Source organism: Alosa sapidissima, chromosome 13, assembly GCF_018492685.1.
Source record: "Alosa sapidissima isolate fAloSap1 chromosome 13, fAloSap1.pri, whole genome shotgun sequence".
Taxonomy (NCBI): domain Eukaryota; kingdom Metazoa; phylum Chordata; class Actinopteri; order Clupeiformes; family Clupeidae; genus Alosa; species Alosa sapidissima.
In genome coordinates, this window is record NC_055969.1 from 9,035,014 (window position 1) to 9,089,603 (window position 54,590).

A 54,590-nucleotide genomic window follows, 5' to 3' on the forward strand; every position below is an offset into this window, starting at 1 on the left:
TAATTTGACAGGTCTGGAATGCAGACAGGCACCTGGACTCTGGAGAAATATTGTTTAAATATGTGCAAAATGCATTTTGGCATTGTTTTCCTGAAATGTTCAAGGTCTTCCCTGGGAAAAGAAACATTGCCTGGATGGCAGTATATGTTGCTCAAAACTGTATACATCATTCAGAATTGATTGTACCTTGCCAGATGTGCAAGATGCCCATGCTGTAGGCACTAATGCACCTCCACACAGTCATAGATGTTGGGTTTCGAACTGACCACTAAAACAAGTTCGATAGGTTGGATACTTGGATAGGCCCTCTTTTTAGCCCAGATGAGTCCATGATTTCCAAAAAAATTGCACATTTTGATTGGTCTAACCACAGGACCTTTTTCCATGTTACCTCAGTCCATTTTATTGAAGCTCAGGCCCAGATAAGATGGTGGTATTTTTGTTTTATATCTAAATACAATTTTGGCTGTTGGTGGCATGCAAGTTTACACTAGCATTTCTTGAATATCAAACTGTGCTAATAGACAATGGTTATCAGAGGTTTTCCTGAGCCCATACAATGATTTTCTTTACAGAAACATGTCTGGTTTTGATGCAGTTGATGAGTGGAGGTACAAAACGCACACCAGAAAAGGAGGTGCTGGCAACCAGTAAAACACTTGCAAAAGGACAGAAGTGCTGCACACTCCCGAGTTACACATATAAGTCTTTAATGTGACAACGTTTCGGCCACAGGCCACAGGCCGAAACGTTGTCACATTAAAGACTTATATGTGTAACTCGGGAGTGTGCGGCACTTCTCTCCTTTTGCAAATGGTTTTGATGCAGTGCCATCTGAGGTCCAAAAGACCACAATATTGTTTTTCAGCTCTATCCCTTGTTTGCAAAGATTTCTCTGGGTTCTCTGAGTGTTTTAATTATATTACATCCTGTAGATGATGATATTTCACAATTTCATGTTAAGAAGCATTAAAATGACATTGTTTCATTTGTGCACACAGGTTTACACAGAGTGATGCATACCCCTACATCTTTACTTCTAAGAAACCTCTTAAACCTCTTAGCCTCTCTGGGATGCTGCCAGTTACCCTAATTAGTAATGAAACATTCTTCCTTTTGTTTTCTTTATCATTACACAACTTTTCCAGCATTTTGTTACCCCCATGCCAACTTTTTTGAAACATGTTACTGGTATCAACATTAATATTTTCCATAAAATAGTCAAATTTGTCATATAATGTATGAGATCACATACAGTAGCTTTAGTAAACCATATCTTTGCCCTGTATATATATGGCTTATTTCATGTGGGGGTTATTTATAATTTAACAGGCTGTAGATCTATTGTGACCTAAATTTCCAAATCCTCTTTCATTTCGATTTCAATGCGGTCCTGACATTCACATAATCGCGCGCCCATGAGTCGGTGGCAGGGGGTTTATTTCCCGCTAAATGAAATATTCATCAGGTATTGATTAGCCTACACGTGTATAATGCGAGTATATCGCATGTGCGTGTGTGTTTGCGCAGGGTGAGATTAAAACCATAGGATTCAAAGGTTCTTCTAATATAAAGTGCAATTTTGTGTGGGAGGATGAGCGTTTTAGCGCGCGCGCCTGTGTGTGTGTTTGAGGGGGTTGAGTGGGTGGCATAGCCCACACTCTGGCGCTGTCACTCAGAGCTGTGGTTGTTCTATCACCTTATGTGTGTTTATTTTGGCAGCTGATATGCGCTGCCTTTAACGGAGGCATTTCACACGTCAACAGGAATGTCAGATTATCTTATTAATATTCCCTGTCGCCGATAGCCACAGATTCAGATTTCTCAGCAACTTCACGCTCACGGCAGAGATGCTTGTTTCCTTGGTAACCACTGCTTTTTTGCCACCGCTACTGATTTTTTATTTATATGTTAAACTTTGACTCTCACCTGAGTCATCAGTCAACTCAAAATGATTTTCCATGGATATTTTCACATAGATACTGTCAACATCTAAATATATAAAAACTCAGTTTTCTCTGAGAATGTTCAACAAGGCGTGAGCAAATGCTTAAAAAGGAAACGCTGCGAAATTATTCAAGCGTTTCCGCTCTCTTCTTTTGCTCTATATAATTGATTTTGTCAGTCTAGAGAGAAGACATTCACTGGAGTAAGGACTTGCAAGTTTGTGCATGATTGAGAAGTTTTAAATATGAATGACGTGGTTGCATAATTGATCTGCCTTGAGGATGTGGAGACGCCTCCCACCAATGACAGCTACAGCGGGTTGGAGGTGTTTAGCCTTTGCTCGTGCATGCGCACGCGTGTGTAAAGATGTAGACCATGTAGTCAGAGGTCTATACATTGTTCGACTGGTATTCAAACAATTTACTCTACGTTTTGCTCATGAATATAAATAAAGGAAAATATTTCTCTGTCTGTCTCTCTCTCTCGCTCTCTCTCTCTCTCTCTCACACACAGACACAAACACACACACATAGAGAGAGAGAGAGAGAGAGAGAGAAGAGAAGAGAGAGAGAGAGCTACTACGGATTTATACTAGTTTCCAAGGCTGGGTATGCATTCCAGTGGAAGGAACAGATAGCCTACCGTCCATCTGCTGTTTTATGGGAATGCTGTGGGGGGTGGGGGGTAAATCACACACAATCACCAGTGGCAGATAGCCTATGTTTGGTTGATCTGTGAATTGGGCTATGTTGATGTAATTCACTATAAAGACATATCATATAATCAATCAAGTGTTCTCCAGTTACAGTCTAAAATGTTCATGATTTTATAGAACGAGAGTATACTTTCATGTATTTCTTTACACTTTATTGGCAAATCAGTCCTTGATGCTGAAGGCATTGGACCTCCTTCGCCTCGCATCTGAATAAAACGACACTCGTCCTTTTTCAATGATATGCTTCATTTACTGAATATAATGAGCATTCCAGAAGAACGCCAACGCATAAAAACAGGAGGAGGTGAGGGATGGTTCGAACACGGGTACGCGCATTTTCTGGCGCGGGCACAGCTGTCAGCACCAAGGACAGCAGCTGAGCCCGGAGCGCCGAATCAGTAGTTAATGTGATCACCTCTCTGCTGCCAACGGACAGAGAAACCGGCGATACACCGCCGGCCAGAGGCGCATTCCATGCGAAGACACTGACTTGAAATAGCATATAACTTGCCTCAGCAACAAGAAGGGATACAGGATGAAACAAAGGACAGAGTCTATCAGGATGTTGAAAGGGAGCGAAGATGCAGCCAGCTTGTGCATGGAGAGACAGTGGTTTGAAGTCTAGAACCATGCACATTCCATCGCAAACGGAATAGCTTAATTTCTTACAAACTCTATTGGTGTCTTTTTTAATTTCCTTTTTCTTCGTTCTTTGTGTGAGCATAGGGGGACGGCTTGCAATTGCGGTTTACTAAGGATAAACCGTGCCGTCTAAAGGCTATTCTCATATACCCACCGACAGTAGTGGGCGAAGCAACCGGGGTGCTCTCTGCGCGCTACTCGCTCACACAATGCGTCTGTTTTTGCTAGCCGTTTTCTTCTCGTGCTCCTGTGTGCGGGGCGGCTGCGAACCAAAGATTGTGAACATCGGGGCCGTCCTCAGCCAGAAGCGGTATGAGCAGGTGTTCAAGGATGCGGTCACGCAAGCTAACCAGGTCTACGGCAGGGACAAATTCAAACTGACTGCAATCTCTGTCACCCACAAACCCAATGCGATTCAAATGGCGCTTTCCGTCTGTGAGGATCTCATATCAAGCCAGGTGAGAATGTGACTAGTGTTGGTTTCGGCTTACCCCACAATATTTTTTATAGACTGCTCTGTTCTTATACACATCAACTCGTCATACTTGACGATACATACAGTGATGATGACACTGGAAAGTAATAGTCAATTAGTTTTTGTGATAGGCTAATGTGGTATCCTAGTTACCGTCCTGAAAGCATTGGAACAATGTCTTCACTCATGCATAATCTAGCTGTGAGAAGAAAAGACCAGTTTGGAGTGAAATAACTACGACAGAGAGGTTTGAGATTCATTACGCGTTGTCGTGTTGAATACTAGTGAAGGGCAGTTGAGGTCGGTGCCGTTCCAGAAGCGCCAATAAAACAAATACACACGCACACATCTTCGAATCTCTCTCTCTCTCTCTCTGACAGCGAGAGGGGGTAAGCCATTAAACAGTCTTATATTTTATTACAAGGGTGGTTAAGACAAAGACTGCGAAAATACGCATTAGAATTAACTATATAATATAATAATCTTTGGGAGATTAGATACTCTCGTTGAAATAGACAGAAATGCTATACTGTAGCCTACTTAAAGAAAATTAGTAGATGATAGTTATTTATACAGTATATAAGGAAAATCCTGAAGGATGTATTAGGAATGGGTCTGATCAGTTAAATAGCCTACTGATAGGGCTTTGCAAGTAGATTTGCACAAATATGCTTATATCATTACTGATACATCAGTTACGTAGTAGGCTACAGAATAAGACCATGAAGATACAGTTCAGAGGAAGGGAATCAGTGGTAATAGTCCCATACTGAGCAGGACGCTTGAGGCGGCTTGCCACATGTCACCCAGCTATACTTCTTCCCGAGCAGCTGTAGACTCGATGGAGCGCGAGGAGCAAGCTAACTGTGAAGTGATTGACGCATTCGCAATCATAGCTTTACGCCGCAGTTGCTACCTCCACAGCCCGTGCCATACTATATTGCGACGCAAAAAAAAGAGGCCAACATGGCCGCATCTGCAGTGGTAGGTTTGTGAGAGGTAGGAATGAGTTGGGGAATACAAGATGAGGTACATCTTAAATGCGAGGCAGGGGACAGCAGTTCCAACATGATATTGTTCCTCACAGCAAGTCTGGTGACAGCTTGTGTAACACAATGACGTTGGAGTCAAGATGTAAGCTACACTTTTCACTGAGCTTAGCAGCATACTACATTTTAATTGACCAGATGCTTTGCTAACACCGTCTTAAAAATCTATCTGAGTCACTGTCTCTAGGTCTATTTAGCCACAGAACCATGAGGAGTGCACATATGTGTAGGGAGCATCTCTTGCAGAGTCTGTTCAGACAAAGCATTCCTTCATTAAAAGCTTGCCTCCACCAAATCAAATTAAGTGCTGTATTTTAAGTGTTCTTTACAGCAGTGATCTCATTTAAAAGAGCTGAGGGAAGCATTTCTCTCCCTCTCTTCCATCTCTCTCCCCATCTCTCTTTCTCTCCCCACTCTCTCTTCCCCCATTCATTCATCACATCACCTATTACTTTAAGCTGTTGGTGCAGCAGACCACAGTTTTCGCGTGGTGCATGGTAGTAGTTAGTCATGGTTTAGTTATATTTTCTGTTCTGTGTGTGTGTGTGTGTGTGTGTGTGTGTGTGTGTGTCTGTGTTAGAGAGAGAGAGAGAGAGAAAGATAGAGGGAGATAGAGAGAAAGACAGAGAGACCGGTGATGAGGCGCAAGAGTGTGTGTGTCTGTGTGTGGTGTGTGTGTGTGTGTGTGTGTGTGTGTGTGCGTGCGTGTGTGTGTGTGTGTGTGTGTGTGTGTGTGTGTGTGCGTGTGTTTGTGTATGTGTCTGTGTGTCTGTGTGTGTGTGTGTGTGCGTGCGTGCGTGTGTGTGTGTGCGCGCGTGTGTGTGTGTGTGTGTGCGTGCGTGTGTGTGTGTGTGGGGCGCTATCTCTTGGCTCAGCGGAGGGGTTTGCTGGGCTGTATGTGTTGGGATGGCTTCTTCATGGCAGATGGTAGATGCCCGTAAGCTCCCTCTGGATGAGGAACTGTGTTTGAGGCCCAACCATACGGCCCAGCTTGCCTACAATGCCATCATGGCTTTGCACTATGCCAGTGCATTCCACCCCCACACAACCTTTCTGTTCTTGTTTTTCAACTTTGTGCTATGACTGAGATTGCCTTTCTCCAGATTCCCCCATTTCCTAAATGTTGATCCATTGGTTCATCTTTAACATCTGTAACTCAGTCTAGGAGAAACCCAATGCAATTGTCAGCTATGTTCTTTATAGCTTTTGGTCTTGTTTATTGGTCAGATTGCCACTATTTACTAAGAGCCTGTAAACAGAAAAACAGTCAAACAGTCAAAAGCTGTCATTTCTGTCGGTCTACGCTCGGCGGGTGGCTGGTATTGAGTGGTTTCCCGCTGAAGCGTTCTCATTTGTCTGCGTCAGTCCTGGCCCGAGGTGGCCCTGGCGCGATGCCGACACAGTGGCTCAACAGAGGTCGTGTCGGAAGGTGTTTATGTCTGTCTGACCGGTGTACGCAGGTGTACGCCATCCTGGTGAGTCATCCTCCACAGTCCAATGATCACCTCACCCCAACACCCGTCTCCTACACGGCCGGCTTCTACCGCATCCCCGTGGTGGGCCTAACCACCCGCATGTCCATCTACTCCGACAAGGTGAGTCACACAATGGAAAGGAGGAGAGGAGAGCGGGGGAGGGGGAGGAGAGGAGTGGGAAAAGGGGATACTAAGGACAAGAAAAAAATGAGACTTGATAGAACTGGAGAGGGGTGAGGGATTAAAGGTGCGATTTGTAGGATTGTTACCGAACGTTCTGTTGGCCAAAATCAAAACACTGGTGAACGTTCTCAAGACTACCAGACGCGAGCCTCTTCTGGGTTGCCAGATGTAATGAAGACTTAGCTAACGTTAGTTGACCTGCTACTTTAACGTTTCTCCAACCATGACCCAGCTACACATTACGGAAACAGTGAAAACAAAAAATACCTCTCTAACCAACGTAACATATGTAGCTGAAGTTAGCGATGCAGATGAAGTTTAGCCTAGGCTACCTGTTGTTGAGAAATATGGCCAGCTCTGCGTCAGACTTGATATTCTTCGTTTGACGAAGACGTCACCATCTCAGGAAGCTCCTCCGATGTCCACTTAATTTGTTTCTTGTTTTAATTTTGGAAATTTGCCTGCCTCTTGTAGGCGTTCATGACTACAACTGACAGCTGTTGACAGTTGGCCTTTGCTAATTTGGCAACCCAAATGGGAGGACGCGCTAGCCCATTATTAATACGCTATTCTAGAATTAATCGTTCAAAACATAAACGAAAATTCCAAGAGATTCCGCCCCGTAACTGATTTTTTTCATGGGTTTTACGGGGTTTCACGGGTTAGAGTAATGTTGTCAAATAAGCCATTACTTCCATTCATCGTGTTTCCTCACTCTCTGACAACATATGGTGATCATTTTTGGAATGGTTACAGTTTATTTTCCATTATTTCCTACATACTGGACCTTTAAATGGGAATTAGCAAAAGCGGCAAAGAAATGAATAAAAATGTTACTCACTGGGAAGCCTGGGTTGGACTGACAGTGAGAATTATAATTGTGGAGAAAAGAGGAGAACGAAACTGTGGATAGCTGAAGGACAGAGACAAATTAAAGCAATTTATTAAGAAGAATGGACAAAAGAATGGACAAATTCAAAAAAAGTCTGCTTGAGAGTTTCAAGCAGAGATTCCTCTCAGGCATAATATTGTTCAAGGACATCTTTGTCTGTGAAATAGAAATGCTCTCTACCGAGAATTCTAATGTCCATGTCTCTCTGGTACCCTTTGCTATTCTCTATTGTCTTTCGGAATTAAGTTACCAGAAAATTCTCTCTCTCTCTCTCTCACTTTCTCTCTCTTTCTCTCACTCTCTGTCTTGCACTATTTCTCTCGGTCTTTCTCTCTCTGTCATTGTTTCTCTCATCAGAGCATCCATCTGTCCTTCTTGCGAACTGTCCCCCCCTATTCACATCAAGCCCACGTTTGGTTCGACATGATGCGCGAGTTCCACTGGAATCACATCATCCTGATCGTCAGCGATGACCACGAGGGTCGAGCTGCCCAGAAGAGACTCGAGACGCTGCTCGAGGAGCGTGAGACCAAGGTGAGACATACCTGTGAACACGGGCCGAACATACGCGTGCGTGGGCATATACGCCAGTGTGTGCGTGTGTGCATTAACGTAACTATCTCAAAGGTCTTCTCTGTTACGTAGTTATTTTCTTTTCTGTTGTGTGGCCACATCTTTCTTCTTGTTCTCCTATTCTCTCTCCCATCGTTTTTGTAACTGTTGGCTAACCCTCTATTGCTAGAGGCATCAACAGCGTCTTAATGTGGTCCTAATCTGAGGAGAGTCTGTACATTTTTACCCATTTCACATTGCTTTCTGCCATAGTCAAATTCTCCTGTGTCTTTCCACTACGGGAGCAGAATGAAAGAGTTACTTAACCTGGGGCTCTGCAAACCATCAGTGACTCCCGACAGTTTCAAAAACATCTCAGTCTCTCTTACAACAATCTTATATGGCATTTAGGGACAGTTGTTAATGGGCAGCATATTGTGTCATGCCATTCTTCACAGCAAAATAAAATGCGAGCTATTGAACAGCAACTTATGCAGTCAGCTAATTTCTGTATAAACAGCTGCTGTTGTTCACGTGGAGTAGCTTTCATGAGAAGGATGTGTGTGTGTGTGTGTGTGTGTGTGTGTGTGTGTGTGTGTGTGTGTGTGTGAGCATGCTAAGGGAGGGGTGGTGGTGGTGGTGGTGGTGGTACAGAAGCAATGTTTTGTCTCAGGGCTGAGCCAACAGTCATGACTTGAGGTTATCTGACATCATGTCAGCTCCTAGCTCCCTCAGGATAAGCTTGAAAACGTTTAATCAAGACAGGGACCTTCGTTAATTACAGTGGGCCAACCAGCCCCCCACCCCACCCCAACTCTGATGGTTATTTATGTCATTAATAGGATGACGTGTTTTATTCAGTCGATGCGCCTCTCCCCGGGGATGTTTTCAGACGGAGCGTGGCCTGGTTGAGATGTGAAGCAGAGATGAAGGGCCATCTCATAAATTATGAAGAGCTGCTTTCGGAAAAGCAGTACTCTCTCTCTGCCTAGATGCAGGATGCTGCTCGGAAGCAAAGTACAAACATTTTTGGTGCATTTCTTTTTGTTTCTGGGGCATCTTCCCATTTCATATCGTACATGGAAGAAGAGGAGGTATACAGCTCTGGAAAAAATGAAGAGACCACTGCACATTTTTTTTTATGTCATCCTACGGTTGTTGAGTGACATTCGAATAAGTTGACGGTCATATTCAAAATTAAGAGACCACTGCAAATTGACCGTCAACTCATTCAAATGTCGCTCAGCAACCATAGGATGACATCAGAAAAATTGTACAGTGGTCTCTTCATTTTTCCAGAGCAGTATATCAGTGTTCACTTCCCAGCGATCTGAGAATAAAAAATAAGCCATGCTATTTCTGGAGCTGAGTGGGTATGTACAGTATATGGCCAGAATACGGTGTACCGTGGCAGCTATAAATAGATGGGAGATACACGCAGTAGGAATATAAAAATATCTTATTTCAACTCTATACTACAGTATGTATTTGTTCTTCACACAGGAGCTTCCTAAATAATTTTTGACTGAGTGCTCTCTCCATGTTGTGTAAGGCATTGTGCCATTTTGCTTATATGACTCATGGTCTGTCAGTCAAGGAAGGTTTGCCCCCAGATCTTATCCACCTACCCTGACACTGATAGACAGCAAGAGCAACCCCAGATCAGATGGGTGATTCACGTATTATGTAAAGGAATGGTGAAAACACTGTGTGTGTGTTTATATAAACAGTGACCTTTTATAATGCTACAACGAGGGGTTTTGGACAAATATCTTGCTACTAGATGCTTAGGAAGAGTAGACAGATAATTGTAGGTTCAGGGGTTCATTTTTTGAAGAAAACTATGTATATTTAATATTGACTTTAATATGTAATAATATGTAATATGTAGGTTAGCTTTAATCTTAAGCAAATTACAGTAAGGCAGACATTTAAACACCATATGTGTTCCCTGGGGCTTTGAGCCATAACAGTGGCGCTGAAGAGAAGAACAGATCCCATTGATAGACATTCTGGCTTGATAGCCTGCGTTTTGCTTGTTGTTCTTGTACAGGTTGTGGACGTCACATTCAGCGTTGGAATCTGCATAAACTGCGCTTTGTGTGGACGCAGAGGAATTCTGCGACATGATTTATTCAGGGCCGTTTAAGCTGTGTATATGCAAGCTCTCCATTCCTCTGGGACTTTAGCCCCCTCTTAACTGAATACTATTCATTGCTGTCTGGTAGCTGCACTCTTTGCATCTCTTTAGATTGTCAAGGAGTCCCAAAAATTTCTCATCCAGGCTGACAGCCAATGGGTTAGCTGCAGTGCGTGGCCTTAATATAGATTTCAGTGTTTACATGAGATGTCAAGTTGAATAGCTACTTGCACCTTCAGGAAATTGTTGGAATACGTAACTAAACCTAGGAAAATGAAGTGCAGCTCTGTTAAATTATTCTAATCAGCAGGATTAGAGAAGCAAAGCCACCCAGCCATCAATGCAGTCAAAAATAGATCCCACATTAATAGATCCTATTTAATATTGATTTCAGAGAAAACAGCATATATTATGTTCTCATTGCACTACAACTGACTATTTTTAGTTCACATACAACTCACATACAAGTTCACCCCCCCCCCCCCGGCAGGTATCATGTCAGGCTACCACAGCATGGCATTTGTTTCTGAAAATAGAGCCACGTACAAAAGTGTACAGTAAGCTATGGCACGGGTGGAGGTGTCTGGGAGCAAAACGGATGATTTGATATATATCCCATCCACAAAATGGTCACTGTTTGGCCTTTGAGATTCCCCCTGGGGCCATGACGTCAAAGTGTTCTCAGGATGGGACAAGATGGTGGCGCATTCGTGCTCTGTCTCCTCCTAGTCATGGAGACTGTGCTGTAGGAAAGCCACGCACACACACACACACACCCACACACATACACACACAAGTATGCAGGCACACACACACCCACCCACATACAGCTACATGCGGACATTTTTGGTGGTCTGCCGACTAGTGACAGGCCATTACTTTGTTGATTCATCTCTGCGTATCCAGACCTTAACGTGCACCGTATTGATAAAGCTGTGGTTGAACCAAGGCCTCCTTAATCAATTTCCCTTTGATATTTTATTACTGTCATCACGAATGACAAATGCACTACTCAAGAGCTTTTCACCTTGGGACACTTTTCGCTTCCAGTCCACGTTATCTGCACAGTACTCTGCAGCAGACATTGTCAGTTTCATAAAGATCGCAGGCCTGACAACCCCCCCACCCCCCGAAAAGCAATTAACTTGATCAATAACGAACCCACTTAGCTGCAACAACACCATAACTCAGACCTGGCATCATATCAAAGGGTATCTGTGAACCTGTGGCAGTCTTTGATGTCTTTTGCAAGCCCCAGTGTTAGGAATTCCAATTTGGCACAGAACAATGGGAGATTTTGTTGGATGCTTTGCTGCTCTTCATTTCAACTGTTTATAATACTCTTCTGTGTCTGCATATTTTCTCTGTGCACATTACTCATCAGAATAAAAAAAGGAACTATGAAAACCTCGACCAACTGTCCTATGACAACAAGCGAGGACCAAAGGTATATTTGCATGGTCAATGCACGCCGCCCACCAACTTTGTAAAAGTAGCAACTAGAATCCAGCCCAAACCAGTCACTGGCCAACCCACAACTGCCCTTATCACTGCCCTTATCTTGGTAGCACGTTTTTTTTTTTTTTTTTTCGTTGAGACATTTTTTTCCAACCCTTATGATTTCAATGAAGAATGGGTTTGTTTTGAGCGATGATTATGATTTCGATTATGAAGGAAAAAAAAGGAAGCTACACTCCGCTTTGATCATTATCATTTTTTTGTTCCTTTAATGAAGGAATGCATGTCCTCAAGTTCACCCAGAGAACAAAAAAGTTTGCAAGCCTTATGGAGATCCGGTAGTGTTAGGATCCAGTATTTTCCCAGATACTACCGCCTCCCCCGTTTTTTTGTAGCACTTCCTGATTTTTTTTTAGTTTGGGGAAATGCAGTCCCCTCACTTCCTCCTCTCTCACCACCCTTTCACCTGGTTTCCTTTCCGATTGCATCGGTCTTATTTTGATTCCTGGCCTCTAACTTGCACGTCCTTCTCTGGAGCCTTGACAACCTTCAGTTTGCATGCAAACAAGAAATAAAATTGCAGATTTTTTTCTCTCTCTCCCCCCCCTCCAAGGCTTTTGTTTTATCTCATTTTTCCGTTTTTTTTTTTGTTTTTGTTTTCCGTTGAACCGATTCCCTTGGAACTCTGTCCCTTTTTTCTCTCCCCTCCTTTTTCCAACACCAAAAAAAAAAAAAAAAAATCGAATCAAGCAAAAGTGGTTCAGAGGTCTCGGTTCAGAGGTGGTGGGTAAGTAGACCTGCTTGACTGATTCTGTGCCCCAATCACCAAACAGGCAGAGAAAGTCCTCCAATTCAGCCAGGAGACTAACTTAACCGCTCTGCTGCTGGAGGCCAAAGAACTGGAGGCACGTGTCATCATCCTGTCGGCCAGGTGAGCACCATGTGTAGTGTGGACCATAAGACACTGCACCACTGCCCCTGTGGTTTTATGAGGACTCAATAAATCAGGTCACTTTTCATACACACCTACCTGACATCAATGAAACAGATCACTCTTTCTGAGGTCCACACACACACACGCATGCACACGCAAACACACACAGACACACATCGTCGTTTGATAACTCCTATAAAACACATAGCTTCACACTCCATACACACATGTCTATTGAGGACTATAAAGCATATTCATTGATGTGTCGATCTTGTGAGGACATATCATATGAGTGGATATATCAGTGGACATATGTAGCTCTCATAGAGACATAAATTCACAAACTAGTCCCACATGGTTTCTAACTTGTTCTGCTTCTTAAATACATGCCTGTCTGCCTCCAGCGAAGAGGATGCTGCTTCAGTATACAAGGCTGCACGCTTCCTGAACATGACCGGTTCTGGCTACGTGTGGCTGGTGGGAGAGCGAGAGATGTCCGGTAAAGCACTGAGCGAAGCACCAGACGGTACGTATGGCCTTATCTCTTGAAACAGTCCACAACGACATCAGAAAAATAAGCCCGGAGAGAGAAAAAAAAGCACAAAAAAAGAAAACAAATGGTGGCCTTTTTCTGATGTCCCTTCATTGTCAGCATCATACAGAGAGACATCATGCCAGGGAGCATAATCGTCCATATGGTGTGAGTGGGTGTCTGTTGTGTGTGTTAAACGTTTAAACGTTTAAACATTGGATATGTTTAAAGGTTTTAAACGAGCCACCGTTGAAGACACTGTAGAAGCTCTGGCTGAGTGTATCTGATGGAGTGTGTTGTGTGTGTGTGTGAGGTTTTTCAAAGAACTGTTCTTTGACTCAGCATCCTTGCTGGATAAAATAACCTCCCATATGTTTTATTTCAATTCAAAACATATGCACGGGGAGATCTGTCTGTCTGAGTTTTGAGTACATTACTGTGTGTGTATGAAATATTAATAGACTGGCTCTCATGAATTTATGAAGGGTCTTTGTCAGTCCCCTACTTTGAAGTTCTGTGGTAAGCGATAACTGTCCTTTCTCTGTCCTTGAATACTACACTAGTCTGTGTGAAGTCTGCACTTTTTTGTGGTCACTGTCTCTCCTTTAAGCACCGTCACTCAAAAAACCCTTGTTTCCAAGTCTCACGTCACGTCCTTGTCTAAGCACTAATGGTATTTAACCGTTCACTGTGCAGATTTTTATTGTAAATGTTTATGAAAATGTGTTGATGGTGTAGGTGTTGATATATTGAGACACTACTGGGGCCATTTGCAATAAAAAACTCAGCTGAAGTTGGATTTGAATATGAAGTATATATCGCTTTGGATATATTTCATAGATAAATGTGTGCTGGTCTTTCACTGATGCACTGAGGTGTCGACCCTCCAGATATATCTGGTCCTGTGATGAAATCCAACCTCAAGGGTCTGTGGTAGCCATTCTGGACAAAACACTTACAAACGAAACCTTTGTCTGATGGTCTAGCGAGCTTTCATCTGGTTGTCTTTCCAATCCCCCATGAATTAGAAAAACAACCGATAAAAAGACTCACCAAATCACAAAATGGAGGTCAACCCTTTGTCCTGTAATGGTTATACAAGAGACCCTATGAGTTTTTTTCTTTCCACTTCCCCCCATGTCATTGCAAAGGGGTGCCTGAAGGTCAGCCCACGGGAATTGTGGGTAATTTGCTTGTTTTCTGGTGTGGGCGTATGGCAGGTCTCATTGGCCTGCAGCTGATCAACGGGAAGAACGAGTCGGCGCACATCAACGACGCAGTCGCTGTGGTAGCACAGTCCATCCAGGAGCTGTTTGAGAAGGAGAACATCACAGAGCCCCCGCGGGGCTGTGTAGGCAACACCAACATCTGGAAGACCGGGCCGCTCTTCAAAAGGTCAGGCCACGAGCATGGAGAAATGTCAGCCTTATTAGGAGCACATACTGTATGAACCTGTCTATCACAAGTCAACCGTGATGGAGTTGCACTATTTTTAAACCCTGTACAGCACGGGTCATAGCTGTACATTACTGTATGTCACACATGTTGTTTGTGTTTGTGTATGTGTTTCTGTGTTTGCGGTAAAAAGATGAAGCAACTGTTTGTTTGTCTGTCTCTGTGTGTGTAGCCTTCTTGTTACTTGTGATTTATAACCTACTATCAGGTCTGTGGCTGATAGGTGAAGGTCATTCATTAATCTCACTCTGTTATGTCCTCACAACCCCTCCCCACACACAGACACACACATACATACACACACATTTACAGAGATTGGGTAATTCTTTTCTGTCAGGGTGCTGATGTCATCAAAATACCCAGAAGGCCTCACGGGACGTGTGGAATTTAATGATGATGGTGACAGGAAGTTTGCTCACTACAGCATCCTCAACTACCAGAAGAGCAGACTTATTCAAGTCGGCATTTACAACGGGACCCAGGTAAGGAGCTTTGCCAATATGCCCTACTCCACATTTATCTAAAATATTATTGATCGTCTTAATTTGTTATTGCACAGTCTCTTCCAGCTTCCAGCTTCCCTCTTCCAGCTTTACATTCTGAAAGCATGTGGACCAGACAAAGGACATTTAGTAATGTCCTTAACACTAAAAACATTGGCGACATAGAAAAGAGATGTTGATCGAATCATAATAACCTTGGTTAAAGTAGGCTAATATGGTTCTTCTTGGTCTTTAGGTGGTGTTGAACAAGCAGAGGAAGATCATATGGCCCGGAGGACAGACAGACACACCAAGGGGTTTTCAAATGTCAACTCGACTAAAGGTAGCTAGAATATTTTTACTGCAGGACCTTACCAGCATTCAGTCATGATTACACAAATGCTATGCTACTTATGTTTAGCACATTTAAACATGTTATGTTTGGGATGGTGACACTTTTTGATGGTTTTTATTATTTCTGTGATATCCTGTGTCAATGATACATTTATTGGATCCAACTAATAATGATAATAATACATTCCTGTCACACCTTCCAAGAAGCAAAGACCAGTATTTCTGGGCATCTCTCACAGAGCTATGGCTGTACACTTGGACTGCTGTTAGTGGCTCATATGATGTATTGCACATGCAGCAGAGAGTGGATATCTAAAGGTCAACTGACATCGAACTGCCGCTGTGCAAAACAAGTACTGCCAATCTCACTGCCTTGTTCTCTCACATCTCTCTCTCTCTCTCTGTCTGTCTCTCTCTCTTTCTGAGTAGATAGTGACTATACACCAGGAGCCTTTTGTGTATGTGAAACCGACAAGTCTGGAAGGAACATGCAATGAGGAGTATACACCTAATGGAGTCTTAATAAAAAAGGTGATCTGCACTGGGCCGAATGAGACCATCCCAGGTAACATCACAGGGACGTTTATGATATCACTGTGCTTTTACTACGCCCGCCATTCCAACTGGAGATGCATACATATATATGCAGTAGGTATTTATATATGTATGCATGCAGCAGCGTGTGCCATGTGCTGTGTGTGTGTATGTGTGTGTGTGTGTGTGTGTGTGTGTGTGTGTGTGTGTGTGTGTATGTGACCATGGTGGTGGTGGTGGTGGTGGTGCGCATGTTGTGTGTACATGGGTGCATCTGGGATTTTTCATCAGGGGAGGTGGGGCTCTGACCTTGTGTGAGTGTGTGTGTGTGTGTGTTTGTGTGTGCGTCTGTGTGTGTGTGTGTGTGTGTGTGTGTGTGTGTGTGTGTGAGAGAGAGAGAGAGAGGGTGTGAATGTGTGTGATATCTTGTTTGCTCTCCTGCAAACCGTGTGCTCATTTGCTTTGCTGTGTTTGCCATCGATCATAGGTTTGTATAGGTATGTAATGTGTGTGTGTGTGTGTGTGTGTGTGTGTGTGTGTGTGTGTGTGTGTGTGTGTGTGTGTGTGTGTGTGTGTGTGTGTGTGTGCGTGCGTGTGTGTTGGTTGTGTGTGGGTGTGGGTGTGTGTGTGGATTTAATCATGTTAAGTATTTGTAGAACCAGTGTGGTGTGTCTGTGTGTGTGTGTTTGTGTGTGTGTATGTGTGGTAAGGCAAGGTAAGCACTTATGTAAGCTGTGTGGGTTGTATCTTAAAGATAGAGACAAGATTAATTTCTCAATTTGCCCCCCGAGGCAGAATGTGAATTTGAGAAAAACAATTGCCTCTATTTATGAAGAGTGTGAGCCTGCTTAAACCCATCTGCACGATTGTATATCTGGTTGGATTTGGGTATATGGTTGAATGTGTGTGTGTGTGTGTGTGTGTGTGTGTGTGTGTATGTGTATGTGTGAGAGAGTGTGTGCACCGTGTGTGTGTGTGTTTGTATGGTCATCCAATCATTAAACCATCCCAATTTGAACCTTCAGTTTGATGTAAACTGCAATCCCTTTCTGGTTTGATTATAGGACGCCCAATTGTACCTCAGTGTTGCTATGGTTTCTGCGTTGACCTTCTGATTAAGCTGGCAATGACCATGAACTTTACCTATGAGGTGCACCTAGTAGCAGATGGTAAATTTGGAACACAGGAGCGGGTGAGTCACCATGAAGGACCAGATATGAAGGATTTAAACAATTTTGACAAGGCTGTTAGGCTGTGAAATTAAATTTTCATGGTTCATATTGAGCAGATGATTAAAATCGTATTTGACAACCTGTACAGTAAACATGCCGATGGACTTGACACTCCAATATCAACCATGAGCTTTAATGAATTGTTGTAGAGTAACATGACAGCTGTTTGTCTTTGACTTTCAAACGCTACGGAAAATCAATACCCTTTTTGTGGTAGCTGCTAACTGCCTGCTGTTTTAAAGTGCTACTCCATCTTTGAGAGAGGACTCTCCTAGCACATAAGCATGAAGCATGTATACCTTGAGAGCCATGGAAAAGTAGTGATCTGATCAGTGCTCCTGCCATGGTGTGGAAAGGAAGTAAAAAGAGATATGATCCATCCCTCTATCCTGGAGTGGCTTGGTGGTGAGATCCAAGCGTGTGTTGACATGCCAAGATCCTTTAGATCTTTCAAACAAGCAAGATGGGTTGCATGCCGCTTTTCCTGAAACAATTCCACAGATAGAGCCCATACTAAGAAACGCGCATTCAGCCCATTTGTACTTGTTTGAATCTTGAGAAGCTGAAAAAAATATTTTGTAAAAAATGCTGAAGACTCATCAAATTTCATCATGTATCACTTGACATCTCATACATGAACATTGTAATTAATATCTTTAGTATACTAAGTGCAACAGAAAATGATAGGGCAATAATAGTTTAAAAACAGTTTCAGAAATTACAGTTCAAATTCGGAGCCTTCCCTTGGTGTGGGAGCCTATTAGACCTCAGAAGTTAGCCTACAAAAATTACCCAAAAGCTGCCATCTTTGCCCATATAAGCAGATCTGAGTATCATCTTTGCCCATACAAGGAGATCCGGATCTCCTTGTATGGACAAAGATGGCACCTTTGGGTCCTATTTGTAGGCAAACTTCAGAGGTCTATGGGAGGTCCTTCTGACTTGAAAAGTTTTAACTTCCTTTTTTATATCTCCCCACCAAAATAGAAGCCCTCTGTAAGGCCAAGTGTAGCAATTTGATAGGTGACTGTAAATCCTCTGTTTCTGTGTAGGTGAACAACAGCAACAAGAAAGAGTGGAATGGAATGATGGGTGAGCTCCTGGGTGGTCTGGCAGACATGATTGTTGCTCCGCTCACAATAAACAATGAACGAGCCCAGTACATAGAATTCTCCAAGCCATTTAAGTACCAGGGCCTTACCATCCTTGTCAAAAAGGTATCAAGGTTTAATTCTCTTCATTCATGATTTCTGTGTGTTTTTGTTTGGTGTTGTACATGTTTTAAAGGGATAGGACCAAAAACCGGCAATGAAGCATCACTTTAATCTGGTTTGTTTCAATGGATGGATTTCAAAGATTATACTGGATTAACAATATACAAAAATGCTACTATTTTACCAATAATACTGTAAAATACAGATGCAATTGATTGTATAACTTGTAGAAATCTACTGCTAATGTCCTTCTGCCAGTGCTCAGACAAAGAAACCTTGAACATTCCATATAAATGACTCTGATGCACTGCACTGTGGCAAGCCAACTGGCACATATATGGGATGAGCCAACTTTTTTATGAACAACTTCACACAAAAAAAAAATGTATCTGATCAGAAGTATGTGTGTGATGAAATTGGTCTGAACAGCACTTGCCGCTGCCCGATCGTGCTCTTTGTAAACAGCAGAAGGAGTCTCTTTACTCAACTCCTACCACTGGTCCCTCCATCCATGTCCTATTCTGTGTGTGTGTGTGTGTGTGTGTGTGTGTGTGTGTGTGTGTGTGTGTGTGTGTGTGTGTGTGTGTGTGTGTGTGTGTGCACTAGGGGGCGCTATGCATGGGAGGGGGCCTAACTTTGTGTGCTGTGTGTTGCAGGAAATCCCTCGCAGTACGCTGGACTCGTTCATGCAGCCCTTTCAGAGCACACTGTGGCTGTTGGTGGGTCTATCGGTGCATGTGGTGGCGGTGATGCTTTACCTACTAGACCGGTTCAGGTACAAGGGGGAGATTATGTGTGTGGACGTATGTGTGTGCGTGTGGATGTTTGTCTGTCTGTCTGAGTTTGTGTGTGTGTGTGTGTGTGTGTGTGTGTGTGTGAGAGAGAGAGATAAGAGAAAGAGAGAGAGAGAGAGAGAAAGAGAGAAAGAGAGAGAGAGAGAGAGAGAGTGGATAGAAGCCTGTGAGACAAGCTCGACACACATGGCTTGTCTGTGTGTGTTTGTGTATGCTTGTATGAGTGTGAATGTGTTTGTATGAGGGTTTGTGAGTGTATGGTAAACATGTGTGTGTGTGTGTGTGTCTGTGCGTGCGTGCGTGCGTGCGTGTCTGTGCTTAGGGGGGGGTGAAAAAAATGTCTTTTTTTTGCTAAGCCTCAGGACCAACGCTGGCCATGCATCATTGTCACTGTCGGCGTGGAAATGGGGGTGTTGGTTGACTGCGCTCTGTGAGGCCATTCACTTTATTTCCTCTTCCCCTGGCACTTATATCTGTCCCCCTTTGTCTGTCTTTTATTCGACTTCTTCCCCTCTTTCTAACTCTCTTTTGACCTCTGTCTGTTCATCTGTGTCGTTTCTCCTTCTGCCTCTCTGCTTTAAGGGTCAAAGGTCGTGATGTCTGGAGTCTGACAATCTCTTGTCTAGTTTGTTAATCTATAATTTTTTTCTTTCTTGAGTCATTTTTCAAGAGTTGTTCTCACGCGATGTCACTTGTGTTCTTTTAACTCCAATCCCCCTCCAGCCCATTTGGAAGGTTTAAAGTGAATAGTGAAGAGGAAGAAGAAGATGCCCTCACGTTATCGTCAGCCATGTGGTTCTCATGGGGAGTACTACTGAATTCTGGGATTGGAGAAGGTAGCCAACCAGAAATGGCACCCAAGTCTGTTGCCTGATCATTCTCTTTTGCTCTCTTGGTTTTGCCATTAAGGAGACCATCTCCTCAAATATCATATATCAGAGGCCACTGCATATTTTTCTGATGTCATCCTACGGTTGCCGAGTGACATTCAAATGAGTTGGCAGTCATATAAAAATTTAGAGACCACTGCAAATTTAAGTATGACCGTCAATTCATTCGAATGTCACTCAGCAATAGAAAGATGTGCAGTGGTCTCTTCATTTTTTTCCAGAGCTGTAGATGATTGCCATATAGCCAACAAATTTCACAAACTCTGTCATTACCTTCAGTGACCTTCAGGGTTCTTTGATGAGGTTTCTAGTTAAATGGGGCAGACAGGTGTGAAGATAGAGCACTTTGCAAAAGGACAGACAGCCCATATGTCACAAGTAACAGCTTAAATGTCCTATTCGCTTGGGTAACCCTCTCTAATGTGCGTCTGTGCATTGGCTGAGCTTTCTCCCAGGCATCCGCAGGTCTCTCAGTTTGCCCCTTGTCTGTGCCCAGGTGCACCCCGCAGCTTCTCCGCGCGAATCCTGGGCATGGTGTGGGCAGGCTTCGCCATGATCATCGTAGCATCGTACACTGCCAACCTGGCTGCCTTCCTAGTGCTGGATCGGCCTGAGGAGCGCATCACCGGCATCAATGACCCAAGGGTGCGCATTCCCCGCTGTCTGGCCCATTATCCACTTTATCATCTGCACCTTCAGCACACTAGCACACACTAGCACCTCCTGATTATCACAATCAGCAAATCTGATCTTGACAACTGAGCCGCATGTGGTGATCTGGGTGCAGCTCCTTATCACTGACGTGAGAAGGAAGATGACAGTATCATTGCTACAGTTCGAAGTCTACCCCAAGTCAATCAAATCAGATTGTTACTCCTCATTAAAAATACAGTCATTACAATTACATACTCTAGCATAGCACTCTAGCCAATGCTATTATAATTATGTAGTATAGACTGGACTCACTAATCATTTTCACAATATATCTACTGTAAGTTACCAGGAGCTAGCCATAGTTTTGAATCCTAAATAATTGTTTCTTGCTGTCTTTTCCCCTATTATTTCAAACAAATACCATCCAAAACAATTCCGAACCGCAGCTGAGGAACCCGTCAGACAAGTTCATCTACGCCACAGTGAAACAGAGCTCGGTGGACATCTACTTTCGGCGGCAGGTGGAGCTTAGCACCATGTACCGCCACATGGAGAAGCACAACTATGAGAGCGCCGCCGAAGCCATCCAGGCTGTGCGGGACAAGTGAGTCACCGCTGGGTCGACACGTGGCAGTCTGGCCGCACCGCCTGGCCCGGTCAGTCGGTCAGTCGAGGGGTCCTGGGCCTCGCTGGGATCGCAGGGCGCAGCGGCAGCACTTACTGCCAGCTAACCTGCGCTCCAGGCTCAAGACTCAGCCCAGGAGAGGCCTACCTATGTCTCACTCATACTAACCCCAAATTTAGCAAAAGGAAAAAAGCTGGGAGATTACCCCGATTTTTCAGGGTTTTCACAGTCCCAGCCAAAATAAAAAATATATGAAATAGCAATTGGCATGGAGTCCAATGGGGGACGACACATGGACGACGTGTCATTTCTCGTCCATCGTTGGGTTTTTACTCTAAATTTCTTTCATTTGAAATTGAAACCAAATGTAAACAAAAACGCATCCTATTGAGACGGTGGAGGCGGACCCCAAATTGGGTAGCACACACTCATGCACATACACACAAACAACAACATCATCGGCGTGCCAACCCAAGGCGGCGGTGACAGGGTGGGGAGCGGGGGTAAGCCGCGAGGCCGTAAGTGTGTCTTCTTCTTCTATTTCCTTGTTACTCACTGTACTGTTGCATCGTAACTCCCCCTCCTCCTCCTCCTCCTCCCTCCTCCCATGCCCTCCAACTCCCCCACCCCCAACCCCCAACCCAACCCCCCTGCCCCACAGCAAGCTGCATGCTTTCATCTGGGACTCTGCGGTGCTGGAGTTTGAAGCCTCGCAGAAGTGCGACCTGGTGACCACGGGAGAGCTGTTTTTCCGTTCGGGCTTTGGCATAGGCATGCGCAAGGACAGCCCTTGGAAACAGAATGTGTCCCTGGCAATCCTCAGGTCTGTCCCAGCCGAAGCTGCAAAAAAGTACAACATCGCAAAAAAAAAAAGTTCCCACTCTTGTAATCCATTTTTTTGTTTCTCTCTCCTTTGTGTTATTTTCTTCTCTTCCTCTTCTTCTTTGTTTCAGAGGTGAGAGACTCGAGTTACATGACTTGACTCGAGTCTGATTTAAGTCGCAAGCATTGATAAAAGACATGACTTTACTTTGACTTGACACCTGCCTTAGACTTGAAACAAATGACTCAAAAGGACTTGACTTTCTAAATGAAATGTTTGCATTGCTTTAGACATTGAGACAATATGTTTTCTTCTTGAAAAAGTATTGAGTGATGATTAGTGCAATGTATGCAAACCTGGCAACTTGCCAGTATGCAGTAGAGACACAAAGGGAAGCCCTGCACTTTAAGACTCATCCAAAGAGAATCTAGATTCATAATGTAACCCTGTGGTACTTGGCGGTGTGTGTTGAAATAAAAACACTGACTGAGTAGAGAGTGTGAAATTTTAATTATTTCTTAATTGATAATTCAGTTTTCTCTGCTTTCTGTCATGCCTAACAATGCCCCTTATCTGTTCTAAAACCACCATCCCACAGCCTCTTGGGACTTATTGCTTAACAAAATACTGTATGCATTCAGGCAAACTGGAAATACCAACGTGTACCGACTTGTGCCTTGACTTGAGTAATGACTTGACTTGACTTACTTGACGAACTCGACTTGTTTAATTTTCAGCTCAGTGATTTGGGACTTACTTTAGACACGTGTGTGACTTACTCCCACCTCTGCCTTTTAACCCCTCCCCTCCCCACCCCTCCATCTTCACCTCTTTATCTCTTTCTCATCGTCTTTCTCTTTTTTTACACCCCCCTTCCCCCCTTCTCCCACCCCACTCTGTCTGCCTATGAATGTTATTTTTGTGCATTAGTATGTGTGGCTAAGTGTCTCAGCTGTCATGTTAGCATTGTGTGTGTGTGTGCGTGTGTGCGTGTGTGTGTGTGTGCGCGTGTGTGGGTGGGTGTGTGTGTGTGTGTGCGTGCGTGTGTTTTCGTGGCTTTGATCGTAGGTGAAAGAGCATCTCATGGCTGCTCAAGCGGGTATATTTCTGGATCTTGAAAGTAACCTCTGACTCTTCTCCCCTCACCCCCCCCCCCCCCCCACCCCCTACAGTTCCCATGAAAACGGCTTCATGGAGGACCTAGATAAAACCTGGGTGAGATACCAGGAGTGTGACTCTCGGAGCAATGCACCAGCCACACTCACCTTTGAGAATATGGCAGGTATGGTCGTCCTCTCGCGAGACAGAGTAATCTAAAAGAGATTGGACAAAAACTGCAGTGGTAAGGTACTGTAGCCATTTTTTGTCCAATTCCTTTTCCCCTTTTGCTGTTGTTTTTCTTTATTTCTTTGTCGCCGTGGGTGTTGTAACATTCCGTGATCTACTTTGAGTCGTATTTTCATGTCAGTGCGAAAATATGCCGAACTTGCATGGCTTTACAGCAGTCGCTGTTACTGGATTGTGACCGTGGCAATCGATAAAGACGCTCCCTGTGCCCGGGTGGCACAAAACAACAGTTGTTCTCTCGATGTGTGCTTGTGCGCCGTGCCCACGTCGGTGTGTCTGTGTGTGGTGTGCTGCTGTCTGACAGTGTCACCTCCCTCTCTCTCTCCCCCATCCAGGCGTATTCATGTTGGTGGCTGGTGGCATTGCGGCGGGGATCTTCCTCATCTTCATAGAGATCGCTTACAAGCGCCACAAAGACGCCCGCAGGAAGCAGATGCAGCTGGCCTTCGCGGCCGTCAATGTGTGGAGGAAGAACCTGCAGGTAGGGCGCTCTCCCTCTCAACCCCCTCAGGAGGGAAGCCTCTCTCCCACCACCGCTCGCTCTAACAGGGGGCCCTCAATGCCTCCCTTTCTTCCTGTCCTTTCCTGCGGTCCGGGGGTCCACGAGTTTCGCTGTTCGTTCCAACTCCTGTTGGCTAGCCCAGTGTGGAAAAAGCGTTTTTTTTTTTTATAAATTCCCACTGGGCCATGGCCAGTTCTTGGAACAGTCGTGTGGTCAAGGCTGCTCTGTTCTGGTGAAAGACCAAACTGTGGCAGTTGCAAAGCCTGAGGCAACCTCGGAATTATTTAGGCTCCAGTCCTGTCCAAAACTGGAGCACTGTCTTTTGTTTGTCCCAACAGGACAGTAAGGAACCTTCTGGAAGTCAAGTTTTGGGCGCAGCTGCAACGCCATCTTTAGTACGTAATACACAATAAGCTAAGCTAATTCTGTTGCCATATCACTTGAGGCGGAAAAAAATTCATCAAGAAGTGAATTAAGCTATTCTAACTGTAAATGTCTGATGAAATTGCATCTTCAAAATCATGGCTGTTCATTTTGTTTTTGCTATTCTCATTTTGAAAGATTGGGCTACAAAACAGACATGTGATGACACATCGCACATCGTTAACACCACATTAACACTGCATAAATATAACAGTTGTCATCATAAGTCACCAAAACGATTAGCTAAAATATTCCCTCACTGTTTGGAACGAAATCACATAAGATTCAAACAAACAAGACTACACACATTGGCTGTTAGAGAGAAAGTAACTGTCAAGTTTTTTTCAAGGCAACATAGCACATAACGTATCAACATAACACAGCTGATGAAGGCTGTTATCAGTGGTAATCCACAGACTGTTTTGGTCTGATAAGTCAGATTCTTTGGAGCGAAGTGAATAAACCTCAGCCCCCTATGTAATTACTGCTTTAGCTCAAGTCCCGCTAGCGCCTCAGGTAGCCTGCCATCAGAGAGGTTAAAAATAGAAAACCAGGCAGGGAGAGCATTTCAAACACAGTGGCAACGTTGTGAAAGCCCATCTATATTTCACAGAAAATCCATTAAAATCGCACATCGCTTCTGGCTCATCAAGCATGTAGAAAGAAACGGAGAATAAAGATGCTATAGCCACCACTGATGTATGTGCCCAGCGACTTCTGCTTTATCTATCCGCTCTCCCCGACCCCAATCTCTCCGGTGGGGCAGGGAGGGATCGGAGGTCTCTCCCCTCCTCTCCATCCTTGTGCTATTTCTGGCCTCTCCCACTGCTGTTCTCTGAAGCAGCAGGAGAAGAGAGGGGGGGTGTGCAGGGATGGCGGTGGAGGCAGAAGGTGGGGGTGGTGGTGGGGTTGTCTGAGAGGAAGCAAGTCAAATAGCGTGCACTGCGAGACTGTGCTATCAGTGGGCGGCGGGAGTCAACCAGCCGCACGCTGGGTCTTTTGTGCATGTCTGACAAAAGGGCTCCCCTGCCGCTACTGTTGAGCGGGCAGCGGGGCCCAAGACAGGTAAGGAAATCACAGTCTCTTGGCTGCCTCAGGGCAGCGCCAGGTCTCCACTGGATAGCGTCTGTCTGTCTGCTGCCTCCAGTCCAGCACATACTCTATATGTCTCTGTGTGTATTTTATCTATGTGTAGGCAGGCACACATTTGTCAATTAACAAATGCATGTAGCCTCCCTACCTGGAGGACAACCGCGCACAAACTGCTGACCTGTGTGACACTGCATGCTCCTGAGGTAGTTGAACAAATCCCTTCTAGTATGTTGGAACTGGATCTCAGGTAGCGGAGACATCAGTGTGGCTACAACTGCAGATGCATCTGGAGTTGGGATGCAGTGTAGCAAGCAGATCAGCAGTATGCATGGTCTCTTTGTGTCTCTGGGAACTCCCCAGTCAGTCTAAACCATCTATTTGACTGCTTGTGTCTCAGTGTCTGTGTATTTACGTGTATATATCTGTCGGTATGCTTGTGCAAATGGAAGCTCTCATTTGCACTTGTGTACAAATGAATTATACGTAATTCTATAGGACTGGGTACACTTCTGAATAACCTGTCTCTTTACCTGTATAACTGTCAGCACCAGGCTTTGTCAGCTTCGCTTTACTGTGGAGAGGTCTCAAAGTGCATGTATGTTTCTCAGCTGTTGTTGTCCCCTGTGTCAATAGCACCCTTGCAAATAACTAGCATTTTGTCCTGAGCAGCAGTTATTCAGAAGTGTACCACTTGAAGGAGTGGGCATGGGCAAATTGGAAACAAACCTGCTGAAGTGATGACATTTCAACTTCATTGAATCGAAAGGGTCCAGAGAGCTACAGTCCAGTTAGCATTACACAATGCTTCCTTTTGCATTTGTACATGCTAATGTGAAAGGCAGAGAGCAGTCATCAACTGCTGATGCCTATGACAGGCTATTCCAAGTCCACAGCAGCTTGCCTGTTGGACTCTAAGGGCTCCCCATAACTAAGCTAACATCACAGCTAATGGCCACCTTACACCAAACAACTTTGACAAGATTTGGGAAAGATTCTTGAAAGATTGTAGTCTTTCAACTAATGCCCCCCCCAAATCTTGTCAAAGTTGTTTGGTGTAAGGAGGCCATAAGACGCACACTTGAGGCTATTGTCCAAATTCTCTACATTTGCTAATTAGTTTCCTGTGGTTTCTTCTTCCTTTGAATAGCTTCAGCTACACATTAGCTGTATCACTTCAAGCTATATGGACCACATCCACATTATGACTCATCATTTTACTAAGATGATGAAAGGAAGACAGTTGGTGGAAGGACTAAAAAAAGCAAAGAAGGAAGCTAATTTAGAGGATTGGAACTAAAGCCTAGAGTTCTAATGGATCTTAATTAGTGTACATGTGTCACAGCGTGCAGCTTCCAATTGGTGTAGCATGCGTGGCAGAGCCGGGACTGTGCTGAAGCAGCACTTCGCCATTGGTCAGGGTTACACATCAATCAAGTTAGCAGATGTCTTCAAGAAATCAGAACAATAAAAGGTTTAAAGATTGTCGGGTAAAGTAACATTCATCTTTTCAATAAAAGGTAACCTAAATGTGAATGTCAGTTATCTAGGCCTACAATTCACTTGTAGTTTTTAATTTTTTCCATTCACATTTCTTACAGATATTCCATTTATTTCTCTTTTTTTACTCACCATACATTTTTTCAACCATAGGTGATAATTTATTTACATACCCATGAGTGCAGTAGAGTGGTGTGTCTGCACCACTACTGTCCATATAATTTGCCACCATCTACAGTAGATTGCGCTTTGCCCCTACTTCCTTGAGCCACACCTCATGGCATTCCCTCCCTAAAAACAACTAAAGAGAGATGAGAACACTGACCATATGACCTGACTTAAGGGGATGTCCTGCTGGTCCAGTGCTGGCCTGGGTTGAAGTATATACAATGTTCTTTTTTCGCCTCTATTCCTTTCCCCCTTTTGCTGCATGTGCTAACCAGAAATTCACATCACACTGCTTAGCTAGTTGTTAGCTATTACCACAGACAGTAAAGAAATGGATGAACAGTATTACATGCAGTACTGTATCTTTCCGGCTTAGATTCTGTTATTTAGTCCCCCTAGTGGCCACCATACTTAGCTTATTTTGTACTTTATTGAAATAGTGTAGTGATTACAGATACAGATACACAGATATGATTACAGATATTCAAACCTGTATCCTACAGGAGGTAGGCTGTAATTATAACACCAGTCTGGTGTAACGTGTGTGAGGTGAATTTCCGTTATACCCAACTAGTGGTATAATGAATATCGGGGGCTTTTATAGTTCTCCATTTTGATATGAATCTCTTTATTTGTCTTTTTTCATTCCTATTGCTTGCCATGCTATATATATCTGCCAGTATGGTTTTCAAGTGTTTGGCTTTTGATGTTGTCATTTCTGCAGCAAGCTGCTTTCTTTTCTTTTTTTATTATTACAATTTTTTTCCGTTCCTTCAGCTTTCGCTTCTAAATCTTAGAGTATAACGATCTTATAGTAAATAAGATGATTATTCATTTATTTTTTCTTTTCTCCCCCCCAATGCAGCCCTCTTCCTCTGTAGAGACACAGGATGTAAGGATACCTTAATATGACCTTTATTTCACACAAACACACCACAGTCTTGGTCTGTCTCATGCGCATCATAAGGAGAGGTCTGAGAGTAGCCGAGGGCCACGTTTACGCTTGAAGGGATGAAGGGAGAGGGGTCCAAATAGCCAAACCTCTTGGAGCATGTTTCTTTTCCCTTGTTTTAATCATTGTTATACTGTTGTGAATGGAAAGTGCCATAGCTGCAGAGGAATAGCTGGGTGAGACAGTTAAGAGGAGATCGTCCCTCCCAGCTGATGTGAAGCCTTGTTTATTTTGTCTTTGTGTTGATCTTGGGTAAGGTTGACTCAATTAGGGATATAGATGCCTTAGCAGTGGCATATAGTGATTGGTTGTTCGTGGCCAAACACACACCCATCAATCAAACACTCTTCCCTGATAAGACAAGCTGGAGACAGACAGCGTCCCATTCATCATAATATCAGATGGTGTCTGTCCATCTTTTGAGTGGGAGCGTCCCAGTCCCAGAGGATGGAAGGGCGAGCGCTAATGCGTCCCTTCAGAGACTGGTCAGAGTGGCATCAGTCATGCTATGGTCCCCATCTGAAGGTCACCTCTGTGAGATAACAGAACAGTGAGTGCATGTGCACTTTGAATGCGTTAACGCAATAAATGGGGAATGAGCCCACAAGGGTAGGGATGCTGGCTAAAGGGGGTTGATGGGATGGGGTCAGAAGGATGTAGGTAGACTGACACTAGCTGTGTGGCATAGCCCGAGACCATGAATAATTGTTGTGCGTATATTTATTTTAGGATAGAAAAAGTGGTAGAGCAGAGCCCGACCCCAAACAGAAAGCCTCTTTTAGGTCCATCAGTACGTCCCTGGCCTCCAGCATCAAGAGACGTAGGGCCTCCAAAGACACGGTAAGGAGAAGACAAAACGGCACCTTCCCCTTTACTCTATCACTCAACCTCTCCCTCTGTCTCTGTTTTCTCTTCATCCCTCTCTTCTTTCTTTCTTTCACTTTACCTCCCTCTCTCTCTCGCTTTCTCTCTCCGTCTTCTCTTCCTGTCGCATCTCCACTGGGGCGTTGTCCTTCACGCATCACACATGGCGACTGTTGCCATGGCCACGTGTCTGTCAGTCAGCCATCGTTCTGCCATTCAGACACCATCTCTCAGGACACGCCCCCCTAAGGATCCTAGACAGGCAGGCAGGAGGGATAGGATTCAGGGTTCGACAGGTCTAAGGATTCAGCTGGGGGATTCTGGAATACTGGAGGGTTTGTGGAGCAGGGTAGGGGGGCGAACACATGAACTACAGTGTTGTTTTAAGTGGTATTTCTTTACTTTTATTTACTTCTCCCACTTCTTTTTTTTATTGAGGAAGGGGCAGCCAGAGGGATGTTTGGGCTGCCGTTTACCCCAGCGCTGTGTTCATTTCAGTGATTTTTATGTTGTGGTTTGTTTTGTCATGTGTTGTTTTGTATTCTTTTGATTGTGGTTGTTATGTTGTTTCCTTGAATCTGCTTGACCTTGGTATATATGAACTAGTTTCTATGTCACTCGAATCTTGCATTTAGTTTTGTAGTGCATTTGTTGTCTGGAAATGCATGCTTCGATGTTGTGGCATTTTGCCTGATTTCAACACACCGTCCCTGACATTATCCAAGATGGAAGTCAATATACTGGGTGAAACTAACCTCCTTGCTTCAACAGGAGATCATCATTTCCAGAACTCTGTTTTCAATTATATTATTTTGCATGTGTTGAAATTAGGAATAATCTATTTTGAGGATCCAAAATCATAATTTTCAGTTGCTCTTATTCTATTTCTTATTGTCAATTTTCCATGGTACCATCTACAAATTGGTTTACTGGGACCCAAATAGATTATAAATTGTATGCTATACTTTGGCCATATTATTCAATATTAATTTATAGTTTTATAGTTGCCAAAGAATAAAAGGTCTCCAAATTTAGTCTAAGCTAGTCTATGGTCCTGATTTATGGGAAGATATGGAATGATTTTTAGTGTTATCTCAAAAATAGGACACTTTTGGAGCCCTTTGTTTCTTCTGCAACCATATATAGTTGACCCAGAGTGTTTTTACATAACTTCCCTAATTACCACTTGCCATTAGGAAAGCATGGTTAGCTGCTGCTGCAAGAAAACACCAGGGGAGCACGCAACAGTATTTCTTCCTCACTTCTCTTTCTTTTTTCCCTGGCCTTGGTTTCGAAACCACAGAGGTTTCATCATTGCGATTTCTCTCTCTTTTGGTTGTACAGTTCTGTGTAGACATCTTGTGTTATTTCTCCCCTGATGTGACGCAGGTGTGTGAGCCTCCGGCCGCGGGCAGGAGTCAGTTGTATGAGTGTGGGAGATTTGTGGATGCTGGGTGGGAGGGAGGTAGAGGGAGACAAAACCCAAATCAAACCACAGGGAGAGGAGGCGCCCAAACCAGGTGACATATGACAGCAGAAGACAAACGACAACAACAAACAACATCAGCAACAACAACAACCAAACAAGCACTAACCCCTGTTGCAGCCATCCGTTTCTCCTGACCCATCGTTTTTCTTTTGATATCAATGTTGTTTCTTTTCTATATGAATGGATATCTATGGATCTGTTGAGTCTCAGTGTCCCTACCCCCTTCCACTCACATGCCACACAGCTCCTCTCCTCCTCTGCAAGCATGCCAACTCTGTTCTTTTATCTGTCCGTAGAAGTAGTTGATTGTCGTTGGTCATTAGTAACAGTAGTAGAAGCGATGTGTGCTGGTGGTAGTGGTGGTAGTCTTAAGTGTTGTGTCTTCTCTTGATCCACTGTCTCTCGACAGGGGGGCACTGTGGTCAATGAGCATTGGGAATGCTAGCAGCGAACCTCCGCAGTGATAATGAGCACTTTTATTGACAGCGGTATTGAAAAGCATTCGGATGACGATGATGCAACTCCACGGGCCCTGTGTGAGGCGAGCCATTTGGCACGTGCCAGTATTGCTGACAAACGCGCCAGAGAAGTGGTTTCTCGGCAATATAGGAATGGCGCTGAACGCCAGGCTCAGAGCGTAGCAGTTGCATCATAAGTTTTATTTTTTTTTCTTAAAAAGTGAATGCAGTGTAAGCTTGTCCTATGGGCAATGCACTGCCCTGATGGAGCACTCCATCACCGATTCAAACATAGAACAAAAATAATTATGCAACATGCAAAAGATTATGTGCAATACAAAAAAATAGATTCTGCTTCTAAAAAAAGAGAATCACTTTTAGAATAAAAATTAATTTCATTAGAAATTATATTTTGGATTTTTGTGAAGGAAGAAATCTATTAGTAGTATCTGCTTTAAACAGATCATTTTAGTATGAGGAATGGTTTTAGATTTATTTTATTACGGATAATATATTTCCAGCATATGTTTCATCATTCACTCAGTAATCAAAGTCCATTGAATCATTTGATAAACATGCTGGAAACATCTGAAAAACAGACCTCTAATATGGAGAGACATGAATAGCAATGTGGTAAATTAATACCATTCAGGACAATTTGATCAGCTTCACAAAAAACTGTTGTGATAAAGTGCTTAAAGGTTTTGTACCACATTTACAATAGATAAGGAATTAATCACTACCCACAAGATGTGTTTCACTGTGGAGGAAGTATCCTTACTATTGTAATCGGTGGTCACTGCCATAACTGGTATCCAATTTTATGGCTCACTGCGTCAGTTGAATTTCTCACAGCACTTTCTGAGATACCCACCCGGTGAACAGATTCTCTGCATGCATCTGGGTGTTCAGAACACCCAGCATTGCAGAGACCCTTGAGTGAGAATTTACTGTCGTCCTTCAGAGTCGTTCACTTCAGGAACAGAAAAAGGACTCCATCTGTAAAGCTTGTGTCAAACTTAATAACGGTAACCTCATGTACAAGTTTTTGTTGATAACTTATTACATAACTTTAGAATAATGAGGTGGACAAACCCTTAAATATCAAATTTGCTTTACACAATGGACTTCACTTTTCCCTTCCTGGTTGTGATTCTGCCAACCCACTACAGGTATAATTGCCATAAAATACGGGCGAAGATTTTAAAAAGATTAAAAACTCATATATCCACCATAAGGTTGTGCGACTGAATATTTCTTCATCTGCACCATTACTAAGCACCCAATTGAATTACCAAATTTGTAATAAATTTTATTTTAAGACTCACTATTTGATCAGTTTTCCAAATGGCATTACCTCTGGTGGGATTTGAAGGAACCATTGGTTTGTCTGTTGAAGTATGTGGTCACTGGTTACCCTGCATAGCAAGTGAACTGACAGCCCCCTCTCCTGTTGTTTCTTTTCCTCCCTTCTCTATGCCCCCTGTTCGCAGCAGTACCCACCCACAGACATCACTGGGCAGCTCAACCTGTCCGACCCGTCTGTGAGCACGGTGGTGTAAGGAGCGAGAGCGAAAGACAGAGAGAGAGAAGAGGGAGGAGATGTTCACTCCGAACCGACAGAGAGAGCGCGAAAGAGAGAGAGAGAGAGAGAGAGCGCGACAGGAAGGGGAAGGGGTGAGAGATGTGGGCCCACTCCCAGCTCCCCCTTGTCGACTCATGGATCAATCACAGCTTGAACACTGACGCTGAACTTCAATCCCCAAACTTGACATTCCCCCCCTAACCCACCCCCCGGCACTTTCCAGTGGAGCCGAGAGAAGAATCACCCTCCCTGCAGGGAAGGAATGCTCATCAGAACACTGAAGCTGTCAGAACCCATGCTTGACATTGCACTAGCCTCTGAGTCTGCAGATTAGAGCCTAATCAAAGCCACACAAACACCCATACACACACACACACACACACACACACACACACACACACACACACACACAGACAGACAGGGATCATTTATACAGTGCACTTTCAATCTCAGTTTATTTAGTCTGTAGATATTTTTTCTCTTATTTTTTCTTAATATGTACAATGGATTTAATTAGTTAAATATGTTATGTTAATACAGTTAATACATAGACTTACAATACTGTACATATCAAACCCATATTGTAGGGATTCAGATATGTGACTCATTTAAAGCCATTATTGTTCTTATTTCTCCAAGTCAGTATAATCTTAGGTGTAGTATTTATTGTATTTTTGCAGACAATATTATTTCTCAGATTAATCTATCTTCATTTCAACATCTGAACCATATTTGCATTTATTAAGCACTAGACAAGTTTTAATTTCACCATATACACACTTGCTATCTTAATATGTAATCAGTCAATATAGCAGATAGGATTGCATGTAAACACATCCATGGTGCAAATTATGTTTTGTGCATTCTTTGTTGACAATACCTGATATTTGAACAGCTATTAACAGTACTTAATAACATCCTCTGACCAGTGAGCCCATAAGAATGACTTTCACTAACTCTTCCCTTTGCAAAGACACTTCATATCTTATTGGGATGTTTTTGCACTGCACAGACTTGCACAGAATGCATGGTTCCGCAGTTAAGACCAATGATTTTGACCCCATCAAAACTAACTTGCAGATTTCAACAAAGGGGATTGTTTGGCAGGACCTAGTGATGCGTGTTTGCATGACGATATACGTCACTACACATTTCCCTCTTTTTATGTTACTGCCAGTTTAATGGTAGATTTCAACTACTTATATATATATATATATGTATCCATCTACACACTCTCTCTCTATACGTCAAGTCACTGTGTGCGCCGTTGTGTGTAAATATAACCTCTCTCTCTGCCTGTGATCTTCTGCACAGTATTTCTAGACCTCACTCTCTTCTGGGGTGCATCAAAGGGCCGGGTTTAGCATCCAACCAGCTCTTGGTCCTTCATGCAAAACCCTAACCATGTGCGGTCATTCCCAGTGGTGGTTTGCCCCCAGGTTGGCTTTTGCATGAGCCCTACCAAGTGTCTCCACCTTTGGAGAGAAAAACCCAGGATCGTTGCTTTTTAAAGAGGAATTTGCCGGTCCGCTTTGGTTTGGTGTTGAAACAGGCCGTTTCCCGAAGACTGAGGCAGAGAAAAAACCCTGCTGTGTCAGAACACACAGATTACATGCACACAGATAACCCCCCAAAAAGATGTGCAATTTGCAACACAGCACTTTAATTATGGGAAGTCTTTTTTCTATACCATCCCCTCACATGACTCTGAGAAAATATGTACAGACATGCATTTGCATATATTTTATGGAATTAGTTCAAAGCCTATTAATCTTCATGTCACATTGAATTTTGAAATACTGTAAGAAACACCTGTCTGAACCATGTAAATGGTTAAGCTGTTATTTTGCTGTTCATACTTACTTATACTTTTGGCTGTTTTTTTATTATTTCAAATGTGTTGTCCTTGAGCCACCACTGATTAGTTGTAAACAGGACAATCGTTTGACTTGTCATCACATCTATGAATTTGTGTTAGAATTTCTGTTTGTTTTGGCCATTTTTCTCATACAGGCCTATGCATGAGTGTTTTGAGAAAGTTTTCTATGGTTTGTGGATATGTAATGATGATGCACGTGATCAATTAATACGCAGTGTTACACTACCAACCCTGCTATCCAAACAAATGTATTCTGAATGCATTGTACATAGCATTTAACTTGATCATGCTATTGAGGCAAAATGTCCGTATTGAGGAGCTGGCAGTATGTTTAAAAGCTACATGCATTCACAAAAGCTCCCCCATACCATGCAATACTGGCAAAGGGATTGTTTATTTATGAAAAAAATGCATAGGTCAAACAAGAAATTGATTTTCTTTGTAGTTTGGATAAGACAAATCTTCTAATGGAACACATATGGTAAATAAATTGTAAATAAAATATATTTCTATGTGCCAAATTAAAAAGCGATTTACCTCACTCAGATGTCCACAGTGTCATTTTGATGGTCTCTATGCCACAAAGAAAAGATCTGGATTTATAGAAGGCATATTTGGCACTAACACTGTAGCATCTATTAGAAGTCGATCGGGTTTAAATGTGTAAGAATATATATTTTGTGATTTGAAGCATTTTAAAATGGCTGTGAGCCCATGGTACTTTCTTGCAAACCATTCCCTACATACCAACTCACTGGCAGGCAGAGATGCTTGGCTCTTCATGGATCGTACGCAACTTTTAATCATATTTAGATTATTATTACATGCAATGGCAACTATAACAAATTAGGGCACCATTTTGAAAGCTGAAAACAGAAACTTCTTCTAGATTATCACGGGTGTTTATTTACCGTCATCAGTCATAAAGTATAGTCATAAAATAACTGACAAAAATTACCCTCCCTGAAAGTTTATTCCGAGGGTAACAGAGACCAATTTAACACCACTCGCTCCCTTTAGAGAGTCCAATTTGTGTGATGTTACTTGTTATATGTGCTGCAGAACAGGAACCTGCTGGAAATCAGTTTTTTACTGATTCAGGCCCACTTTAAACTGTAACTTTGTTACTTTTAAATACTTTCCTGTATAATAAATATGAAATGAAAATTTGTAGCAAGTGTTGTCCGGGGCCCTGGTGCCCCATGGCTTTTTGAACCTCTGTCGTTCACTAAAGGAAATAACCTCTCGGACGCTAACACCTTTGTTTGCAGACTCAGTGATAATCGAGTATAAAGTCCATAGAAGTTTAATGAATTGCCTAGAGACAAACCAGCAGCAGGGATGCAGTCAGATGATGAAAAGGGTGAAGGAACACCACCCATGGTTTGTGACGGACCCTCTATGGTAGGCCTGCAGGTGACTAAACAGGGCCCCAGATTTAGCCTCCATCCGTTATGCAGTTTGATTAATTATTACTTTGATTAAAGCACATTTCAAATTTCCAAATAAGTTAACACCAAAGATTCTAGAGCGCTATGTTCTATGTTACAAAATGAGAACCCTGACTCGATTTACCTCTCTTTCTCTTTCGTAGATCTGTTTGATTATCTGGGCCCCTGTGAAGTGTGACCAGCTTGTGTCTCATGGCTTAGACACTGCCCATAGAATAATCCTGCTTATCGTGCCCTAACAGGTAACTCAGTCATTGCAATGACTGATACAGCCCCTAGTGAGTTAGAAAATATCCTGGTAGTTTGTACATTCATAGGGTCTCAACATTACAACCGTGTCGTTGCTAGCTTACTGATGTGAATGTTAATAAGCTGGCACCAGAGATAAGGTCTGGAAATTATGACAAGTCATGCTTCGCCTCACCTTATTCCCGGGGTCAGTGAGTGTGAGTGAATGTGTGGCTTAACCTAAGTGCTGCCTCCTGCAAGTCAAAAAGCAATTAGACTACAAATATAGCCTTCAAACATTGCAGTGTGACATATATCAAGATCCAGACAAAATCAAAAGCCTGACAAGTATTTTAAATGCTAAATTCTAATCAGATACCTATTACAGTTTGCTTTACAGTTCGCTTTAATGCTTGTGTCAACTCTGACATTTTCAAAACAATTAACACACAGGTCTGAACAAAAGCATTCTGGCCAAATGGCACATTTTGCTTGCAAAAGGCTCTTACTCTCTCAAAACATTTAAAACATGTAGCAAAAGCTACACATATTGTAGTCAAATCACTGTGTGATTTCAATCCATCACTACACACTGGACGACACAAAACATAATTCTCAAAATGATGAGTTTCAGCCTTCATTATTGCCATGTCTGTCATTTCTTTCTCATTTGTCTGGTACATTTGCAGGAGATGACTTCTGGTGTGCAAAGAAGGTGTTAATAATGAAGACCAAGTGTTTCCCAGTTTGTTTAAGCAGGTAAAAGCAGGAAAAACTGTAAATAGGTAGGAGATCTTAAACCAGCTATGATGCCTGACTGGGAAATTAAAGATAAGACTGAAACAGGCCAAGCAGGTTTAACAAACCTGCAAACAAAAAAGGTTTAACCTTGAATTTCCCCTGGGGATCAATAAAGTATCTATCTATCTATCTATCTATCTATCTATCTATCTAACAGGCAGGGGTGTAGCACAAAACCCTGGGCCCCTGCATAGGCAGTCCTGATGGGCCCCCATGTTGCTCAACCCAGAGCCATATAAAGGTACAGTTGCAACAATGGGTGTTCAAAATTCGTTAAGGTCACGTGGTTCATGTAAACTTCAAAAAGTTCCCGGAAGTGATTGACAATGGATTAGAATGCATTAAATAAGCTACTGTTCAATGAGACACAGAGTCACAATTTTGGGTAATTGACAGACAATAAATGCATTTTTATACAATATTTATAACACAGTGTAAATATTGTGTAAACTGTGTAGTTATCATACCATTACAACAATACATGGATTTCTATGCAACGTCACGAAAACATGCGTGCGCAACCAAGAGGCAGAAAGCACCATAGAACAGCATAGAGCAGGGGTCTCAAACTCAAATGAGCTGGGGGCCAATTCTGCCAACGCCATCTGATTGGAGGGCCGGCTATTTCTGAAAATGCAATGTTTTAGACACCTGTGCTAGCAACCTTAGCTTATAAATAAAATAATGATAAAATAAATATTAATACAAATTATAAAATAAATGAAAAACATAAAAAACAGGTATGTGTGTGTGTTTCACACCAAATAAAAATATTTCCTCTCATAACTTTTTTAAACCTGGCAAACTAGGCATCAGGGTTAAGAAAGCAACACCATTGGATTTTTATATCAAAATTTAAAAGGCCATGGCTTGAAAGTGGTCAGAGATAAAATTATAGGCTACTGTAAATGTAAAAATCTTTGAGTAAAACAAAAGTTTATGAAGGGGGTAAATTTACCCATCTAATTTGTCACTGGATGGCAAGCACCTCAAATTATGCACCTTTCAGTAAATACTGGATGAACATATTTAAGCAGGTTTACTTTCCTTTTTTCATATTACCCACATAACAAATTAACAGAAAAACACCTAAGATGTTGTGGTTTAGTAATAGATTACTACAATATAGGCCTACAATAAAGTATTCTGGTCAAACAGTTCCTATCGCAGGTAATCTGCAGTAGGCCTACCCAGAAGTTCGCATCATATTGCGGGTGACTTTGTAGTTCTTTAGAGCCCTATTTCTACTAGCCCTGCTGTCTGTACCACATCCATTACTGACACTATCATCACGATTACCACTGCAACCTCCAAGCTATGTTGGGCAGAGGGTCGAAACAAGCATGGTATGCTTAGTGGACACCGTTGTATACACGCACCTCCATTCACAGACGCACCGTGACTATCACTGTCACAGACGATCGATCATCATCTCCAAAAGGATATTCTCCTTCAGAATTAGAATAGGTGAATAACATAGCTTACCTAAGACTTCATCACACGTGAACGTTTTTCAACATTTGGTGTAGGCCTGGCTATTTCTGCTTAATTTCTGCTTCAATTTCTGCAACACTATGGCCTGCATCGCTTCCGCGTCATTACAAATGCACGTCTTTGTGTTTCTCGCGTGTAATAGCCTACAAGTATTTCCTGAAAACTTTGCGCAGCGATTTTGGGTTTGAATCAAGCTCTGGATGTCTTGCACATAGTGGAGCAGAGTAGGCCTACAAATGAGATTTTTCATCGTGCCTGGATCTATCGTCTATTTTAATCAGTATCGTTGTTTGACGCAATTAATAGCCTCAAGGGCCGGATTACATTATTATTTTGTCATTCGTCGCGGGTCGGAATTGGGCAGGACGCGGGCCGGGTGTTTGAGACCCCTGGCATAGAGCAATGCAAAAGAGCAAAATAATAAAATGAGTTTTTGTGCTGAAAACTGCACCAATTCGAAATCACGATGGTTAGATAATGTTAAATATGTTCAATATCCCTAACGAAATGCATGTCTTCGCCAAAAATGACAAAATATGATGTTATATTAATAATGCAAATGAACGGCAAACTTTGAAATATAGTCTGAAATGAGATGTTATTATCATTGAGACAACAGGGGTATACAAAAAATCCGATTGTAGCTTACAGCAGCTGACTATTTAGGTTAAGTTTAACGTTGTGGACGGCCACCAAGCGTCTTCTGCCCCACGGCTGCGCGCGCAGTTTTGTTGGTAAACTGGAAACCTGTGTATAGGTTATTAAATTAAATTCCAGACCGTAGCCTGCTAAATATCGGAAGCTTTTTTCTCCCTTTATCATTAATTTCTGTACAAAACCAAGACGGGAGATTCTTTAGAAAACGCAAAGCACCCACCCCATAAGTGTAGCCTAGGCCTATCTAAATTATCATTATACAAAAAAATGACCTAGTACATGACTCAAGAGCTGTAGGCCTAAACAGTGCTTTTGAGACTGCATGTAGCCTACAAAAGCGTATGGAGATTTTAATTTTGCAACGAGAAACTGTAACACAGCTAGTCTAAGTCTAACATTAACTTGTTTTAGTTTTAGTTTCTCTGGTAGTTCTTCACTGATCTGAGATAATGAGCGAACTACCTTAAGTAGCTTTTCTAACATCTCTCCAGTGTAATGGTGGGCATGTTAAGTTAACCGTAGCATTACCTACACAGTAACCCTATGGTAATGCGATGCGAGTGATCATAATAACATATACAACGTGATATAGTCCTTGATAAATAACCAGGCTATGAACTCATAAACAACAGCATTTTGTCACCGTTTGTCATTCACCGTGCTGTGAATACAGCATTAAGATGCTAGGCTAAAGACTAAAGAGCTTGAGATTCAGACAACCTGCATGGTTGTGCTCATCCTGTCAGAAAATAGCAATTTGATCAGTGATCATCCATCATCAGCGCAAGCTTGGTTTGAAACTGGTTTCTGGGGATGGGGTTTACACGATCCTTCACTGGGCTAGTGCCTGTGTTAATATGACCGTGCTGATGCTAACAGCTGCAGCTCCCTCAAATCTATATAGGTTCTCATTTTATATTAGGCTAGCTTTTGCCAATGAAAATGAATGCAACATAAAAAAAACAGTAGGCTACTGCTAACTGAAAAAACGTTTACGTTACTGTAAGGAACAGGGCTCTCAAGTTTTGAAGTTTGCAAGGAGTGAGACTTTTTTTCTCTGTGCAAAGTGCCACGCCCCCTCCCCCCTGATCGAAATACATGAAAGTCCTACGTCTGCTTGAACTACTCGTGGCGCCACGCCCCCTCCCCCCTGATCAACAGACACACCCTCCCCATGTCCCATCGACCCAGCTTCATGAGAGAGCACAAATTCCATTATTTCAAACACACTATTTTATTTATTCTAGAACCCTATAGTAAATAATAATAAATAATAATAACATAAATTATAATAATAATTTTACCCAAATGGGCCCTTTGAACAGCAGTGGCTCATTCTGCTGTAAACAAACAGAAAACAACCAAATGAGAAAAAGCACATGTAGCCCCAAAATGGTCTCTTGAACAGTGGTGGTTCTGTCCGTGTGTGTGTGTGTGTGTGTGTGTGTGTGTGTGTGTGTGTGTGTGTGTTTATGAGTGATGTTGTGTGTTGTAAGTGTTTGTGGCAGATTTTGATGCCTTGATGACTGAACCACAGTGCTTTAAATGGGAGCCCCCAGTATCAATGTCAGCCATTTTCACAGTCATGAGGCCATCCTTAAAAATATTCTTGTTTTCAGTAACAGCCAAAAAAATGAAAAAATTGGTCGGTAGGTAGGTCAATATTTTTTTTTTCAAGATTCAAAGTAAAAAAAAAGTACAGTTTTGGTCATGGTGATTACGTAGGTATGTATTTAAACAAATGTGCATATTGTGACGTAACTGACTGGGTCCTCAACCCGTGCCTTCAGGCGCATCACTGCAAAACTCAATCTGATGCCGGTTATGTAGACCAGCCTTTCTCAAACTTCTTTGACCTGAGGCCCAGTCATGGCAGACTTTGGGGTGATAGGGCTCATCTACACGTACCCAACCCCACTCCCTCCAAATCGAATTGTCATTATCATTATCACAATCATTATTATGCCTATATTGTTATACATGCACTTTCACTTAAATGTTTTGTGACATGCACATCAGAGGACTGCTTTACTAATGTAAGATATAATTAGTTTCATTGCTTTTGCATGGTTGCATGATGCTTGCATAAGAAAATAAATACTTCTCAAAACAGCAACAATTATATGGGTGCTATTGTTTTGGGATGTTTCCCTCATGCAACCATCATACATTGGTAGGAAAAGGAGGGGAAAAAACCATGTGTTTTTAATTAAGTTTAATTTGAATGCCTGAATGTAAGGATTCAGGAAACACAATACCAGCTTTTTTGGCGAGCAGATGGGCATAAATCACTGATCTGTTGATCTTTAACAGATAGAAAAAAGGCTACAATAGCTTTTGGCAACGTTATATTCAAATTTGACTATACAATACTCAGTGCTATACAGTGTATTATACAGTCTCTGCTCTGTTTCTATGGAAGTTCCAAAAATCAACATTGTTCTATTTAAGTGTCGTTAAACAATTAAACAGCATTCAACAGGTTGAAGCGGAGCTTTGATACCAACGTTATGTTACATAATGAAACTAGTCCCATAGCATTGCCTAGTTCCCTTCCCCAGGTATCTTAAAGGATTCAAAGAGAGAAAAAGAGACTGGTGTACAAAAATAATCTCAATTTATTATTGCTAATGGTTTGGTTAAAATATTGACGGTTGGCAACCAATACAGCCCGAGGGCACACAAATGACCAACAGCACGGCCTCACTACCACACAAAACACAATGTATCGGACACCTCAATCTCAGTTAGCACTGCAACCACAATAGGAGAACTCTGTATAAGCATGCAAGCTCAACACTGGGTAATACATGTGAAGCCACACCACATCTATGTTGGAGGCTGACTGCGGACAAGTGTTGTGCGGTGTTAAAATACTGTTCAAAGTCAAAGTCAAAGTCAGCTTTATTGTCAATTTCTTCACATGTTCCAGACATACAAAGAGATCGAAATTACGTTTCTCACTATCCCACGGTGAAGACAAGACATATTTTACCAATTTAAGTCCACAGACAAACATAACATTCAAGTAAACAAAAAAAGTAAGTAAATAAGAGGGCACATATAATAATGAAAAAAAAATAAGAGCAGCAAAATTTGGTTGAAATTGTGCATAGACAGTCAATAAAATACTAGTGCAAAGTCAGGCCAATAAAAGGCTTGTGTAGTTCTGTTTGACCTAAGTAAGAAAGAAAGTGACATGGTGGTGCAAGTTATGTAAGAGCAGCAGATGTGTTGTGTTTTCAGGACAACAACAACAAGTTGTAAAGTGTACAAGTGTGCAAGTGGAGTAGTGCACGCGGCCATTGTGGGTCCAATGTGCAGGATGTTATGTAGCTGAGGGTGGAGGGGGGAGAGGAGGGAGAGAGTTCAGCATCCTTACAGCTTGGTGTATGAAGCTGTTGGTGAGTCTGGTAGTGCGGGAGCGCAGGCTTCTGTACCTCTTCCCAGAGGGCAGTAGATCGAACAGATTGTGACCATTATTTTGAATGGTTTTGGTAAAACCATTCAAAATAACAACCATCCCTTTAAAAAAAAAAGAATAAAAGAAACAAACAAAACAAATATACACAATGTACAATGAGTCTTGGAGGTACAGTACAATTCTTATAATTACGATAGGGGAAAGCGGCAATTACACCTAGGAGCACTCGATGTCATTCCGGTTTACAGCATTACAGCAATTCGCCAGTTGTGAAGGAAAAACTCTCGCTGCTCCAGCTCACGACGTCTCTGCTTTCAGCTGAGAACAAAGGCGATGTGCCGACCAGTATGACTGAACTAGCCTACTCTCGTCCAACTTTTAACAAGTTGTGCTTGACGCTGAGAGCAAAGGCTATGCGCCGACCAGTATGAATGAACTCTCGTACAACTTTTAACAAGTCGTGCTCGACGCGAAAACGAGGATTCTGACTCCAGTATAAATTAACTTTTACCAGCTCGCACTTGACGCACGCTGACTGGCCCAACCAAACAATTAAGACTGACCATTAAGCCACTCTACACGCTGCTTCTTATCTACTTCCTAGTCCCAACCACGCCCTATAGTACCTGAGTGGAAAACCAAATAGAGGAGGTTAGCCTACAACAGACTCCCTCTGTTGGAGGGGAGTAGGTATAGATAGCCTACCTAGGTGTCAGTCTTAACACACTTCATCCGGTTACAGTTATCGATTAGTTTCAGTTTCTCTCCCGCAGACGCCTGCATTGAATGAACGCTCATACCACCACTTTATTATATGGCTCCATGTTTAATGACATCGATAGCAGAAACGTTTGTTTTCTTTTTTTGTCGGTCCGCGGTATCTTGATCAACTGCGCAGCAAATTATCAGCCGAAGCACCGGGCCTAATTTCACTCCACGACTCCGCGGACCAGCAGTCTCCACGTTGCGGACCCACATCAAAATCTCAACAATCTCAACATCAACTATTTCCTGATTGGTTGAGAAATCCTATTTTCTGATTGGCCCATAGGTTAGTAACTGAACAGCAGCTCTCTGAGCTGAATGAGCGCACAGACGTTGTGACACGTTTGTAAAATATAGCCCTTATACATTTCTGTGCGGGTTAATAATTTCTCGGAGTGAGAAATGCCATTTGTGTCGTGTGATCGTGTGAAGTCATTGAAATGTGTGTGTCTCACGCTCAATGCGTGAGACTTAGGTCTGGTAAGGAAATTATTATGACCGCCGCGCAGCGAAGCGGCGGTCATATAGGTTTAGTCAGATTTTTTTTTTTTTTTTCTTTTTTTTTTTTTTTTTTTCTTTTTCGCATGCCCAAATTTCCGTCAATGATTCCCGGGACACTGAAAGACCGGGGTACACGAAACTTGGTGGACATGTAACCCCACATGGATAACATGGAACCATCGTTTTTCGTTTTGATCTGTAGCCCCCCCGCTGAATTGGACCCCCCGAAAGGAGGGTAGGGCAGACACAGTTTTCTGTGAATATCTCGAAAACCGTAGGGTTTAGGAGGACCATTTTTTTTTTGTATGTTGATCTCAAGGGGCCATGTCAACCCATTCCATAACCACTCATTTCATGTATAGCGCCACCTAGTTAAACACAAAAAAGTAAAAATGAGGTGGTGTAATTGAAGGTATCTGTGACCTAACATAGTCAAAACTGCACGAAATTGGAAGTGTAGGATCATTATGACACCCTCTGTATGCACGCCAAGTTTTGTGGAATTCCGTTCATGGGGGGCCACACAATAAATTAATTTATGTTACTATACACCAACTGGCCTGTAGGTGGCCGGAGACAGTTTTCTGTGAATATCTCGAGAACCGTAGGGCCTAGGAGGTCCACCTTTTTTTTGTATGTTGGTCTTAAGGGGGCATGTCAACCCATCCCATTACCACTTATTTCATGTATAGCGCCACCTAGTTAAAAATTAAAAAGCAAAAAATTAGGTGTTTTCATCTCAATATCTCTGGCTGACAAGGTCAAAACTGCACGAAATTAAAAGTGTAGGATCATTATGACACCCTCTGAATGCATGCCAAGTTTTGTGTACTTTCGTTCATGGGGGGCCTTACAATAAAATAATTTATGTGTACATTTAGTGACGTACACCAACAAGGATTCCCGGGACACTGAAAGACCGGGGTACACAAAACTTGGTGGGCATGTACCCCCACATGGATAGCATGGAACCGTCATTTTTCGTTTTCATCTGCAGCCCCCCCGCTGGACTGGACCCCCCGAAAGGAGGGTAGGGCAGACACAGTTCTCTGTGAATCTTTTATGGTATGTTGGTCTCAAGGGCCCACATCAACCTGGCTCATAATCACTCATTTGTGATTTGCCCCCCCCCCCCGGTAAAAAATGAAAATCAGTAGGATTAAAAGAAAGCCAAAATAAATATTCATCATCATCATCATGGCTGCATTTTCAGTATTGGCGAGAAGTAGTCGTTTGTCCACTAGATGGCGCATCGTTGCAGTGAGACGTAATTTTGTTGGAAGTTAAAAGTGGGTTGGATAAAACAATGGACGCTTCATACAAGGACTGTAATTTACCGCAGCGAACATCTAATAAGGATAGGACGATGTTCACATGAAGTGTAATTCCCATTTCTTCTTGAAGCCGAAATAAATCTGAGGATGTTTATTGGACATGCTTGGTTTTTACTGCAGGTACGTTAATCTTGTAATATCAATAAGGACCTAGGTAATGTTACCGTTAGCGTTGGTTGAGTGATGGAGGCATTTGATTTATTGCATTTGTAGAAAACTATAAATGCGGTTATACCAAGCAAATGTATAGCAGCACTGTTTGTATCTTTCGACTGTCATTTATTGCACGTGCTACAAAATCATTCTGTGCAATGGAAGATTTACCAACGTTACACCGGTCTGATACAGTTTTGCCTATACATGCGTGAGACTGAGACGCCTGTTTATTTTGTTTTAAGTGCGTGCAGGGTGTGAGAGGGGAATCGATGTGCTTTGATTACAGCTTGGTAGTTGTAGTCTGTGAAATTAAAAAGCACGTGTGTGTGAAGTATCCAAACAATGACACCTTCATTTCATTATGGCTGCTTTAGCAACACACCTTAAGCTACTGTGTAGTGGGTCCCATTTAGAAGTGGCTACTTCATTCGCGCTTTCCTTGACTCATGGAGCTGCTTGAATGTTATTAAAACTTTTCGCCACGATATGACAGTTTAAGTCCGCTTGATACTGTAAGGCGTAAGCCATTGGTTTCCAAAGGAGATTTTATTTGTGTCGCCAGCATAGCCTATTGACAATTTATGTTGTAAATAGGCCTACCTTATAATCCTACCTGTAGCTTAGGGAAGCTAACAGCTTTCTATTAGGGTCTAGTTTGTTAGTTACCGTTTTGTCATAACTCCCTGATGCATTTTTTCATTTAGAATAGCCAGAGCGTGTATATCTCAATCGGAAAATTAAACAATATCGGGTGCCTATGGACTAGGCTGGGTGAACCCAGCCTGATCTGCCCGCTATTTATTTTTTGATTTCTTAAAAGATTGAGCTTGGTCTGATGAAAGCCAGACTAGCCATGGACCTCAGTTAAACAATGCAAGGGAACATGAATCAGCCTATATTTGCACTAACAATAACGGACAAAAGCTCTTCAACTTTGGCCCGTTAAAATGTGTATGAACAGTCTAGCGACGCATTTCATCAAGGCCCATTTGGACATGTCAGTTATTTGCACCACTGGTTAGATGTAAAACAGCATTTCGTTTCAGACTAGGCTACTGTTACTTAATTTGTGCATTAACAATAACGTTTCAGACTACTGTTACTTAATTTGTGCATTGACAATAAAGTATTACATGAACTAAAGATGACTAAAATCTTTAGAAGAAGAACATTCTCTTAAAAGAAGAAACATTCACAAAAAATCCATCCATCCAAAAATGACCTTTGTTTTTGATAGCTGTTGAAAACGACATGGAACTGACAGAGATGTTTTTGTTTAAAAATACATAAAAAATAAATAAATAAATAAATAAATAACATTATGCTGATACCTTTTGCTTTTCCCAAATACAATGTAGCCTACAGGTGTAAGTGACCTTTCATCAATCCAGTTGCAATGGATGAACTGTGATGAACTGCCCTACTTGTGATTGTTTAGAGATTTTAAAGGTTTTATAACAATGCTACATCTTCTTTGGCTATTCTACAATCTATTCACCTTTTCAGCACCAGTAGGCTACTTTCTGTGCAGCCGCACACACACACTCAGGCATGCCAAACAAGCATACACAAAAGTTTCAAGAGTGGGGGATGGAGTAAAATATGGAGACAAATTGAAGTGTGATTTATTTTCGCGGAACGGATGTACAGGACTGAGCGGCGGTCATATTTTGTACCGCTATGCGGTACATCTAGTTATCATTATGACCGCCGCTAGCGAAGCTAGCGACATTTAGTGACTGTACACTCATTGGCCTGTAGATGGCGGTGCACACACACACACACAGGCACCCACATACTATCGGTATTAGAACGGCCGATACATAATTACAAATTCAGTAGGATTAAAAGAAAGCCAAAATATATATTCATCATCATGGCTGCATTTCCAGTATTGGCGATAAGTAGTCGTTTGTCCACTAGATGGCGCATCGTTGCAGTGAGACGTAATTTTGTTGGAAGTTAAACGTGGGTTGGAATAACAATGGACGCTTCCTACAAGGCATGGGCGTAGATTTAGGGTGGGACGCTAAGGACTAGTCCTAATCAAAATTTTAAGATGACAAAATTGTCCCCACCAATATTTTAGCGAACTTATTTGTACTGCTGATCATTCCGACAGCCAGCACGACAATACAAGAAACGTCAGGGTTATCTGACACGCAGGCTACACGCATGGAGAATGCCAATGCACAGGCTACTTTGCAGTGGCAGTCAAGCGAGCAGGTGCGTCAACGACAACGGTAAGTTACCAGGGCTGTCTGCCAATACATACCCCATAAAAGGCCAAAGTAAAACATTTTGATATTGACTTTGACTGACAGAGCTTTCAATTCGGCAGCCGTGGCCTACTGGTTAGCGCTTCGGACTTGTAACCGGAGGGTTGCCAATTCGAACCCCGACCCCTCATTACTACCCGAGCGCTGCTGTTGTTGCAGGCAGCTCACTGCGCCGGGATTAGTGTGTGCTTCACCTCACTGTGTGCTGAGTGTTTCACTAATTCACGGATTGGGATAAATGCAGAGATTATATTTTCTTAAATGCAGAGATTAAAATATACTTATACTTACAATTAACCACATTATAATCAATAGGCCAAAATCATAATTGTGTATCTGTGCCGAATTTCGTAATTCAAGTCCAGTGTAGAACTGAATAAGAAAATCATAAGGCTTGGCTTGGATACAAAAGGACATTGTTGCCTTTGTCGGTGTCCTTATGTGAACTTGCACAGGTAACCTTGCTCATCTTTACTTGCGTACGACTTCACACCAGTGCTTCAGGGCAGCCGTGGCCTACTGGTTAGCGCTTCGGACTTGTGACCGGAGGGTTGCTCAAACCCGATCAGTAGGCACGGCTGAAGTGCCCTTGAGCAAGGCACCTAACCCCTCACTGCTCCCTGAGCGCCGCTGTTGTTGCAGGCAGCTCACTGCGCCGTGATTAGTGGGTACCTCACTGTGTGTTCACTGTGTAGTGTGCTGAGTGTGTTTCACTAATTCACAGATTGGGATAAATGCAGAGACCAAATTTCCCTCACGGGATCAAAAGAGTATTTATACTTATACTTCAGACCAGAGCTGATGCTTCAGCAAAAGGCCGTCACTGAAAAGCTGTGAATGTCGTTGAACACAGCTGTTCTCACATTAGCTGATTGCGATAAACATTAACCATTGTTGCCTAATTACCAATTATTCATCAAGTAGTATCTACTTTTTTAGTGTTTTTCACATAGTATTTTGCAGTATTTTTAAAATACAAAAATACACACCAATAAAGTATTTTGATACAAAATACAGAGCCATTTCATTCAACCCAATAAAATAAAAATTACAAAATACTATTTTGTATTTGAAATACATATTACATGTTTCAGAAATCTTGACATGTCTAAGTTTTGGGTTGCAATATACAGGTAGTGGGCTCTCTGTTAATTTTAATGAGTAGGCCTAAGCCTAAGTTACAGCATTTCTATCACAATTGACCAGACTTTGACCTTTGGTCTGCTTTTAACAAAATTCTGGCTATGATTGTTCCTTGTATTGCATCATGAGCTATCACTGTGCCTATTGCATTCTACTGTTGTTAGCCTTAAGCCTAGCTCAGTCATTATGTTATACCACATCACCCTCCATTAGAAGTGCAATGAGCTGCATTGAGCATAATAAACTGCATTTAGAATTCCAAATTCATATTTCTAGATATTTTGGTGAAAGTAACTCAAAAGTAATACAATAGTAGTGTAATGCCTTACAATTCAGATACATATTATAATGTAACAAATTACTTTGAAAGTACAGTAATGAGTAATACATAATACGATTTTGAAGTAACACTGATGACAACCATCACTTTCTATGTATGTCTGTGTTTGTGTTTGTGTGTGTGTGTGTGTGTGTGTGTGTGTGTGTGTGTGTGTGTGTGTGTGTGGAGGGTCAATCAAATTCTATGATTGCCACTGATGTGAATGATCTCACAAATCACACAAACCAAATCAAGTTTTAAAAAATCGCAAAAGTATCGAAATTGACATTCTTCACTTAGTATTGGTATTGAAACACTAATGTTGGTATTGTGACAACAGGAGTTGGGGATGTGTCCCCACCAAAGCTGAGACCAAAGCTGAGACCAAACCTACGCCCTTTCTACAAGGACTATAGTTTACCGCAGAGAACGTCTAATAAGGATAGGATGATGTTCACATGAAATGTAATTCCCATTTCTTCTTGAAGCCAAAATAAATCTGAGGATGTTTATCGGACATGCTTGGTTTTTACTGCAGGTACGTTAATCTTATAATATCAATAAGGACCTAGGTAATGTTACCGTTAGCGTTGGTTGAGTGATGGAGGCCAATTTGATTGATTGCATTTGTAGAAAACTATAAATGCGGTTATACCAAGCAAATTGATAGCAGCACTGTAATTGTATCTTTCGACTGTCATTTGTTGCATGTGCTACAAAAATCATTCTGTGCAATGGAAGATTTACCAACGTTACACCGGTCTGATACAGTTTTGCCTATACATGCGTGAGACTGAGACGCCTGTTTATTTTGTTTTAAGTGCGTGCAGGGTGTGAGAGGGGAATCGATGTGCTTTGATTCCAGCTTGGTAGTTGTAGTCTGTGAAATTAAAAAGCACGTGTGTGTGAAGTATCCAAACAATGACACCTTCATTTCATTATGGCTGCTTTAGCAACACACCTTAAGCTACTGTGTAGTGGGTCCCATTTAGAAGTGGCTACTTCAACAACAGCTGGGATGTGACAGCCAACTCTTCACCTATCCCACTCTGCACTAACTATATCACTTACTTAGGGATAAAAGTCTCCCCCAGGCTGTCAGACTTATTTAGCCTAAATTATTCCCCTCTACTCACTTCAATAGATGATGACCTTCAACGCTGGAAGAACCTCCCATTATCCATCATGGGCAGAATCTCAGTAATCAAAATGACAATACTGCCCAAAATAAACTATCTATTCTCTATGATTCCAACCCAGCCCACCACCCTCTGGTTTAAGTCTCTCGATTCATTAATCACTAAATTCTACTGGAAAGATAAGACCCCAAGGATCAAACTCGCCACTCTCCAAAAACCAAAAGCAATGGGAGGACTAGAGGCCCCACACTTCCAGCACTATGCCCTGGCCAACCAGCTCCACTTCATCCACAAATGGCTACACCCCACCCCCTCAGACAACACCTGGTTAGACCTAGAACAAACAATCTGTAAAGAAATTAAAATCTCAGATCTCCCTTTCTGCAGTCAGTCGGTCAAAAAACATCCATCCTTCAAAGCCCCAACAATTTCAGCTACTCTGACAGCTTGGTGGAGATTCTACCACATCACTGATTCACCTATAGCACCATCAATTCGCACCCCGATTTGGAATAACCCAGATTTCACCGTCAATAAAAAAACACTTAACTTTCACACATGGATGGGAAAGGGCATCACTCACCTTCAACACATTCTTCAAGACAATAATCTGGCCTCATTTTCCTGTTTGGTCCAGAAGCACGGCATCGAGAGTAAACACTTCTTACAATACCTGCAAATTAAATCATCTATCCTAGGAAAAATTAACATCCAGACAGCTAACCTTGACATTCCCCCACCAATCTCAGAGCTGCTTAATATTCCCTCTCCCAAAAAAATACTCTCCCAAATTTACAAAATTATATCTCGTTCAGAAAAAACAATTGGCCTGCCATATCACAAATGGGAATCAGACTTATCAATTACTCCCGGTGCCGACTTCTGGACCAAAATGTGCAAAAACATCTACCTAATGACAAAGAATAGTAATCTACAACTAATACAATACAAGGTTCTTCACAGATTCCACTTCACTGCACATAAATTGGCAAAAATGGGGTTTGGCTCGGATCTTTGCACTCACTGCACACAAAATAACCCAGATACATACATTCATGCGGTTCGGCATTGCACTCCAATCAACCACTTCTGGGTGAGTGTCACAAAATCTCTCTCCTCCATCTTTGGCTGTCACATCCCAGCATCCCCTTCCTTATGCATACTTGGTGATACATCCACAGTCAATTTAAGCAACTCCTGCAATAAAACACTGCTGGTAGCGCTGACTATCGCCAAGAAAACAATCCTCATGAACTGGAAATCTAAGAAAAAAGCTCACATCACTCATTGGAAAAACTTGTTAACAGACTATATATCATTAGAAAACCTATCAACTACAAACTTAATCAATACTCAGGATACAACCTCTCCTTGGTACCCCTTTATCACCTACTTACAGTCCTGACCCTCTTTGCCTGAGTTCCATCTCCACACGATCATAACACACTTCATCAACAGATACACATATCATCGAACACTAGGCAGGGGAGGGTAGCTGGAACTATTATTGTTATTGTTATTGTTATTATTATTATTATTATTATTAGTAGTAGTAGTAATATAAATAGCATCCCCTTCTTTCCCTCCCCCTTTTATTTACATTCTCTGATAACTTTACTAATTTCACTCTTTCTCTCTGCCTCTCCCATCGTTATTCTGCCGTGGCCCCATTGGATGGCTTGGGAGACTCAGTCCTGGCGGGTCGCTGTGTGGTTTTGGCATTGGTTGGGTCCTGTGGGTTATCTATTGGCCCTGGGCCCCCGGTGTGCACCCTCCTCATACGCTCATGCACACGCCTTGTCCTGGAAGCACAGAGCACGCTTTACTCTCTTTTAATTGCACTACATGTTAGGTGACATACATAAACAAAAACTACAAAACAGGCTAGGGTAAGAGTGGAGTGCAGGTAGATGCCTCATCAGGTGTCTATCTGCATGCCTCACTTATTTTAATGCACACATTGTTGAGGCATACATCTTACACAGGGTAAGTGTGGTGTGCAAGGGGAAATTCTGACAGATATTCACCATGCATGCCCACTTCTTTTAATGCTACACTCTAGATAGACCCCTCAACCTAGCCATTCACATACTGTACATATTTAGGTCAAGAGTGGCGTGTTGGGTGAAGGTCTGGGGGCGAGGTGTGGTTGGTCGTGGTAGTGGGGGATGTGTGCATATGCTGGGGGCCTGGGGCGATGGGTGGCACGCAGGTCCTCCCCTCTGTCAGCTCGTCGCAGTATAACTGCAGGGGCTGGGTGGAACTGTGGCCATTAATGGGTGCCCAGGTTGGCAATCAGTCAGGCAATCAACCAGGCAATCAGTTATTCCTATTATTATACTTATCATTAATAGAATAATTACAACTCCTCTCCTCTGAAACCCTCCCTCTCTCCCTCTCTATGTTCCAGCTTCTCTCCTCCTGGCCCAACAGCAAACCAGCCTTATACATATGCGCACACACACACACACACACACATACATCCTCACATACTCACTACCCCTCACCCCCCATCCCCACCCCCATCCCAACACCACCTCATTCACACTCTTAGAGCTACCATCCGCACCCCCCCCCCCCCATCCCCCCTTCTTTTCATTCCGGTCATCAATTTCATCCCTGATAATCATATCTGTAATCATCCTGGACGCAAATCATCCTTAGCCTTTCTGTTATTAATGTTATGTTTGTGGAAGCCAAGTCAATGTGATGTCTTGTTAAGTTACAGTATGTGTTTATGTAATGTACGTCTGTTTGTCGTATGTAGTATTCATGTGCATGTCGTAGTGTTGCATTTTCTGTAATGTCAATTATGTTTGCAAATAAAAAAAAAAAAAAAAAAAAGAAGTGGCTACTTCATTCGCGCTTTCCTTGACTCATGGAGCTGCGTGAATTTTATTACAACTTTTCGCCACGATATGGCAGTTTAAGTCCGCTTGATACTGTAAGGCGTAAGCCATTGGTTTCCAAAGGAGATTTTATTTGTGTCGCCAGCATAGCCTATTGACTGAATTTATGTTGTAAATAGGCCTACCTTATAAGCCTACCTGTAGCTTAGGGAAGCTAACAGCTTTTTATTAGGATCTAGTGTGTTAGTTACAGTTTTGTCATAACTCCCTGATGCATTTTTGCATTTAGAATAGCCAGAGCGTGAACAATATCGGGTGCCTATGGACTAGGCTTGGTGAACCCAGCCTGATCTGCCCGCTATTTATTTTTTGATTTCTTAAAAGATTGAGGTTGGTCTGGTGAAAGCCAGACTAGCCATGGACCTCAGTTACACAATGCAAAGGAACATGAATCAGCCTATATTTGCACGAACAATAACGGACAACAGCTCTTCAACTTTGGCCCGTTAAAATGTGTATGAACAGTCTAGCGACGCATTTCATCAAGGCCCATTTGGACATGTCAGTTATTTGCACCACTAGATGTAAAACAGCATTTCGTTTCAGACTACTGTTACTTAATTTGTGCATTAACAATAACGTTTCAGACTACTGTTACTTAATTTGTGCATTGACAATAAAGTATTACATGAACTAAAGATGACTAAAATCTTATGTAGAAGAAGAAACATTCACAAAAAATCCATCCATCCAAAAATGACCTTTGTTTTTGATAGCTGTTGAAAACGGCACGGAACTGACAGAGATGTTTTTGTTTATAAATAAATAAATAAATAAATAAATAAATAACATTGTGCTGATACCTTTTGTTTTTCCCAAATACAATGTAGCCTACAGGTGTAAGTGACCTTTCATCAATCCAGTTGCAATGGATGAACTGTGATGAACTGCCCTACTTGTGATTGTTTAGAGATGTTAAAGGTTTTATAACAATGCTACATCTTCTTTGGCTATTCTACAATCTATTCACCTTTTCAGCACCAGTAGGCTACTCTCTGTGCAGCCGCACACACACACTCAGGCATGCCAAACAAGCATACACAAAAGTTTCAAGAGTGGGGGATGGAGTAAAATATGGAGACAAATTGAAGTGTGATTTATTTTCGCGGAACGGATGTACAGGACTGAGCGGCGGTCATATTTTGTACCGCTATGCGGTACATCTAGTTGTATAACCGTTTGTGTAAGCTGTAAGCAGAAATATTGTTGTGCTGAGTTCTAAGAACAGAGAGTTCAAGTTAAATGTTGTTGTGCTGAGTTCTAAGAACAGAGAGTATGTTAAGTGTGCACCCAGACAGACAGGAACTGCACCCTGTCTGTGTGGGTGGGTGGGTGAGATAAGTGTATGTCACAATAAAGTCGCTATGTCTTGCTTCCTATTTTCTGTGTGCATCTGTACAATAAAAGACACAGCTTTTGGGCTGCAGAGTCAGAGACTGATGGTGTGAGGAATTCTTCCTTATATTAGCAGGCTCTCCTCTTGGTACCAGAGTTTGTGGGCAAAGCCATACTACGTGTTGTGGTTCTTGTATCTATATGTTGGGGTTAAATTCCCTGACAGTTACCAACAATGTTAACAACAAACTCAGCTTCACTGCTGCAAACAAAGTTGGCTATATGCTTCGCCATATAACGAACCAGCTAGCCTTGTGATAACAAAATCTTTACCTTTTGTTTAGTCCA

General features: G+C 42.4%; 1 protein-coding gene across 19 annotated transcripts; it reads left to right on the top strand.

The window, feature by feature from the left end:
* Window positions 1-2,983: 2,983 nt before the first annotated feature.
* grin1a (glutamate receptor, ionotropic, N-methyl D-aspartate 1a) lies at window positions 2,984-32,713 on the top strand. Of its 19 annotated transcripts, none has more exons than XM_042059535.1 (24): window positions 2,984-3,762; window positions 6,289-6,423; window positions 7,736-7,912; window positions 11,455-11,517; window positions 12,362-12,459; window positions 12,867-12,988; window positions 14,215-14,389; window positions 14,787-14,931; window positions 15,188-15,274; window positions 15,715-15,862; window positions 16,884-17,011; window positions 18,104-18,268; window positions 18,922-19,040; window positions 19,783-19,895; window positions 20,446-20,594; window positions 21,050-21,207; window positions 21,890-22,051; window positions 23,224-23,333; window positions 23,734-23,879; window positions 24,239-24,295; window positions 27,946-27,972; window positions 28,762-28,872; window positions 30,286-30,416; window positions 32,337-32,713. In XM_042059535.1, the coding sequence occupies exons 1-24, from the start codon at window positions 3,514-3,516 to the stop codon at window positions 32,389-32,391; spliced, it is 3,030 nt and encodes a 1,009-aa protein (XP_041915469.1). In that variant the 5' UTR covers window positions 2,984-3,513; the 3' UTR covers window positions 32,392-32,713. The 19 variants fall into 19 exon arrangements, with proteins under 19 accessions (XP_041915469.1, XP_041915470.1, XP_041915471.1 ...); XM_042059536.1 differs by having other exon boundaries at window positions 32,340-32,713; XM_042059537.1 differs by having other exon boundaries at window positions 15,715-15,850.
* The last annotated feature ends 21,877 nt before the right edge of the window (window positions 32,714-54,590 follow it).

Bases quoted from the DNA above. Each gene is read 5' to 3' on its own strand.
- grin1a (XM_042059535.1), top strand. From the start codon at position 3,514: ATGCGTCTGTTTTTGCTAGCCGTTTTCTTCTCGTGCTCCTGTGTGCGG. The intron at 14,932-15,187 runs GTAAGGAGCTTT...CTTGGTCTTTAG, and splicing joins GCATTTACAACGGGACCCAG to GTGGTGTTGAACAAGCAGAG. The intron at 28,873-30,285 runs GTAAGGAGAAGA...GATGTGACGCAG, and splicing joins GTAGGGCCTCCAAAGACACG to GTGTGTGAGCCTCCGGCCGC.